Consider the following 70,457-nt stretch of genomic DNA (forward strand, 5'->3'; position numbering starts at 1 on the left):
GATTGTTGGCCGTTTCTGTACAATCAAGTTTATGTTCCTTAATGCAACATACTGAATCTCAGGTTCTGCGGAAAGCAAAGTAACAAGGGGAGGAGCCATTTTCTTGCAGAGATTTCGAACTACGTCAGTGCTGGTTATCAGTTCCATTTGCTGAAGGATCATCTGTAACATCATTATCAAAAAGTCAAATAACTAATCCAGATGAGAAAGATAAGAGCACTCAATAACAGTTCATCCGAGGCCACAAAATTAATGCAAAAATGTAGAGCAATCTGCATATTAACGGAAAAAGGGAAAAACTGTAGTGTTGTAGTACTCCTGAAATACTCTATTCAAGGTGATGGAAAGGGAAAGCACGTCTACCTTGACTGCTGAAAGAACAACCGCACAATTCGCATGCTGCAATCTTGGAGTAACTCGCTCAACTATATTTTCAGCTTCACGAGCATCAGCCGCTCTATACTTGGAAAGAGCATCCAATATAAAAACTTGACCCCACCTGCACTCATATGTCATTACCACATTTATTGAGGAAGAACTGTCTTCCAACATTGTAGCAAAAGAAAATGCAATAGACATCAGTAGTTACAGAATATATGACAGGACAACTGTTGGAGCTAGATGCAACTTTGCACAAGGTGCACCCATTAGACCAACTAGTGCTCCAGTGTACCAAAAATCTTTAAAACTTTCAGTATGCCCAAATACATGGTTCAGTCCAATCGGAAATAGTGATTGGCACTGTACAGGAATGGAATTATCAAACTAATCTCCAAAGTGAAAGATCATGAACCGAATTATCCTGACTGGCTTTAGTAGATCCATAAACTACATCCACAGAAGCATGTTAAAATTCTTATCTCCAGTTTTTTTTTTTGAAACATAAAGGACACCTCTTGGACATGCAAGAAGTTTGGGAATTCAATAACCTGAGAAAAATTCAGCTAAAACAAGTTTAGGAGGTGAAAAGCAGAATTCTGGTATGGCTTTTGGGGAGTTTGATGATCAGATAACCATAGGGAAGTGATTCCAACTCCTTTTCCGATATCAGGATATAAGTTAAAGTAATTTTGACTATATTTTAAGCCAAGTGAAAGCCATCGGGAAGTGATTCCAACTCCTTTTCTGATATCAGGATAGAAGTTTAAGTAATTTTGAATATATTTTAAGCTAAGTGAAAGTTTAGGAGGCTGGAAGGAGTGATCTATTTAGACTGCTCTCACGCTTGCATGGAAGACAAGATTCCACCAATGCCATCCATGTAGCATGGGATTTGCACATCTATAATAAACATCTTTTGTGTGACAGTGTGTTTAAGTGCATGTGCCAAAAGTGCAAATAATGTCACATTCAGTTTCCTTTTGGGTTGATTAGATGTTCCAAAGAAGCACCATATAAGCCGAACAACATGTGACTACAGTCTTACAAAATGGCAGGTAAATTAAAAGTACAAAGGACTTTTACTACATGAAAATCATTAGCTTTACAAACTCACTCAGTGCATTCATTAAGAGCAGTCAGAAGCTTTGACAATGTGTGACTGGTGATCTCAAAAATTGGTTTACTGCTATGTTCTTGAATCTCTGCAAGAGCTGCAACAGCATTTGCTACAACCATTGGATTGTTGTCAGATATCAAATCCTTAAGAGCTTCCAGAAAACCCCTATCCTCGACCAGCTCAGCATTGATGTCATAAAGTTTAGCAACACAAATAGCAGCTGTCTTGCGAACATATGGATCATCATCCTGAGAAAAGAATATAGCAAAAAGTAGTGGTTTTAGTTAGGATAATGCTATGGTCCCACTGTTGTGTTACACTAAAAGTAAATCCAATATAACAAGAACAAATAAAACACACAGGAAGATGCAGAAAAAGTTGGTGAAATAACCTTGAGACAGCGTTGGAGTGGGTCACAAAGATATTCTGTGATTTTATCAACACGAATGCAACCCATAGTACGCACAGCCAGTGCACGAATCAAAGGATTTGGGTCTTGTGAGTCCTTTACAAATGTATTTACAGCAAGAATAGCAAGATCTGGCTGGCTTTTAGCATAATTTATGAGATATAAGTAAACAAGCTTCTTGAGCTCCAAATTCTCAGTTTGCATGCAGTTCACAACATCAGTGAAGAGCGATGATACATCTTTCCCAACAGTCATAGCAGCGATGACTTTTTTAACTGCATCTTTTCTCTTATCCTGAGTGTGAGAGTTGACACAATAAATGATCAGATTTCTAAAAAATAAAGGGCAAAAATGCTCAGACAAATAAACACAGTACAATGTGGATTATCTATTACTAATAACCCATTAGTTACACTAGAATCCAAAATCCCCAGTCTGAAAGAATATAACAAGCCAAAATGTCGATTAATGTCTACAGAAAATTATTGTAGTGACGCAATGTAGTCCTATATTTCCATCAAACAGGCAACTGCTTCTTCAGTATAATGCACTAGAGGCTTGAGTATTACCAATAGCACATTTAAATGTTTAAATGTAATTGAACTAGCTTGTCAAACTACTTCATATAAAGCTTACTTGATCCAGTAAACAAACAATCATTTCACAATTGACATGCCAATTCTGGGGTAAACATTAACACTGAGGATCCAGCCACTCAAATTATGCAAATCCACATACCCAAAGTTGAAGTGCAAACGTTCATCAATTAGGATCGAGCTGCTTAAATTATCAAATCAACTACTATAATGAATTCTTAAATCTCAAAATCTGACAATTCTTCACCAGTAAAAAATTGCTACATAACTGGAATATTCTGTCGAATCTAATTTCTTTCATTTGCATTAGCAGAAGAAACACGATTCACTGAACTGAAATTGAAGCTTGGTTGCTGCAAATCAAGACGGAATTAGAGTTGCAACGCAGATCGACTGATAAAATGACACCGTAGAACAGCTTTACAAATAAACTAAACGAAAAATGCATTAGATCTGATGACGAGTCTAATCAATAGGTGGAGAAACCGCTACACAAACTGCCTAATTCAAGCAGATCAAAATCACAGCTTGTAAATGCTCACAATTAGCTCAATATAAATAAATAAAACGAAGGAAACGAAGTTAAAATATATACACGATAAATATAGGGAAAAAAACACCTTGTACTGGGAATTGAGTTCTTCTTTGAGTTCAGGGATTTCACCCTTCTTTGTGGTGGAAAAATACTTCGAGTCGTGTCCGCTCATTTTCGATTAATTTGCTTAAACCTGGATTCCGGCGATCGGAATGGCAACGGATTACGGCGACGGCTTCCTCAGAGTGATCTGGGGAGGAGGAAAATTGCGAGAAGCCACCGTTGAGAGGAGGGGACGAGGAGGAGAAACCTTGAAATGCTTTTTCAGTTTTGACGACTACAGGGAAAAACGATGTAGTCTTGGGGCAGAACCGGTTACGAGCTAATGCACCAAGCCGGGTGTCAACTGTCAAGCAACGGTTCACCCGGATTGGATCGGGCAGAGGGTGAATAAAGCCACGTTTCGAGCACGGCTTGGTGCTTTTCCACCTATGTTTTGAGGCTGAGCACCGGCTTGTTCTGTAAAAGCTGATTTTGTATAAATTAGATTCTTGAAAATCAGATTTTTAAAATTAACTTACATGTTTTCATTTGTTGTTACAAAAAGCTATTCTACTGAAATGTATAGGTGTTCTCCCAAAAAGTTGAAAAAGCTGATTTGACAAATTAATGACTAAATGGTCTAATTGATTCTTGAAATGCTATGCTGGAAATCAAAATTTTGTGCTAATTAAATAATTTTTCAAATAATTAATTTCTTCACTTATAGAAATAAAACATGACTATTGACTAAATTACAAGTAATCCAATTAAACGAAATAGGCAGGTGAGAGACGTAGAGCAGAATAGGTTATCTGACTTATAGGTACTTTTTTTTTTTTTTACTGGAATTATAAGACTGTTTTTGTTTGTACCAAAAAAAAAAAAGTCTAAAATCAGAATCCAAAAGCAACTTCAAACCTGTTTCTGATTTTCAGCATTTTTTTATCTAAGAAAAATATAATATCAGATGTTTAAAATTAATTGAGGCTACAACAAAATAACTTTTTGGAAATAAAAAACTAAGCCCTGCACTTATTTCACAATTCGTAGGTTAATATAGAAAATAGTAAAGAAATGTTAATAAAACTTCAATGCACTAAATGGTGAAACATGAGAAGGCATTTTCAACACAGCATTTCTATTTGTGCAATCAAAGGTTGATGGAGAATTTTCATATCTAGTCAAATGTTATTTACCTTTTGGTTTTGTCACATGCTTTCTCCTGCTAATTCTCGATAAGATAATTTATTTTTAATAATATTGAACTTGACTGAAGAATAATGAAACCAAGGACAAACAAAAAAACGAATATATACTATAAAAAAAAGAAAAAACATATTTGACATATCGAGCATGACAAGATCAATAAAAACATATTAGCAATTCTAGTGAAAAACATTGACTAATTAGTAAGCAACAAAAATCTTGTCAAAAAATGAAAAACAAACATATACCAAATTTAGTAGCCTAATTTTAGGAAAAGAATTTTTTGCTTTTAACACAATATGTAGTCTTTTTATTTTTATTTTTTTAGATATAAAATAATTAAAACGTGATAATTGAACAGTCCAATTAAATCTTGACAAAGGTCATGCACGACAAAAGGTTAATAGCACATCATAAATAAAGAATTAGTTCATTGTTAGCCTAAAATATGTATCTGCAAACTAAGAACTTGATCTTTTGCATCCAAAATGCATCATATTTTAGCAATTCTAGTGAAAAATATTGATTAATTAAAGTACTAGAAATACTATAAAATAAATTAAAGGAAAAAACCATGTCGTCACTGAGTCGGTCACGTCACGAGGCCTTCATATAATCACCTTATATATATCCTGCCTTCCCCCACCGAATAGCTGCGAGCTAGAAACAACTCTACTTGAAGTTTTACAGGATCCATAAATCTAAAACAATGGGAAACGGTACTCTTTACTGCCCAAAAAATGCTGAATTTTGTCGCAGATAAAAAAAATTAAAGCTGCTTATTGAATTGAATTGAATTGAAATTATTGTTCTATATCAACGGTACGAGTAATTCGATCAACAAATTAATGAAAAAAATCTTTGCAATTTCAGGTGATAAAGTTCGACCCAGCAAAAAGATCAAGTTCTCCAACAAGGTCCTTTATTTCCACCACTTGTTTGTTCTTCATTTTTTATGACTCGTAAATTCCTTGCTTTTTTTTTTTCGATTAAGTTAGCTGTTTTCTGTATGTAGGAGCATAGAAGCACAGCTGTTGAAGATTATGATCCTTCTTATGCAGAAGATATCGATGATGATTATCGAGATGGTACTAGCTTACACTTTGAATCCTGCCGCGTTTTGAGATTGGCTCATTCGTTTTATGCAAGAATGATTTTTTATTTTGAACAATTTGTTAATTGTCTTGTGGTTTTGATGTTATTAAGGTGAAGGAAAAAAGTGGGATTTTACAGAATTGGAACTTAAACCTGATCATGCCAATCGGCCATTATGGGCTTGTGCTGATGGTCGGATTTTCCTTGAAACTTTCTCCCCACTTTACAAACAAGCCTATGATTTCCTCATTGCCATCGCCGAACCGGTCTGCAGGTACCCTGCTCCATTTTGTACAGGATAATCGCTATTATAATAGATATACCTATATACTTGACTGGTTTAATTTGTTGCTGTATATGAAAGGGAAAGCATTCGCGTAATCATCGTAGTCATTTCGTAAATATGTGGATTTATGGGTGTTTCAATTTTAGATGATTTTACTTGTGTTGTGATAGAGTTTTGATATGTTTGTGTACACGTGTATTTTGGGTTATAGGCCAGAATCGATGCATGAGTATAACTTGACGCCGCATTCATTGTATGCGGCTGTGTCAGTGGGACTTGAAACTGAAACTATCGTATCCGTCTTGAGTAAATTGTCGAAGACCAAGCTGCCAAAGGAGATGATAAAATTCATTCATGATTCAACTGCTAACTATGGCAAAGTAAAACTTGTCCTCAAGAAGAACCGGTATTTTGTTGAGTCCCCATTTCCAGAGGCAAGTTGGTTTAATCTCCAAAAAGTCCATTTGGTGTTTTTGTTGAATGCAGAAATTCGGATTGCGAGGTCTTATGATGTTGTGATGTGCAGGTGTTGAAAAGATTGCTTAAGGATGAAGTTATAGTTCAAGCTAGAATCTCAACCGAGGTCTGTGGTTAGCGTGAATATTCTTTTCAGTAGTAATTCAATTGGACACCATCAAGTACAATAGGTTGCCTATGTAAAACTATGTTTATTTGTTCATTTTCAATGTCAGGATTTAATTCTTATTACATAATTACTTGCTACTATAGGGATTGCATGGAAGTGATGGATTTACTGTGAGCAAATCCATGGGTGAAATTGAAGGGAGACATGATGAGTTGCTAAATGAAGCAGAGTTGGCAGCTGCAGCTGAGGAAAAAGAGACGCACTCATTTGAAATTGACCCTGCTCAGGTAACTTGATTTCAGAGCTTCATCCTGAGATTACAAACATGTTCACTTTCTTTTCTAGTTATCTTTGTTCTATTTTTTGGGATGGGGAGGGGACTTGGAGCTTCAGTACTTCAGATGAACTCTATGCCAATTTTCTTCACTATGTGTGGTTTCCATTTGTAACATGTAAAGCTTTGCCTTTGTTTGAATCCAGTACCTCTTACTTAACCTGTAGTTGGTAAGTAGAATATTCTTTGTTTCTAACTTTAGATGATGTTCCACTTGCATTGGCTTTTCGTCTCTTTTGGAATCCCCAGTGATAATTTTTGGTTCCATCACTGGGCCTGGCTCCTTTAAATGGTTTAGTTGAGTGTACGATGTTGGTGGAATATTGAAACATTATTAAGCGTCACTCTACATGTTTTTGACAGGAGTAGTTGGCTTGGTTCTGTATTTATTTTGCGCACGTGTCGTAGGGGTATTCTTTTTCTATTTTTTGTATGGTAGGTTTTCCCAGGCAGTACACTTAAATGTGCTTATGAGTGAATACTGAAGTTGAAATTCGTATGCCTATTAACTACAAAATCATGTGCACAAGTTTTAATGATCACAGGTTGAAAATGTAAAGCAGCGGTGCCTGCCAAATGCTTTAAATTATCCCATGTTGGAGGAGTACGATTTCAGGAATGATACTGTGAGTTTCATCACTTCTTGATACAGTTAAGTTACTCACATATTTGTTTTGTATGCTATTCTTCTTAATGGCCATTCTACACTACAGGTCAATCCTGATCTTGACATGGAGTTGAAGCCTCAAGCTCAGCCAAGACCTTACCAAGAAAAAAGTCTTAGTAAAATGTTTGGGAATGGTAAGGGTGCTGGTGCTTTATTACTTTGATTATATCTAGATTTTGAGTCCTTTTAGATGTGTTCGTTCATTAATTTACTGCTTAACAACATTGTGTATGAAACTTTAGCAATGATGGATGTTTTTTAAAACATCAATTTACACTGGAAATGAAAAATCTGACTTCCAGTATAACTTGAGAAGAGCTTAAACTCCAAATGAGTATATGAAGTATTATTTCAAAGTTTAAGCATTTGAAATATTAAGTTTTAACTCTCTTTGAGATGCTGTGCTTATATTGCTATTTTAGGGGCTACTATTGGTAATAGGGCTTTGGTTCTGTTGTGGTCTTGTGTACATTGGGAATTTAAATCTCCTATTGCTAGGTCTAAGCTGGTTAGTACCTTTAGTGAGATTGTAGCATTCTTCTCACTTCTGCCTTGTGGTTGAATCACTTAGCAGTTTTCTCACTTCTGAGTTTGTTTGCAGTCTGTTTTTCCTATGTGGCGAAAAAACACAACTCTAGGGATGATTATGGAGTTGGGACTACTCTATTCTGCAGTTTTCTATGAGCCATGATTACCCTTGTGAACTGAGTGTTTATTATCTGTAATGAAGCATGAGAAGGAATATAGTGAACCTAGTTTGAGTTGTCTGTAATTCAATTCATTCTTATGAGAAAAATGGGCAGGGACTGATGTTCAGATTTGTTTCCTGGAAAGAAATAGCCTATGATGCAACTTGAGTTGTATTCTTTTCATCTCAGGTAGGGCAAGATTTAATGAGACATAGAGAGGATATTTTGCATCTAGTTTGAGTTGTCTATATTGACTCATGCTTTTGAGGAAAATGGGCAGGGACTGGAAAGCATTAGCCGATGACGTAACTTGAGTTGTAATTTTTTATCTCAGGCAGGGCAAGATCTGGTATTATTGTGCTACCCTGTGGTGCTGGGAAATCATTGGTGGGTGTTTCTGCTGCCTCTAGAATTAAAAAAAGCTGTCTTTGCTTGGCAACAAATGCTGTTTCTGTGGATCAATGGGCTTTTCAATTCAAGTTGTGGTCTACAATTCGAGATGAGCAAATCTGTCGTTTCACATCTGATAGCAAAGAAAGATTCCGTGGTAATGCTGGGGTGGTTGTGACTACATATAACATGGTTGCTTTTGGTGGGAAGCGTTCTGAAGAATCTGAAAAGATCATTGAAGAAATAAGAAATAGAGAATGGGGATTGCTTCTAATGGATGAGGTAAATATATAACTAAAGATGCTTGACATTTTCACACTTTCATTTGCAGATGGCTTGATTATGAATTTGTTATGCCTTTGTTATATGTTGTTTCCTTTCTCTAATTTGATGCTCTTTCAGGTGCACGTGGTACCTGCTCACATGTTTCGGAAGGTCATCAGCCTCACTAAGTCTCACTGCAAATTGGGACTGACTGGTAAGAATTTAGCTAATGAGTTATTCTGCCTTTGTCATGTCTGAATCAACACATGAAGTGGGAAGTGATGCTAGTCATCTATTGTTGAATTGTAGCTACACTTGTGAGAGAGGACGAAAGGATCACAGATTTGAACTTCCTTATTGGCCCCAAGTTATACGAGGCAAATTGGTTGGATTTAGTGAAAGGCGGATTCATTGCAAATGTACAATGTGCTGAGGTCTGGTGTCCGATGACAAAGGAGTTTTTTGCGGAATATTTGAAGAAAGAAAACTCCAAGAAGAAGCAGGTTTTTTGTGTGCAAGATATGCTTTTCTTTTTCTACTCAAGAAGTTGGCTAACATAACTTCAGATAAATGGTGTGAAACTATATTTATTTCAAGTGTGTCATTAAGGAGAAAAGGAGATATGGAACTTACTCAACCAACATTCTTGAAAAAAGATGAATCATATTGTCAACAATTTGCTGGTTGTCATGAGTGATAATCAGCCAGGGAATAATAAAATCTTTCTTGTGTGAAAAGGAAAGCATTTTACTGGCCAGATATATAAATTTTTGATGTATGGTGGTTCTTTTCTTCACTCTTCCATATAAATTTACTTTAAGAGGTTTGATCTCTGCTACATGTGGATAATCAATAAGGTTTTCTATTTAAGTTATTGAGCTTGAGTGACTATGGTACCTTAACATGATGCAAACTTTTGGAAGGTGTTGAATTCTGTCAGTTCAGTTTCTATTATTTCTTTCTTTTGAAACTTTAGATCCATATTGTTTTTGTACCTTATTAAAGAGGAACAAAGTCACAAACTCATACTACATACTTCAGTATTTAGTAGTTTCTGATTTATTCTGGAAGTAGATTTTGTTCTGTATTAGTGAACTTGTATGTGTTGTTTTCTAGATGTGGATGTTTTGTTTTTGGCTATTGACTTGGTAATATTATATGTTGCTTTATTTGTTTGCCTGAAATATTCATTTCCAATTTTTTCTAGGCACTTTATGTCATGAACCCAAATAAGTTTCGGGCTTGTGAGTTTCTGATCCGGTTCCACGAGCAGCAGCGTGGCGATAAGATAATTGTTTTTGCCGACAATCTTTTTGCTCTTACGGAGTATGCAATGAAGCTTAGGAAACCTATGATCTATGGTGCTACCAGGTTTGCGTTGTTTTGCTGATTACATGCTTTTATTTTGCTTCAACTTTTAGTGACAGTGAATATATGTTGAATGCAGCCACGTTGAAAGGACGAAGATTCTTGAGGCATTCAAAACTAGTCGCGATGTGAACACTATCTTCCTTTCTAAGGTATGCTACCAAATAATGAAATTCATCATTGCAGTTTGTGTAGTCATGGAGATTATTTTCTGTATTTGTCTGTGATTATCCTTGAGCAGATGTAAACTTTACTATAGGGAAAATTTACATGTTGGATACCACATTTTGAAGTGAACATAGGTTCAAAAGTTAGTTGAATTGTCAAAAATAAAAAATATTAAAGAGTTAATTGAATCAATTGTATGTGACTCTGAATTTTGATACTAATCAATGGAGATCATACCTCTATTGACAGGTAGGTGATAACTCAATTGATATACCAGAGGCGAATGTGATAATTCAAATCTCATCACATGCTGGTTCGAGACGTCAAGAAGCTCAACGACTTGGACGTATTCTCAGGGCCAAGGTGCTGTCTGTAGTTGAAAGATATGGATTCTATTCTAGTTCTATTATGCTTGTGGCTTTTGTCACTTTACCATTTGCATCCCTTCCGTATGTTTAATTTTATTAACAGTTATATGTAAACTTGTGGCATCCCTTAAGATACGCCAATTTTCTTCCTGCTCCTTAGATGTTAGTCAGGATTTCAGATTTTATTTACAGTTAAATATAAGCTGATGGCATCCCTTAAGATACCTTAACCTTCTTCCCGCTTTATGTATTGTGAAGGAATTTCTTCTATGACAAAATAAAAAAGAATTATTTTTGAAGCACCGTACATAATTAAAGTCATTTTATCACTATTGTGAGTTTGTTGAGCATGAGCTTTGGAAATTGGAATCTGCTATGTGAGTGCACAGACCTGATTAACTACTTGGTGACATATGTCCATTTACACATCTTCTGCTCCATTGTTAGCCAGTTTGAACCTATTAACTAATGGGTAATGATTTTGCTAAGTTTGCTTTTGGTTTGACAGGGGCGGCTTCAAGATAGGATGGCAGGGGGTAAAGAGGAGTATAATGCATTTTTCTACTCTCTTGTTTCTACAGATACACAAGTGAGTTAAATCTTCTGCTAATCAACACGTCCTAACACTCTGCTGAACCTTACTGGTTGTAAGCATATATGGGGGTTACTGGTTGTTCACTTGCCGTTGCATTCCTCAGTCTATGGGATTTTTTTGTGATTTTTGTTTGCCTTATCTTAATTCAGGAGATGTATTACTCAACAAAGAGGCAACAGTTCTTGATTGATCAAGGTTACAGTTTTAAGGTAAAGCTTTCTGGCTTACCGATGTAACTTTTATGTTTCTGGCATCTCTATATTTGTGGATTTGAATATCTTCATTACATGACTCTGTGATTTTGTAAGTTTTTTTTTTTTATTCTAATCTGCTTGAAGTACAATTACTTTTGAATTGCGACTTCTGCTTTGTTCATGAGTAATTAGTTTCTTTGCAGGTCATCACCAGCTTGCCCCCTCCTGATTCAGGGCCTGAGTTGAGCTATCATCGTCTTGATGAGCAACTTGCACTTCTTGGAAAGGTTTTTCTCCTTACTCTCTCTATGAGACATTGTTTCCTCGCAAACAACATTGTAGGCATTGATGTTCTTTCTGTCTCAAAAAGGTTTTGAGTGCGGGTGATGATGCTGTTGGTTTGGAACAACTAGAAGAAGATGCAGATGGCATGGCCCTCCAAAAAGCCCGTCGATCTGCTGGATCTATGAGTGCCATGTCAGGAGCAAGTGGGATGGTTTATATGGAGTACAAGTATGGTCACTTTCAATGCATAACTTTTGCTTGTTGTACGGCATAAGTTTCATGAATATTATCTAATACATGATGCACTTACTTGGCAAAGTCCTGGGGAGAAGAATAAAGAGATTCTAGTTTGACAAGATAATATTCTTCTAAAATGCAATTTAGGTTTTGAGACGGAGTGAACAAGTATTCATTGCAACACAAATAAATGTGAAATCTGGGACTCGATGATATTATAGAACCATATTAGCTTAGTTTCATGACATTAAGTTGCTCTATGAGCTAACAACAATGCAATTGACCCGAGATATAATGTGGTCAAACATATTTCCAGTTGCTAGTAAGTATAGGTACTCATATTTGTCCGCTTTTGATACATTTGGAACGAGTCATATGATCAAGCAACGGGTGTCAGTTTCTCAATTTGTTGAATTCCTCAGTTTCTCAATTTGTTGAATTCCTCTCTCGCGTCTTGAACTTTCTGATCTTATTCGTCTCCATGGTAGCCTGCTATGTGTTGCAAATGAAAACCCTTGACGATCTCTTCACTCTTTCTGCTACAGTACTGGACAGAGAAGACCTGGGCATGGTATGAAGAGCAAGCCAAAGGATCCATCCAAGAGACATCATTTGTTCAAGAAGCGCTTTGGCTAAGCAGACGACTAAACCTTCTGAATGTCTTCTGCAACCATCATGTACCCTTGGTGGTGGTTATTTGCTTTGATATCCCTATTTGAGAAGGTGACAGAAGCAGACATGCAGAGAGAGGCATATATGCCCCTCTTGTGTATTCATGACGACAATTTTGTGACTACCTAGTGAAAAGAACTAATAACAAGAACGTCTTATACGTAGATATATCAAGCTTTGTAACAGGGAAGAGATCACATATGATTTTAAGATTTCGTAAAATGTGGCATGAAGTTCTGTCCATTGTGCTGGGTAAATTGATTTGTCAACAAGAAGCATTCAGTCACTAATGTACCATGCGAGAAAGTTTTACTGTTTAAAAGGCATTTCTTTCGCTCTCGTTGACTGATTTTGCAGCACATCAGTTTGATGTAGACACACGGTGGGTGATGGGTGATTTTTCTGAACTTTGGTCAATTTGTCCCCTGTAGGGCCACTGGAACAGCAGTTTGGTGTTGGTGTGATTGTGTTTCCTCAGGTGCAGAGTACTAAAAAATTCCCCTTCCCCTTCAATGGACAAGGAGAAAAAAAAAGCATCCCGCAACCTTGGAGTGCCACAACATCAGAGGTAGTGGGTTGGTTTTGTACTTTCGTGTCTTGAGTGGGACTGAAAAATCTGCATCTGGTTGAAAAAAGTCGTACCATTTGAACTGCGAGCAAAGCACGTAAGTTGGGAAGTCAATTAGTATTACTCTTGGTCATTGCGCATGGATGAAGTTTTTGGGTAATCAAATTCTACTTGCTTTTTTCTTCATGGGCAATAATTCATTGCACGAAATCTGATTATTGTTTCCTTCCGATTTACTCCAAGGCTAACTAGTTTGAAAACGTCCGAGAATGCAAAGTCAAACCCCGCTGCTAGGTTTTCATGTGAAAATGTTGTTTCTGATATTTCAACTTTACATTCATTGTAAAATTAATGGCGCCATAGTTTTACCCTTATCAGCGGACAAGGATCTTGACAAATTGCCAGACCAAGAGAGGAAAAATGCATTTGCTAAAGATTTACAGCGAAGCGAATATGGTTATTGCAGCTTTGCGCTATGTTTGGATTGCTGAGTTTTCATGGAGAAAATGTTGAAATATTTACCTAACATATTTCTCAATAATCTTGTATGAGAAATAATGAGTTGACCTTGACCTTGTATGATTTTCAATCATGTCACAGATCCCATTTCTTCTTCTGCGTCATTCAATTTTCACAGTTAACCTGCTCTTAATCTTCCCGAAGTGTGAAGCTTTACCAAGGCGGTAAGTTAACGATAATGAGTTGACTTCACAACACAAGACAATTTGTCGAAGGCCTTGTTTCTGGCTGCCACAAATAAAATCAAGAGCGAAACATACCTTCTAACTGATGTCCGTCATCACTAGAAATCTAGAATGGTTAATGTCTTGCTGACCTAAATATCCATTACACCTCTAAGATAACGGCTGCAAATTTTCCTTCCACCAGCACGCCTTTAAAGCAATTCAGCAAGTAATGCAAAATATTCAAGTAAACATGAATATACTGCGCAACATTACGACTAACTATTGGTTTGCTGCTTCCAAACAAGTCGCTGTAAGTTGAGTTCAATCTCCATTTTTTCCAAAAAAAAAAAAAAAACAAAGCCGCCAGCAACAGATTAGGTAGCTGTGTCACTGTCTCTGAAGTTGGTGGAAACCCCATAAAAAGACGACAAAACTGACACAGAAATTTCCTAGCAAGCAAAATAGGCATTGGGGTCTTCCCCGTGTCGTGTTAGAAAGAGTTGTCTCTCTCTCTCTCTTTATCCTTTCCTTCCGAAAGATGATGACCTTTCTTGTACTATCTATCAGATTAATGATGGTTCGAAGTTTTACAAGATCGTTGCGTTCACTCTTGTGCTTTTCATCCTTCCCTTTTTCCCTTGAGAAACATGAACTTACTTTTTTTTTTTATCAAATATCAACCAGAACCTAAACTTAACCACGGTAAACCACCAAAAGCCGGTAATTTGAGATGGTCTACCACAGAGCTTAAGTACTGACTCACACTCACTAAACTAACCGATGTGGGAGACGGGGAGGGGAACCGGGACACTCAAAGAGGCAATCAAGAGAAACATGAACTTACTTGCTCGCATTGGTTTCGCATTTTACTGCACCCTTCATTCTTACCCTCTTTGATGTTTTCCCTTTTAAGAAACAACTTTCCTTATTACCAAAAAAGAAACAACTTTCCTTTGAAAAACCGAAAGCGAACTGAAATGATGTTTGTCTTTTACGGATTCTCGAGACGATGGGAGTTGCATTGCAGAGACCTAGGGACTTTTTAGCGTTTGACTGCTTTTGGGACATTCCTTGTGCTTCAGGCTCAAGCATATTGCATGCCCTACAGATGAATACTAGTGTAGTGTACTACCCTCTCCAGTCCCCCTCACAGAGAGGTACTAATTATTCTGCCTATCTGTTATTGGAAAAGAAAAAGGTGGATGTTTTACCAAGCGAGGCAAAGATTCACTTGCATAATAGTATAATGAAATAGACCAAATTCAGGACTCCTTGTGTAATCTTCTGGTTTTTTAAACGTAAAACACCAGAAAGAAGAGAGAGTTTGAGACACCATAAAGCATAATAATTACTTGTTTTATTTTTTTTCAACATAGATTCAATTCCAGTCCCCTTCATAGTGGAGACAAGAAGAATAGAGAATTATTTGCAGTAAAGTAGGACTAAGTGTGTGTGGGGCAAATTATAGAAAGTTTTCGACAGAATAACTGTACGTTTTGCTCTGATGTACCCATCTTTAGGTTTAGTCAACCGGAAGCCATCTCTATTCACCATTCTGCAAATTTTACAGGCTTATGCTGAGTAGGACACAGAAATGGCAAATAACACAAAGAGAAAGCCAAATTAGGAGCTGTTGGATGAATCCGGATTAGTTTTCTCACCAGTATCCGACAGCAGTTCCTTCTTATCTTGAATTCCGTCATAATTCATTTCAGAATCTTGGGGAACTTGTTGAAATGCCATTGTCAATCTGATGTAACCAACTGCGGTGAGCTCCTACAAGTCAAGGGAAGCAGGACTACCGTGTCATTGACTGAGAAATCCGCAGCCTCATCCTTACTTGGAATTGGATGCTTCTTTTTTGATTATGTATGAAAGGAGCAATCTTGATGATCACATTATTATGTCTCTACTGTTTAAAATATTTTGAAGTGAAGGCCTGAAATGGTTGTGCTAAAATTTTTTGAACGTATTACCTCGAAACAAAACCCTTTCCTGCAAACTTAAGTTTACGCTACATTATTGCTTCTTTCCCAAAGATTCTCTGTTTTGCTTAATTTTTCATCATCATGATTCATGAGTTGAGGATTACTTTAGACACTCGAAAATAAAGGTCCAAGCAAAAATAATGTACTACCACTCGTGCGCGTGTACAAACAAGGTATGATTGTCCCTCTAATAATTGTTAGGAAAAACACTAAAAAAAAAAGTGTTGAAGAAACTGAATTCTTCCATGGAATCCGAATAACACTACTTTTATTGGACTGAATAAAAGGACAAGCCAGATGAGAACTTTATCAATCCCTCATTTCGTTGCAGCATCTCCCCCTGCCCCAGAGAGCAAAAACTGGCACATATAGTTCTCGCCTATCTTTTTCTATTAATTTTATCAGCCAATCATCAACTAATATGTAGGAGAGCAACGATAGGATATTGAAGTACTTGTATAATATACAATATGAATATGAATTTCTGTCTATACTGTCCTGGTCAAATGAGTAGCTGTGGAATCATTGTAATTTGTTAGTTGGGAGGCTGATGATCAAATAAAAAAGAATTCTTTTCCATTTTGCTCTCCCCATTAACTGAGACGGATCTGTCCCTCACTCTTTCTGATCAGATACGCTTGGAATTTTATGATGATATCAAGAGAAGGAAGTCATAACACAAAAACTGTTCTACATGATTAATTCAAGACCAAATTAAAGCATATCAATAGCTGTGAATGGATGGGATTCGTCTATTTCTATTCCCTTTTCAGACTTTTGGGGATTCCTCTTTCGGTTTCACCGCCAGTGTTCTATCATAGGTGTCAGTTGGAGCAAGAAATATTTGCTTAAATGGTCATAGCTTTTGGCACTCATTTTACTGATTGACGCTAAAATACTTTTTATAAAGGGAAGGGTCATCTTATTAGTAATGGGTAAAACTGTGTCTCAAAGTTGATATCCATTATTCTTAGCTTGTTAAGGGTGATTCCAATATATTTTTGTGGCAAGGTTTCAGCTTTCAAGACAAAGAATCTCTTTCTTGCTAAAGGCATCGCATTTTAAACTATGCAAAAAAAGCCTTCCAAAAAGGCAAATAAAAGTAGTGTTGAATTCGACAGAACCCTGTATAATGCTGGGTTAAATGCCAAACGTTCAGGATTCCAGCAGCAGTGATTTGATCATCTTAGGGAATGAGCAAAACTCGACCATCAAAGTAAAGTTGGAAGCCCGACTTAGATTGCAAACTCACGGAGTTGGCATTCAATTGCCCGACTATGATGCCAGCCGGTGACATCGTTTTTTATAGGTTCGTTAGAAACGAATGAATGAAAAATTCTCCTGCTTTTTTTTCTTCTTCCAAAATTGCTAGAACATCACAGAAAGCTACGCAGCACACGCTCTACCAGGACCTCAGGCTAATTGCAAACAATCATGATTATGACCATAATGATTTGACAGCAACAAAAAGGGCTGAAACAAGTATAGTCGTTATATTATATAGGATGTACTCAAGAAACTGTCTCCTAGCTAGATCATAGGCTTTGAAATTCCTTGACTAAGTTCTGATTGGGCTGATGAAGGTCCCATGTCCTGCGTATGCCTTCCATAAAGTGTTTGAAAGCATATTATTGTTTATCTTGCATTAAGAGTCCTAGTTTTTATTTGTTTGGCCAGATTTGGTTATGAGGCTGTATAATCATGTGGAAAAACTATAAACATCAAAGACTGCATTACTGTTCGTTAAATGAAAAGAAAACCAATGATGAAGTTAAAGAAACTGATTAGTGCAGCACAACATCACAAATTGGTTGCAGTAGTCAACATGAGGAACCAAATTGGTGGCTGCACTGACTATGAGATGAACAAGTGGACATTTTTCTTTTTTGCTCCTTTCATAATCAGTGTACGTATACACTTAACCGCAGTCACTCACTTACTTCTAATATCCAGTAGAACTGTAGAAGAAGGAGAAAACGATAGATGGAATATTGTCGGAGTTCATTATTTTCTTTGTGGTTTACCAATCTTAGTTTTGTTTTTATGGGCTCCATTAGTCTCAGCCAAGTAGTACAACCCATTGGGCATCAAGAACTCTGCACTTCACCAGAAAATTTTGTTGACTAATTTATGTGTAGAATAAATTCAATTTTATTCTTAATTTACGCAATGCATGCCGTGATGAAGTTGGGAAAGCGAAAGATGATTGGGTGTCAATTGTCAAAGAAAGAGAAGTGTTGTAGGAGTGATGTGGAATTCGGTAGTTGATCAAGAAATATCTTGGGTAACATCTGCATCAAATTAATATCACACATAAACGGTGACCAAAGAAGACAGCTTTTTGATCTTGAGCCAAATTGCCCAACAAATTGAGTTTGAAGGAATATTGATACCCCCCCCCCCCCCCCCTCTCTCCCAAAACACAAAAAAAAAAAACAACCAGTGTTGTGATATCTTCATGCAAGTGGCAGTATAGTTGGTATTGTTTCAGGAATCGCCTCTGCAACTTCTGTGCTATTGGACGCAGCAAACTTCTTAATCATTCAAGATTGCGGATTCCTCTAGTACTTGCCAGTCCTGCAACTTGATATGGTGATACAGGTCGCTACTCTTCATCCAAGGCAGCATTAATTTATACAATCTGCCGGACAGCTTTATCACTTGAGTCGATAGCCTAATAATTAACAACTTTCGTAGCAAGAAATAAGCTTTCCAAGGCAGAATAATGGCATGGAGTACAAATTATCTTGTCTACTTTGAATCCAACTGAGTTTAAAATAGGGAGGAGGACAAAGAAAAAAAAAAAGACCAAAGGCAATAGAGCTACTTTGTACTGAAGAACTGTTCGAAGTAGTTTCACATGTTTTTCTTTCCTGTAATTTTGATTTGCCTAAGATTTGAACTTTGGCCTAAATTACGTAATCCCAGAAAATATCAAGACGAAGTGAAAAAGAAAAGCGGGGGAAAAAAAAAACAGAGCAGCTACCTACAGTGGCTATATTAAATTAAAAAGCAAGATCTTTTGTTAGTGAAATGAATTCAAAGATTGTTATGCCTTGGCTGATGGTTGATAGGTATATTTTAAACGATTTAGTAAGCAAAGTAAATGGTATGCGTAGAGGAGGATCTAGGCATTCTATACAGCAAGATTCCGCTACAATCTGTGTTCCCAAGAAAACAAAGATCTTAAGCACCTTATGATTAGTTTAATGACTCGCTGAAGTAGAGGGCGAACCCCTTTCGAGTGTTCATCATCATCATATGTAGCAATAAGAAAATGTAGTCAATCGAAACTATATATTCCCCTTTTTTAGTCTGTAGAACATCGATTCTGATTCTGCAATCGCCATTGCAGGGCAAATGAATTCGATGATGATATTAATCATTAATTATCAACGAACGAAAATCCTAAAAGCAAGATTGAAACTGGGGAGTTCCGGTCGTACTGCTGCATGTGTCTTTTAATTTTTGCTTTGGGAGATTGTTGTATCAAAGTGAAGTATAATCGAAAATTTGCTCCAATTAGAGATCTCTTTAAGATAATCTGGTAGTAGCTCAATAATCCCAACTTTCATACATGTAAAAATGGTAGTAGAATCAACCATCAAGGTAACTTTTCAAACCACTAATTGGCTGTGAAATACTTCTAGGCTAGGGTGGTTCTGATTGAAACTAAGGGCTGGGGCGTCTGCCTTACTACTTGCGCCCGCCCAAGCTCAAATGTGATTTCTTGCATGCATGGCCTCGATCTCGATATAAAGTAATTTTGCGTGGAATATTCACATAATATTGAAGTGAAACTATGAAAGCATATTACAGAACCAACGGAAAAGAGACAGTTGACGAACTGTTCTACAACATTATTCGGGGAAATGGAGCAATCATTCGTCGCCCTATTTACAGATTGAGATATGATGATTGAAGAGCCAAAAAAAAAAAGACAACAACAACGAGATGCACATGGCACTATTTATAACTACATTAAAATTCCTGCAGAAAATTACAAAACTAATATATAACTTAAATGTCATAGCCTTGCTGAGTGGTGAAGACTCCTCAGTGCTGCCTAATTAATCTTTGAAACCCCATATTAACTTCAGCAGTCAGCATTACACTTACACCTAACCTTTTCTTGTTTATTGAATAAACGCCTTCTGACTTTCTTTTTTTGCTCCTACAAGCTTTTCCTGGTCGTGTGAAATCAACTTAACCCTCCTACTAATTGATAAAAGCTTTAGCAGCAACATATAAGACCAAAGCCGTCATCATCATTCCATCAGTAGCTGTAATATTGGTACTGTTCGGCTGCTGCTGATCCCAAGTTGTTGTAAAATATTTTTGTTGATCTCCCTACTGCTGACCCTTCATCATCTTCTTCCTGAAATCCCTCAATCTGTATTAAATCAATCAATCGTCGATGAAACTATTGTTAAATTAGAAAAAATATATATATATATACACAATGGAATTTTGAGATAAAATTGTCACTCATTCGCACAAAGTTACTATCAGTAAATAAACTATGGATTGAAAGTGGGCGAGTCCAACTTGGGATAATACTTTAGTTGTATTATTAACTATGCATTAAAGATCATGCGGAAGAGAATAATATTACCCAAAGATCATCTTCGTCTTCATATCTAGTACTTGTAAACATGGATGCTTTGGGAATCTCTACAGCTTCATCATTACGTGCAAACCTGCCACGTATCCTCGGTCGATTGTCGGCCAGTGTCTTCCGGCATGCATACTGCAATATCCGAGAGCATCACAAGAAGAGCAAGACACCAAATTAAGTTTACCATCCACATTTTCACCGTACCTAATTATTATTAATTAGCATGATGATCAGCGTAACTTTTTAAATGATGCTAACTGTTATGATCTCACTGTTCGAAGCTTTGCGAACTGATAAACCAAGAAAAAGGCACTCTTACCTTAATTGTCTTGTTGAAATTTCTCTGGTTTCTTTTCGCTCTGTACCTGTGAATCCTTTCTTTCCTCTCTTCTGCACTGTAGCGTCCCACTTTGAAGTTTGCTTCCTCCAGGAATGACCCGTCTGTAGAAAGTGGGCTCGAAGACAGAGTATTCTTAGATGGGGTATTGTGCACCTTCACAACAAAAGAGGAATTAGTCGTTTATTCTCAAATATAGTATACTAAGTATGATTTTTTTTACACCAGGAAAAAAGAAATTGAAAAAACAGAGCAAATTTTGTTTGCTGCATTCAGTACAAAAAGGTGCAAATAGCACGTTCGAATAATTGTAAGATTACCTGTAAATCTCCGGTGCTGCAAACCCTTCTCATTTGACCAGTAGATAAGTTGTTTTCAGGAGGATTCATGACTTGGGACTGCATATTTGGAGACTCCATTAGGCTATCAAACCTCTGGTGGAAAAAAAAGTTGGGCTTGCCATCAAAGGAGTTACTACTGTAACTCCTCTGCATCAGCTTAACCACATTATCAGCAGTATTGTTCTGAGGCACGAACGGATTGTTAAAGGCAGCAATGGTTTCTAAGGGGACTTGATATTCCTCTGTTTTAATCACCTCCAGGAGAAAGTAATCTGAATCATTTGCATTTGGGAAATTTTGGGCCGTTTGACAAATTGAGAGATTTTCAAGCTGATGACTAGGTGGTGAGGATGAGGAAAGAGCAGATGCAATTTGGTCAAGAGAATAGGTTGTTTCATCGGCAGAGTTGTTTTCTTGAATTCTATTACTATTAGTATCGTTATTATTACGGTTATTAAGGCTGTCTTCAAAGGTTTGGAAGAAATCATGCTGAGGATCGACAGATGAGTCGGAGAAAGGAGAAAAGGGGTCAGAGAAAAAGCTGTTATCAAAGACGAAGAGATCAGAAGCCATTGTTGAGTCGTTGACGCTATGAAAAATCACTCTGGGGAAAGCTCTCTATTTAAAGAGGTTTGCAGCCTAAAGGAGGATGGCCCCTTGTGGAAAAGGGAGTCAATACAAGTTGTTCGAAGCGAAGACAAAAGATAGCCAATTAAGGACACTGCGGAGGCTCTGCCTTATTTTTTCTTTAATCAGAGCTGTTGTCCACAACTGAGGAAGATGACAAGAATCCCATTTCTCTCTCTCTCTCCTTTCTCTTATAGCTTTCTCTATCACACGCTAACGAAAGAGAGTTGTGAGTGAGTTTCTGAAGTACCACTAGAAAAGCAACTCAATCCCTTCTCTCTTTCTGTGAGGAAGAGGCCAAATGAAAATAGGACTCCCCACCCAGGCCTGGCCTCAAAATGTTCAGAAACAGAACAGCTGAAGAAGACCAGAGCACCAGAGTTTATACAAGGCATTATTAAGAGGAAATCTCCAATTAAATCCCTCAACTTCGTCTTATTTTTGGAATTGAAAAACCAGTTACTTTAATGTCATGCACCCTTTAGGTTCTGTTTGGTTTCTTCATATGCAAAAACTAGTGTTGGTATGACCGTATGGCAGGTTTTCTCTATTACTGTACAATTGTAACGTCAAACAAACTTGTTTTAGCTGTGATATGCGAAATCAGCTTCAACAACTCATTCCATTGTCCATCTTTCTCGAGTAATAGCAGTATTCTCAGCACTTTCCGTGCTAAAAATATGTACTGTTGGAGCTTGAGGAGTTAAATTTGCTGTGTCTTGAGAGAAATTTGAAGCTTTATTCTTGTTCTGTCCAAATTTGAATTGGAAATATGTAGTAATACAGATAAATGTTTAGGTATTGTAGTGATCAGATACACTATGCAGGAGGGGAAAATTTTATGCAAATTTCATTGAACGGAGGAAGAAGTTTATATTCCTCACTCAGAAGTCAGAATGCCAATGCTTCCACAGTCATTCAGTTTGTAATGCAATCGAAGTGTTGCTTTAAGCCTTTTAACTACACAATCCTTGTTCTACTTGTGGATTGATCATTTGATCACGAATTTTGAAAATCATAATAACTACAAAAATGCTCAATTTTATAGCAAAATTGGAAAGGAAAAAGAAAAATATTACTCAAAGAGAAAATAATAAGTATTCTACAATGTAATGAACAATAATGGCCGTAGATGCAACGCGACAAATTTTGCTCATAGTAATTAACCAATCGTTTTGGAAGTATTTTAAAAAAAGGACACTTGATAAAAATACTACAACAGCAACTAAAGTGGCGGAGAGCTGATAATAGTAGGTGATGACGAGTTTATTCAAAGTAATTTAACACGTTGAAAAAATAACAAAGATGACAATGGTTAAAGTTATGAAATACTTACATGTGACGGAAGTTTTACAACACATTAAAACACGTGATTTTGAAATACGAAAACCAGGAGTATTAAAGTTGTGACAGAAGTGCTATAATATAACGTATTGATAATCATGAAAATTCAAAAATGCCTAGGCAAAGTATAGATAGAATTATTTCATCTGTTAAATTAATACAAGTGTCAAAACATGACAAAGATTTAGCCTTGTTATCTCACTATCATTTCAAATTCATCATGTTTCCTTTAAATGGAAAACTAAAAGAAATTAGTTTTGATACTTCACAAGACACTGAATTTATTTAAAGATTAGAAAAAAAATATTAGAGAGGCTAAACATGTTTTTCAACTATCTTTTGATGTTTATGATTAAATACTACTGCAATTTTTTTTTAAATGCTCTAAAACAACCATCAAAAAGGAGTTATGTCTTGATACTAGGTGTTATTGGATTCTCTCATCTCAAAGCTCAATTTAAGTGGTGAGACTTTCTCTGGTACTTCCTAACACCTTTCCCCTTCGCATTGAATTGTACTGAATTCGTTTGGATTGATTTTTTTTGGAAATTTTTGTTAAAAAATATATATATACTATAACGATTTGATATACGTGAAGTAAAAAACGATTAGAAAATATATTCATGAAATGCGAAAAAATTTGTTTGGAAAAAAATTACTTTCCAAACAAGGCCGTATGAGTGTTAAAGGGTTTTCCTAAACTGGATCACATCATCGACCTTTCATTGGATAGAGTTGTTGTAATTGAAATTAAATATTAGTATTGAGCGTTATTGGACTCTCCCATCCTATGGCCCAGCTGATGGAATGAGGTTTTCCTAAGTTGTAGAAAAACTTTTGTAAGATAAAATTTTTTTTTTCCTTTTCATTTTCTTTTTTTCTTTTTTTTCTCTCTTTCTTTTTTCTTTTCCTTCCTCCCTTCCCGCTTCTTCTCCCTCCCCCTTCCCTCCCATGTTCCCTCTCCCGAGACTTCCATGGCAGCAACTTTCTGATCTGTCTTTTTTTTTTTTTTGCTTTTTTTTCTTTTCCATGGCAGCCACCCCTCCCTCTCCCTTCCCCGCCATCCCTCTTCTCCCTCTCCCTTCCCCTCTCCCCCCTTCCCCGCCACCCTCCCTTTCCCTCTTCGCAACGCGATCTGGTCGGGCTCCTCCCCTTCCCCTCCCTTCCCCCACCGCCCCTCCCCTTCCCCTCTCCACCTTTGCGATCTGGTCACGCAACTAGATCGGTCAAAGAGAGAGGGGGAGGGGGAGGATGGCGGGGAAGGCAAAGGCGAAGAGGGGAGGGGGGAGGGAGAAAAAAAAGGAAAAAATTTTCAGAAGGGCGCCAACAGATTGGTCAAAGGGGGAGGGGAGAGGAGGAGAGGGGGTGAGGGAGAGAGAAAAAAAAAGAGGAAGGCCGGAATTGGCGGCCAAAATAGTGACTGGCGCCGGAAGCGGTGGTGGAGGTGGTGGCCGGCGGCGGAGGATATGGTGGGTTGGGTGGGGGAGGAAAAAGAAGAAAGTTGAAGGAAAAGTTTTTTGTGTATTTTTGAAGTGTGTTGGTTAAAAATTTTGATAAATTTTTTGGGGTTCCCGTAACAAAAGTTATTAAAAAACTAGTATTATACAAACTTGGTAAAAAACCAAGCTTCCAAATAACACTTTGCTGCTTCCATGATCTGATTGTATTTAGCCTTCATTAGTGAAATTACCTCTAAAGTATTTAGGCTTAATGTATGGAAAACCAAACGTGGCCTTAGTTAAATTACCTCTAAAGTGTTTAGCCTTAATGTATGCCATGGAAAACCAAAGGTGGCCTTAGTTGGTAGTTTTCCCAGAAATTGCTAAATTCCAAGACGGTGAAATTATTTCTTTATACATCTCAATGTAAAGTATTTAGCCTTAATGTATGGAAAACCAAACGTGGCCTTAGTTGGTAGTTTCCCGAGAAATTGCCGAGTTATGCGTTACGACTTCAAAAAAATCTCGGTACCGTTGCCACTAAGAAACTCCACGGAAGCTTGACTTGCTTCGATTTGGCAACTATTAGGAGTAACTCCATTTTGTATCCCTAAATTTGTATCACTCTCTCATTTTATACTTTAAATTTTAATTTTAAATACTTTACATTTTAAACTCTTAATTTTGAATATTTTACATCCTAAACTCTCAAGTTTGTCCCATTTGAATCCAATTAATGATTATATTGGCAAAAATTAATTAAATAAAAGGCAATAAAAATTAATGATAATGTACTATTTTGTTTCAACTATGATCTTTTAGCTTTTTTGACCATTTTGAGCACATTATTATTTATTTACTTAGTCTCAATTACTAATATTGTTAGTAAAATTAATTTGATAAATGATTTTGTAAATTAATGATAATGTATTGTTTTATTTTTGTTATAACAGTTTGATACCTTATGATTACTTTCGGTATATTTTCATTAATTTGTTGGGTCTTTCATGTAATTTTACAAAAGCTGTCATTGACAGGACCTAAATAGAATAAATTTAAGAGTTTAAGGTATAAAGTATTCAAAATTAAAAGTTTAGGAGGCTAAGTGTTTAAATTTAAAGTTTAGGATAATGCGAGAGAATACTGCAAGTTTGGGAGTGTAAAGGGATAGTTGTCCAACTATAAACGAGGTGAGGAAGCGTCCTCCTTTTTGACTTCCACTTAGCAGAAACGCGTCTCGGTCAATGAAAAATCCTCTTCATCTACATCTAAGCCAGTAGAAGGGAAGTAAAATCCTAGGGTTTCATTGATCGCTGAGCGTGAGAAGAGAACAGTTCGAAAATGGCATCGCAGCTGTATATGGATAAGATGCAGCTCCGCCAGAACTATCGCAACCTCTGGCACACTGATCTGATGAGGGCAATTCAAGCCGATCCTCCTTGTTCGTAATTTTTTTTCGGTTTCCTCTGTTTTATCTCAATTGATTTATTTATGCATGCGAAATGTATAAATTTAAGCATTAATATTTGATTTTTTTCACGTTTACCTTGCAGATTGCTGCTTCGCTCTTTGGTGGTACGTATACTGATTGGTCTAATTTAACTGTGCTGTTCAATGTTGAGAAGGATCGCGTCAAAATTGTGCCTCGCATTAAATTTTATGTTCTTTTATTATTAATATTTTTTCCTGTGGATGAGCTTATGGTTTTGTTGTTTTGTTGTGATTTTGGGGACTCGATGCTGTTGCGTTGACTTTGCTTTGACTAAGTTAGTCCATGAAAAATCTAACTGTGCTTTAGTTTGTGGTGAGAAGCTGGTGTGATTTGTTATAATGACATCTGAAAACTGCATTTGCTTAATTATTTAAATGAGAGCATGCGACATTTATTCTGTTATTGTCTGAGATCTTTTCAATAGATTTGCTAAGTTGTAAGTGATCTTGCGGACTTGTACACAATATCAATTGTTGAAAACAAAAGGTTTTCAATTAAGACATTGTAGTTCAGAGAGGGGTTAGGGGCAGCCAGGGAAGGAAGGATGGGGAAGGATGAGATGATTGGAAGCTAATGATTCAAACTCTGTTTAATCATATGCCACACAAAAGTTAAGGCTCTGGTCTAAACTAGTATCCACGGAGTTAATGCCCTCTGTTTGGTTCAAACTCAGATAAGTCAGAGTTTGTTCCAAGTTTATCTGGAACTAGTAATGTGTGTGTTTCATTGCGGGTGCACTTCAGGTCTATTTGATTCATAACATTGGCAAAGGCGATAATTCATATTATAACCTGGAACTTACTTATTGTATTGTATCGTGAACTTAACTTCTCAGGCTTGTTTTAGGTTCATCTTGAGTTTTTCCTTTTTGTCTAGATTGAAATACTTTTTCCCATTGTCCATTATGTTCCCATTTTCTTATATATACTATGTTTAATTAATTTTTTAATTATATGCCTCAAGTTTGACTTTTGCCGTGAACATGACATGTGAATTTAAGATAACTAATTGTGCTACCATTCTGAGGCCTCATACTTAATTGGCTTGCATTTATACTGCCTATTTTTTGAATTCTCATGTGAGTGCTTCCCCTTGTTGTAGTTTTAAATCAAAGACTTGTTTAGTATCTTCTGGTCAAAGCTTCATTTGGAATGACCTGGCTAAGTAGATCTAAGTATTGTGGAATATGGTATTGCAAATGCTCAAAGGTCTGGTAAAGAGTTTAATTTTGGTGGAAGCTGTTGGAATCTATAATTTAGGATGACTTAGTCAATGTTGCAATAGGTTATGCATCTTTGTGAGAGGTCAATAGTTTGCCTCATGATGCCTGTCCCCAGCTGCATCAAAGCTTAATAAAACATTTAATGTATCACCTGATTGATGTACAACTGTCATGTCAAGGCCTGAAATCTATTGCTATAGCCTGAGTCCTACTTGCTAAGGCTGGCTAGGTGAGGTAAAATTTCCTACAAGGGAATTCTGTAACAATCTCTCTCTGTAGGACTTTTTAAGAATAACCCAATGTTTCAAGGGTGTATGATGTACTGTTCTTCAGTCAAGTATCTTTGCATGCTTGGAAGAAATCTTGAATATGATAAATTTGCTACTGAAATAAAAATGATTTTGATTGTGCATTTCATGTGTAGTATAGATGGAAGCTAGACTTGGTTAAAAGTATAGATGCATTTCATTTTTTATTACCATTTGGTTTTGGTTCTTCGCATCAAATAGAATTTGTTTTGGTTATCTACTCATTTTATTGTCTACAATCCAGCGAATTAGTATTTCTTTTTGTTGCTGTAAAATTAATCATTTTTTAAAAATTTTGAAATTGCAGTGGGCCGTGTGTATCATATTTGCTGCGTAAACGAGCTCTCTACAATGATATGTCAAGGTAATTGAAGATCTGTTTGCTGTAGAATTCCCAAAATGACTTTAGTTTTAATTTTAGTGTTGGCTCTCTCTCTCCCTCTCTCACACACATAATTTTTTATTTAATATACAGGTATGTGTGCTGTGCGGGTTATATGCCTTGCAGTGGTCGGTGTGGAGAAAGCAAATGCCCTGAATTGTGCCTTGCCACCGAGGTACTTGAACGACTCGTTTTAGTTTAGTATTAGTCTTTTAATGTGACATTTGATGGGAATCTTATATTCCTTTCATTTTCAAAAGAATTATTTGTCAAATGTAGGTGGATAAAAGTCTCTTCTTTCTTATATACTGGCTATCTTTTGAATTAAAGAACTTATTTGTGAACCTTAGAACTTGGTAAATATGGATTTTAGATGTGCCCCAGGGGGATTTCAACAGGAATTTCTGATGGCTTCTTATGGAATTAGCCAGAGATGGGAGGTTATTGTCATCTTTTATGAAGCAATTTTAGGGGACAAACCCTTACGATGTAGACAATGCTAGTAGCCATTTTGCAATATATTTGATAATGTTTCCAAACTTCTATACATTCCTTTGCTTTTCAAACTGAAAAGGCATAGTGGGTTTTTTGCCTGCAGGTCTTTGACTATTGGTTTTGCCCTCTTTTACACTAAAAAGGCTCCGCCTGTAAAATTATTTGTTTCATGGATCTGATCAAACGTCGGCTGCATTTGGATTGGTCACTTTTTGAAAAACAAGATTTTCATATACAATGGTACAGTAATACACAAACAAAAACAACCACAAAAATACCAAAAACAACTTCAAAAACACCCAAAAAAAAAAACCAAAAACAGCCTCATCTACAGTTAAAGTTTTTCACTTACATTGCTACAGTAAAATATTTCAAAAACACCCTTAAAAACAGCTAATCCAAATGGAGCCGTCATTTTTTGTCTGAACTTTTTTTTGTTGGGGGGGGGGGGGAGGGGAGGTGGTTATTGGAGGTAAATGAGAATGCTTGATTCCATCAGATATCTTTCTCTTTTGTTCATAACAAATAATGCCTAATTCGTCAATTTGCTCCTTAAGTTATTATCCTAAGTGCAACATACTCTGGATTCTGAGTTTGCTGCAGAAATTTTATTTAATTGGTGATTGGTCAAAGCATGTTTTTAGAGTCATTTAAACAATAACCTATTGAAGGCATCGTTCATTCAAGAAAGGAGAATCAGCTCTTGTTTAGTCTATCAATATCTATACTAAGTGTACATTCTTGAGCTGCATCTAGATGGCACTTTCACCAGTATTTACCTACTGTCATTTTATTTTTCTGCTTGGATTTGTTGGTTTTAATGTGCTTTTAAATACGTTATAATTCTTCTCTGTCAACTTTCCAGGTTTTCCTGTGCTTTGCAAATTCAGTTGCTTCTACTCGGTTTTTGTTGCAAGATGAGTTCAATATACAAACTACACGATGTGATAATTGCATTATCGTAATCTCTCTCTCTCTCTCTCTCTCTCTCTCTCTCTTACACACACCCTCTCTGTATGTGTGCGCATGCATGCTCACGCGTTTATCTCTGTGTCTGCATGTGAGTGAGTGATGCCTTTCATTTCTGTGTTTCTTATTGTGATTTTGAGTTGATGACATAGCTATCTGGTTTTTATCATTTATGTTTCTGTGGCCTAGGGGTTCATGTTCTGCCTTTCACAACTTGCTTGCATATTTTCGATTGTGGCAATGATTGTTGGAAGTGATGAAATCTCGGAGGCCTCGCAGTTGCTTTCCTGCTTATCAGATTTGGTCTACTGCACGTAAGATTTTTCAAGTCCTCTTCTAATCAAAGCTTTCGAAGTCAATTCTCAGGAATTGGTGTTGATCATCTTTGTTACTTTGGTTTTGCAGGGTCTGTGCGTGTATGCAGGTATGCAGAAGATGGACAAATTGAATGTTTGATTAATTTAAAATGCTTTTCAATTTCCATGATTTGATTCCTTTGTTGATGGAGTTGAAAAGAACTTCTATTCTTTTGCTTCAAAAGATTTTGGAACTTCCAACGGTCGAACAGAATTATTTATTTGCTTGCTATTTCTTCCCTTTCTTATTTCTATCGCACACGATCCATGGCAGACACAACACAAGGTTGAAATGGACAAACGGGATGGTAAGTTTGGTCCTCAAGTTATGGCAGTGCCACCCGTTCAGCAAATGTCACGCCTTGATCAGGCATATCCACCCACCGTTGGATATCCACCTCCTGCATACGGGCAACCTGCTGGTTATCCACCTCCTCAAGCTCAAGGCTATCCTCCTGCTGGTTATCCACCTCCTCAAGCTCAAGGCTATCCTCCTGCAGGTTATCCGCCTGCTGGCTATCCGAAGTGACCTCCTTCCCAGTCTTGTCTGGCATATCCAAGATTTAAACTCCTGCACTTCAAATTTGGTCATTGGGGGCGTGCATTTTTTCAGTCATAGGCTTAACTCTTATTCTGCCGTGTGCTGGTCTTTGCCATGTACATTGTGTTTAATTTTCTACTTTGCCATTGTTCTCCTTCCCGGAGAACTAACTAGCATATTTTTAGCTGCATGATGCCTGCCAACTTGATCTGCTTTAAGATAAAAAGCAGTTATATTTGTCTTTTGTCACTTACAAAAGTTTGTTTCAATGTATTCATGAATGTGTCTATATTAATTAAAGCCTTTTGCTGCACTTGTCACTTAAAATGTCATTGGTGTATTGTCTCATTGTTAACCATCAGCCTTTGGGCGGGTAGTATTGTCACCACCCAAGCATTAAAGCTTGGTGGCATTAAAAAAATCCAGGCGTATTGTCTCATTTTTGCCAGCTAGGATTTCAAAGGAGAGTATTTTCTTGGAATTTGGTCTTCGAGGTTAGACAAGATTTGAGAAACTGCAATCCATTTTTACTCGTTCCAAGACCCGAAGCAAAGTATAGCCCAGTGGCAAGTGCGAGGCTGGCCCGTATGAATGGAGAGCGCGGCCTAGGTCTCATTTTCTACTAGATCATATTCAATGACTCATCTGACCAGGTGGTTTTGCTTTAGGTGTCTTCCAGATTAAAACAAATTTCTGAATAATGAGAAACCCATGGTCACTGGAGTCTGCATCATGCTTTTCAAATACAACGCATGGGGGGGATTCCGATTACAAGTTACGGGAGGAGACCTTCAAAAACTGCTAGGCAGGCTAAAACTAAATTAAGTCCCGACGAGTAGAGTAAACACCATAAATTCTACCAACCCTAGATGGTATGATACAACATGGACGCCCTTTGGTACATCATATCGAGCCAACAGCAAGATATACACAAAAGAAAAACAATTTTCCGCCTGAGCCTTGATCATGGGTTGACTCAAAAAAAGAAAGAAAGAAATGCTTTGACTAGTTTGCGTCATCCTTCCATGTTTTCTCAACGGGATCTCGCTCTCATGCTCTGGCATTTGTGGTATGCGATTGGATCGTTCATTAGACATATTATTTGTAATCAAGAGGCTATAAACACATAATTGATATCAAGCCAAAAGTTTGAGAACCCAAAATTACTCGTAAGAACGTGGACCGCTACCTGTTCCACGTAGGAGAAGACGGGAGAACAACTCTAGATTACCTTCCTAGCAAAGAACCCACCATCCATCAGACAATAACCGACTTTTTTTGAAGTATATCAATTGCAAAAGCTTAGTGCACAACTAGATCATGCCATGGTTCAGCAACCTTAGAATTTAGTTATGCTGTTACAAAAATGTTAATTTACAATCATCAATTGATTGCCGACCAAATACTATAAAAATGTTCAGCGGGAAATATGGAAAAATTGATTGCCCAGCTTCTCCCTTGATGATTGTAGCTAGCGTGTTTATTTATTAATAATATGCAAACGTGTGCACGGGAGTGTAGTTTTTAAACTGCAACGTACTAATCATTCATCATCATGCAAATTCAGCTTACCATATTTTTATATGTATGCATAGGCAATAAATTTTAACCTGAAAAAGTCGCTGATAACAAGTTTTCTTAGGGATCTCTAATACCAAAATAGTAGTATGCTTTTGAAGCCCAAAATGAGTGTACACGGCTTCAATGATAGCAGAGTTTGGAAGGTACCTTAACGCATCATTAGTCGCTTAATCAATAATCGCTAATCACTAGCATTTTCTTTTGCAAAGTATGAGCAGCTGGATTCTTTTAAGGAAGAATCCAAACCATAAATTAAAACAAAGGAAGGACTTGTAGGTACCTAGAATTCTGTCTAAGTAGCTCTGCTTTAGGCTCCTATATTCAATAGCTACCAAGCATAAAATATTGAGTGAATGGCCCAAAAGATCACTAAACTATTAAAAATGGCACCTTCTGGTCACCAAACTTTTTTTGTGGCCGAAAAGGTCACTAAACTCGCAAAAACTCTCCAGTGGAGTCATTTTACCGAATTTCAACGGTTTCTCACCCGGTGACAAAAGCACTTGGGTTGAACGAATATTCTAATATGGGCAAAAATGTCCAAAAGGCTATTGGAACAATAGATTGTTTAATTCCCAAAGTTGACCAACCTCCAACCTAATGAGATTTACTTCATCTTCTTCGGTGGTAAAAAGGGTGATTGTGACTGCCTGTAAACCAAATGAAAATAGAAAATAACCCACCCAAAAACAGTAGTAAACTCCTCCGCTAACACCTTCACAGACACAGACACGCAAAAACAGCTGATTCGGAGTTGGGATTCATCCAGTTTTCAAATGGGTAGTCAATTTAGCAAAACCAAGGGACCGAGCACGCTCACCCCACCGCAACGAGAAGGCAGCAACTCCAGTCACAGCAACCATAGTAGTAGTAATGGGGAAAAAGCTAACGATGTTGCCTCCGGATCTGAGCTCCTACGAAGCCGCCTGCCAAGCCGATCCACAGCTCCGATCTTTGGATGCCACTCTCAAGGAATGCACCAGCCGAGCCATCAATTCTATAGTGGTAGGCCTCGACTTCAGGGCCCTTTCCCTGCTTCTTAAGGGCCATCAATTCTATTTTGGGGCTGGATTCCTCCTTTGTGGAGTCTCTTAAGCAGACGAGTGTTCCAATGGTTCTTTATTTCATTGTCAGTTCAACCAGGCAATCTTGTAGCTATGAGTGACCAACGATTGCCTAGCAGGGATTGGAGTCGAATAATGAGGTCCTCCTCAGCTGCTGTGATGTTTCCTCTCTTGATGCCCGGCCAAAGATAATTCATCCATCTTAATCTACAACTCTTGCCACAGCTGAGCAGTCACCGAATTTCTAGATCTAAGGCACGTCTTTTAAGGGAAAAACAGGTTTACCATATTTTGTTGGATATTTTTGCCCCTTTACTATATTCCTCCACTCCACATTGCCCATGCCACCGGATGAGGAACCGTTGAAATTCGGTAAAATGACTCCGCTGGAGAGTTTTTGCGAGTTTAGTGACCTTTTCGGCCACAAAAAAAGTTTGGTGACCAGAAGGTGCCATTTTTAATAGTTTAGTGACCTTTTGGGCCATTCACTCTAAAATATTCTAGTGGGACACTTTGACCTTCCATCAATTTTACAATAGCACTGCGACGTAGTAGTTTCTCGTTGCTCTCTCTAAGCTCTTCAGACTGGTTAATGAAGTTTTTAAAACACTTTTAACTCATTGCTCATCGTTTTGTGTTGGGTGCCTACGTTCTTTTCATATGGTCGTCCTGTATCCTATTTTCAAACTAGTTAACAATCTTCACCACTCAACTTATAACCAATTGAGTTTAACTTTTAACTGAGTCGGATGCTTGAGTAATTTCTCTTAGCCAGGTGCATTATGTATCATCATGGTAGAATTCAATTGTTATTACTACTATTTTACACCCTTCCCTTCTCCTCTTATTCACCACTTATCTCCTGAAAACAAATAGTAAATGAATACTACTTAATAGCAAATAATCAAGAGAAGCTGTTAATTAGACCGTATTAGTTCCTAATTTGACTTGATCACCAGCTGGTTTGGCTGACGAAAAATATGCTGAGACCGGGTGCTTCTGCCATTTGGCACTGTCCGGAATAAATCTCAGTAGCATGAACGGCAGCATCGTCAAGCAGTATTAGGTGAATGCTTAACAACCGTTGAACCAAAGCTCAGTGGCCATTGAAAAGGGGCAAGTCCCTCGTTTGGGGGTTTGAATCCCACCTGCAGTGAAAAAATCCAATCTGTATATCTATTAGTTCTTTACACAACCTTTTTAAGCTCCTCTTTCTTATAATAGGATACATTAAATTATAACAATGTTATTGTTGTCGGGAAAAAAAAAAATGCTTAACTTAACATGTTTGGGGTTGAAAATATGTGTGCATTAACAAAAGAACTTTGTGTTTTTTTTTTTGTTTAGTAATTTGCAACCTTAAAAATTGTTTCAATCGATTCACACTGGCTGGCAGGCATTGAGTTTTCCACTACAGAACTAGTACAAATTAATTGGGGCGTGGGATGATTAGTTAGTAAATGTCGTTTAAAAAAATTGTAGCAATTCGGTTCCTGCAAGTATTTTAACGCTCAAACTTCTAAGCTTATATGCAGATTTCGTAGGTATGTCAATGAAAGGGGTGTAAAATAGTTGCAGTAGGTTCAAGAAATGAAGAATTGTATTATTGTGATTTTAACAACTCATTAGAATATGTGCAGCTGGACCGGGTTTTCATTTATATTTTGAGGCAAGATGCCTGAATTCTGAATTGCATGGGAACCGCGTGGAGACAGCAAAGGTAGAATAAAGGAAAGCAAACGAGTGATCAATACTCGTTATTTATGGGAATCCTCCAAAAACAAGGAAATGTAGGAAAAACATAAAATTAGGCTGGAAAATAATGGATCCTGAGGTCAAATACCATCTCTTTCACTTTGCTTTCATTTGCCAAAAAAGTCAGCCGCCATAAAATTAGACTGGTAAGGAATGCGTCAAAGAAAAGGAAATGTAAGAAAAACATCCCTCCAATCTTTCAAGCACGGAAAAGAATGCGTCAAAGAAAAGGAAATGTAAGAAAAACATTTCGCATTTTTTATCGTCAACAAATTATTACCTAAATTGACAAGTTTGAGAGTAAGGTTAATGGTCGTATTAATTCTAGTGCTACATATTGTCCACATCAGGATTAATTAGTCTGGGTCAATTTTCTTGAACTAAGAATTCTTAATTACGAATACTTAACCCCAACCTACCCCCCCACCTTCCCCCGAAGAGAATAAAAAAAGAGCACTTGTGTGAATTGATGTGATATTTTCTTCGTTTTTAAATAATTTTTTTTTTTTTTTAAAAAAGAACACTTTCTTGATGTTCTTTAATTGTCACAGACTTTGGAGATCAAACTCAAATTAAGGAATTTAAATTTGCTTAATAGAATTCAGAAGTGTAGACGTTAACGCTAACTCAAGGACCACTGCGTTGTATGTTGAAAATATAAGGGACGATTGTCTTGGTGTGCAGGCATATTTGTATATTCCTCTCCACATTGATTAGTACTAATAATTGGGCCTAGGGGATTGATGGAGACTAAACCATCACTGGATCAGTCGACGTACTCATCTAGATTTTTTAAAGAAATCACATATTATAACACTTGACGGTGGCCACCAGACTTTGAGCTGATCGTTTACTTCTTCTCCTCAATGAGTAGTAAGAAGATTACGGTCCTACGGGGAAGAAATTTAGTAAGAGTTAGCAAAGAAAAGGAACGGAAATTAGCACAGGTGAAAGGAGAGAATCCAATCCATTTTATTTTATAATAATGTCCTTATCAATCAATTTTGTTTTGTAATGTCCTTATCAATCAATTTTATTTTGTTCACTTCTAAATTCAAGTTTATTTGTAATAATTTTATTAAATGATGATGCCGGGGGGTTTCATCGGTTTGTAAAAGACAGTTTAGCTTACGTTAATGCAATTATCTTTCCTCCAAAAAAAAAAAAAAAAAGAGGGAGCTATCCTAATTCCTATCTATCTATCTATGGTCCTAACTCCAGCGGTAGCCTCCTCCCACAGGGACCGAGAGGTCCCGAGTTCGAGTTTCAACCCTGCTGGATTCCTCCGCGCACTTAATGTGCTAGGGTCGGGTTGGGGCGCCGGGCCCGGGCCGCAAGGGATTAGTCGGGCCCCGTAAGAATTGACCCGGACACTCCTGTGTTGACAAAAAAAAAAAAAATCTATGGTCCTACCAAAAAATGAAAGATAAATGAATAACCGGGGCCGTGAGGTGAGACCATTTCCACGCTGCAGATTGGAAACTGGGTTTGTGACAGATGTATGTATCATTTGCCATTGTGAAGTTGGGAGGTCCTGCCCTATATTATGTAGTATAGCTTCTTTAATAGTAATCAATAGACAGGAGGATTGGGGGGAAGGAAAGACTCTGCCCTGCAAGTCTGCAACTTCCCAAACTCCCACGGAAATCTTTGCTCTAAATCATCATATGGTGTATCAACTCTGGCCCAAACTCTCATGTTTTGTTTTGATTGATTCCTCATAATTGCAAAAGTTTATTGAAATTTCTTCCCCGTATAACATAACACGAAATTTCTGTCATCCAATATTTGATTTGATGCGATGAGATTGCCTACCCAACAAAATAAAGAGACGTTGAAAGGCAAAAAAAAAGAAAAAAGACCAGATCCGAGTTAGCCGCTAATGTGCCAACATACAAACAAAACATCACCAGCAATTGTAAGTAATTCCAATACCTGTTCTCATTTATGAAATTATTACAACCTTAATACTAATTATTAAACCTAACCCTCCCATTCGCTATAACTTAATTTTTTATTCCCGCAAAGTAGAGATCATAACCATTTATTTACCTACCTACAAATTAGTTACTTAGTATTAATTAAAGAGAACAACGAGAATGCCTCTCGGAAAACATATTATATTTATTGTCTCATTATCAAACTCTTTCGAGAGAAGACTAAAAAGACTATACAAAACATATTTATCAACGTATATCTTTTTTCCCCCCCCCCCCTCGTAAATATATAATAAGTTTTTTTTTTTGTTTTGTTTTTCACTCCTGTACATTTGAGAACCTCTCCTACCAAACCCACCGCCACCAGAAAGGCAGAAAAAGGAAATTTTTTTTTTTTAAAAAAAAAGGTTCGCTAAAGCACTATAAAGTAGTAAAACAACAATTACTACTGCTAAAAACCTGAGTCCTATAAAGTAATCGGCGAGTACTCGCCGTAGAAATCGGAAATCCCGGAAGCCAACCAAAGCCTTTCGTTAAAAGTGTCCTGCATATCTTCCGGGATAAAAGCCGTCCGACAAAGCGGACACGTCTTCTGATCATGGTCCATCCAACGGTCCAGACAGCTCCTATGAAATATGTGCCGACAGTTCGTCAGCCGTCGGATCTCATCGTCATCTTCGAACTCGTACAAACAAACAGCGCAGCTCTCCGGAGCAGCCAAGTCGCTTATCTCTGAGAACTTCACCACGGGTAATAACTCCCGGATTAAGGATGCGGATATGGACCTCAGCTCGCCTCCGGATTCGGGCCAGGTCTGCAGCGGCATTTCGGGTTCCAGAAAATCTCCGAGACCCAGAATTGAAAGAAGGACGTAGATGAATTTTCGCATTAAACCCAGAATCGTGAGAATGTGGATCAGAAGTTTGGGGAAGAATACGTCTGTGCAACCTACTGGGAAACCCATTGGTGTCGTGTGGTATGGTGTGTTCAAGAGTTGCTGGTGTGCGTGAGTGTTTAGTGTGTGTTTTTTCTGAAGAGGAAGAGAGGATGGGTATTTCTTTTCGTATTCCTACTTCTTCATGGATAAAAGGAAAGATGAAGGCGGGGGGCAGGAGAAGGAAGTTGTTGGGTCGTCGTTTTATAGGGGGGTGAAGAAAGGGGGGAGCGGTTTTTTGTGGGGTGGGTGGTATGTGTGTGTGACAGTGCGGGGGAGATGGGTTTTGGTAGTGAAATGGCGGAATAGGACATGGGTTTTGGTGGGAATAGCGGAAGAGGTATACAGGGTGAGAGACAGAGCGTGTCTGTATTCGGTGCATTAGCAGCAGTGGAATGTGTCGTACGGTCTGGGATGTATTAGGACATTTATTTTATTGGAAAATAATTTTTATTCCTCTCAATTACTAATACAGTTCCAATTTTGTTCTTTTAATTATGGACTTTCTCTTCTTTTTCTTTTTTTTTTTTTAAGGATTACTCTTGACTACACTATCAAAATGTATACACTGTACACTGACACTGACGGGTTGAATGAATGTCATATCATCTAATTTGAATTTAAACATCAAATTTAGTATATATGACATGCATTTAAACCTGATAGTGTATACACTGTTAGTATATAAAAAGATTTACTCTTTTTTTTTAAATAGTGTTTAGGTTTCTGATTAGATTTGTTAAACTGAAAATTGAGTGTACTAACGCGTGTCCATGAAGCACCTAGTGTATTATTTAAGAAACGTATACAGGAATAAGAAAACAATTCAGAAGGAGATTTCTGAGTTAATTGGATGTAAACCTTTTTTCTCCGCGTAAAGCTAAGTTGTCTAATACAAATCCACAAAGTTAGAGAATGAGAAAGAATTATTGATTTTTGTTCCATAAATAAGAGGTAGTAATATGTTATTCTATAATATTCTTTTCCACGATTAAGCTATTAATCCATATGTTGGAGCACAACATGATTATAGATTATTACATAAATGCATGTGCAATACGTTAAATTTTCGCTTTCACTAGTTTCCATGCATTTAATCATGCGGTATACAAACTGTTCATCATCTAGCTTCTGTTATATATATATATATATATATATATATATTTCCTAGCTTCTGTTTTCAGGTAAATTAGTTTTAAAAAAAATAGTTTTAACTAATTAAAAGGTTCAGCGAAAAATCAAGCATAATTGTGTAGTTTAATCTCATGTACAAGAACTTGCTGGCTATCAATGTTTGGATAGCAAATTTTTTCTAAAAAACTTTTCGCTTGTTTCATAAACACATTTCCTAATTCACTTTTTTATATTCCCAACCATCTTTTTATCTCACATCACATCACAAAAAATGCTACAGTAATTATTCCATTTGGAATAATGCTCTATCCAAACAAAAATGATCTTCTCTGGCTGGCTGTACTGTACATGGGAAAAAAAGTGAGAAATACACAAGCTACAATCATAATTTGCAAATTTCTTGAAGTTTTACTTCACACGTTGAATACACGCGATCAAGTTACTTCATTCAATATCCCTCTCCCGCACGTCCTCCCATTAATTCTCAAGAAAAAAAAAAAAGAGAACTTGCGAATGAAGGCAATTGGTGCTCGTTGGAATATTAATTATCTTCCAGCCCATGCATTTGCACTCTATCTAGCAAATATGGGCCACTTTACATCTTGTGTAATACTACTTTTGGCCGCCCTTCCATCTTAGATTGGCCAATAAAATTGCGCATTGTGCATCCTGAGGTGAGACTGGTAAATTTATATACGTATCATTTGAATTTCAAAATATTCCCTCATTAAATGTGTATTGAAATTTTTAAAAATTATTTCTTCAAATAACAAGATTGAAAAGTATGTATTAAATTTGAAATGAAAATTTTTGTTTCAGAACGTTGATAAAGTGAAAACATGATATTAACAACGATATGATACGGAAGGGATATGTAAAATCACACGACTGATATTTTGTCAACACTGTCTCAATTTTGTAGGCAAAGGCAAGGGTTTTGGTAAACCATACATCTCTTTCAATTCTCATTTATGTGCCACTTGTTTTGTTTCTGCATGGTTAGCCTCGCCCCGATTGAACGCAGCTAAATTCTCAAATGGCTTGGGTAATTAAATCAAGACGTTGACATCAAAAGCCATTAATTAGCGAAACAGAATACAGAGTTGCAACTTGCAAGTTGCTTAACCGCCGTTTAGCTTTTACAGGCAGTAATTAGGGAGCGGAGGAGCTCGCACGTCAACGGTGAACCCGTTTGGCTTCTATCATCAGTCACCATCAAAGTTGCCGATAAGGCCCTGCAAGTGTGATTCGTCCTTATTGGAATTGATACTTAACCAACCATTTTGTCTCGGCAAGAGGGAAAAAGAAAATATGACATGTCTATTGTCCATCGTCTATCGTCTAGTCACATGCTATCATTTATAGTTTCATGAGTTTTACATGACTCTGCATAATTTGGGTCAATTCTAATCATATGCTTTGTGGGTTGTGGATGGCTACCGCCAAAATTTAATCATTAGCCCTTTTTTCTCATATATATATATATAAGTAAATTATTGTCAAAATTTGGGGAAAGGAATTGTGAAAAGTAAAATTTTTACCCTTTTGATGAAATTACTTACTTTTTTCTAAGGTTGAATTTTCATGAATTAGAAGTTCGATATTCAAATCATTTTTTTTCCTCCCCGCTTCTTAAATATCATCTTTTCTCTGTTTAAAAAGAAAAGTAGTAAAAAAAAAATTTACTAACTTTTAATCAAATGCAAACTTGGCCATAATCGCGGAAGATTTTGACACCATACGAGGAAAACAAACTGAAAGGCCCCAATTTCTAAGAAAAGGCGACCTCCTGCAAAATGGAGAAAGAAAGAGAAGGAAAGTGTATAAAAGGGATCACCAGTCTGGGCGTCAATCATGAAGTACTGAGGGCCAAAAGTAAAAAGTCACCGAAAATTGCAATGTCTCACACACAGTGGTGGAGCTAGAAAAAATTTTTAGTGGGAGCAAAAGTAATACTAAAATTTTTTATCTACTTTTTTTTTTTTAGATTTTAAGGAAAAAAATATTCACAAATAAGTTAAAATGAAAAGGCTTTTTTTTGAACTTACATTAAATGGAACTTTGTGACCCATATATCCTTTTAAAATATTAGTTCATGAACCAACTTAAAAGACCACGTAATTCTTTCACTCCCTTCATAAGAAAATTCCGGAAGCACATTTAAAATTATATCAAAATTTTATGAATACTGTAAGAATTTAAGGGGCAGCCGTGGGGGCCCGTGCCCCCACCTTAAATCGGCCACTGGTCCCACTGCATCAAAATTCAAATGGGAACAAAGCCCCCATCAGTTGAAGCTTTTGAGAGGAAAAGAAAAGAAAATAAGCATACAAGGAAGAAATGAAATGTATGGAAGTTAAATTTGGGAAAAAGAGAAAGAAAAGAGCACCAATCAGGCAATGATCATCCTCTAGAAATTCAAGAAAAACAAACCCAAGAGGCGCTAAGACACTAACAATTCACAAGAAAAAAACAGGCTAGGTACCAACACTGTACAATATGCAGGACATGTCTGATATTTGATGCAGTGGCCCATCGGGGACTGATTGTTTCACCTTCATCTTAATGGGGGTGTCACTTCCGTATCCATCCTTTGCCCATACGGTCTTTATTAAGGTTGAAAATTCAGGGCACCAAGTGTTTTTTTCCTTTTTTTTTCTTGGTGGGTGGGGGGGTTAATATAATGAGCACCGTTCTAGTCATTGACTCTATGAAAGTTTGGGGTATTTTCAAAATGATGACTTGAGATGACATGAGAATCAATAAAGATGCTACAGAATTCGTTGTGGCATTAAATAACTAGTAAGTGATTGTAGCTCGTGCACCCTCCCAAACAAAAGGGCAGAAGAATTTTAGTCCAAGGTGCCTCAAATATGTACCAGCAAATCCACAAACGAATTCTACATTCGTCATGGTTTTCGTTTCATGCTAAATGGAGTGGGCAAGCCATGATAGAGGTAGCCGCCATATACCTAAGTGCGTAATGCGACTGAATTGGGAGGAAAAGTAGACTACTCGCTGTCTTCTCACGTACGTTTAAGATTAGTCTACAGGGGAGGGCGATGGTCCGGTATTACTTGGTCGAAGTAAATTTCTTTATTGTGTATGAATTTTAGATGTGTGCGTAAAACTTAAGTAACGAAGAAAATGGCTTTAGGTAGACCTTCAATTTTTGGGTTCTAGCTAGTTGTATTATTAATGTATTTTACTAATGACCATATGGCAAGGTTTCTTAGATACGAATTAAGGCTGGAAACGAAACAAGGAGAAAGAAGAAGAGGGAAAGGGTGCATATGTCGGCCCGGCCAACCAGCCAAAGAGGACGGCAAGGATGAGGCGTGGAAGTTTATGAGCCTAATTAAGTCGCATGGTAGGGTTGGGGGAGCTGGGTAGGGGGCTTGGGTTCTGCCCTGCTCCACCCTCTTCCCTAGCTTGACTCCAAGGTGATATATGTCTTGAAACGCCAAGACACCAATGTCCCACCTTCTCCGCTGGAATAATAAGCCATATCACACTCCTCATGAATTGGCCCCCCTCCGCTCCACCCCTCCCACGGATCAGTATGGAGCTAAGGAGGTTCCAGTCTCTTTTTTTTTTTTCTTTTTTAATTCATAAGAACAATTTTGCAGGGTCATTTTGATATATATATATATATATATATATATATATATATTTAATTTCTTGCTACACGCACATCAAAAAGGAAAATTGTCGTTTACACGTTAGTAACCATTACCCGTTAATATATACTACTATAAGGGAAATACGTTTAGAAGACAATTAGGAATTAGCTAGCTAATCGTGCCTCCTTCTATGACCTTTTGGATTTGATTCATTGGGGATTTATGGTATCCAAATGTCAGTACGTTACTCCTCCGATTGTACCTTACTTAGAAGATTCAGCGTATGAAGTTGACACAGTCAATAGATCAGGATTTGGATAGAATCAGACGCAAATAAACATGATTTTTATTTAAAAATATTAAATGAAAGAAACAAGATACGGGTTGTTGACAATTTATTCTACAGAGGACTCGTAAACAACATAAAACACAGCCGGATCAAAGGCACGAAAAATTGTCAATAACAGCCGCTCTGGACGATATAATATTTTTTAAATAAGACGTAAGTTTACATGAATTACTTGCAAAATTTAATAATAAACACACAATTATCATATATGGAATCCATCTAAATAGTAACAAAATGTTATATATCTGTTGTAAGGATGTATAAGAAGTTTATATAAAATTATAAAACGTTTAAAAAATATTATATTTTTCGACCGTCTCTGCCCTGTTTCCAAAAAAGAGTGGGCTAATTAAGAAGCTAGGGGATATATGCCAAGAGTCTTCCCCGCTTTCACGTTCAATTCAGAATTTGAATTTTGTATCTAACAATTAGGAGTTGGAAGGATGTGATGAGGGATAGAGAGTTAAAAACAAAATAAAATAAAATAAAACTGTTGTTTGATGCCTAGGAATCTCAATTAGACTGTCATTCGTCGGGTAAACAATTGAGCACCATTCTCAAAGATATCTCTAGAAATTAGAGAATATATTGGATTCCAGTCAAATTAGTCATTCACTTCTTCCACAGACAGATTCACTAAAGAGAAAAAATACATTTATATTGTGAGAAGCACCAGTAAGCAAAGCAAAATCAAGCAAGCAAGATTGCATTGTCTCCTGATCTGAGTCATAGCTAGGTCAACTTTAACCAAAAGCAAAATTTAAGATGGTAACCTTGACTGAAATCAATTCTGGAGTCTTGCGAGATTTTGTTGGCAAGCACTGTATGCCGGGCCACACAGGCAATGATCACCATATCAGTTTAGTTAGCAGCGTGGCCAGGGCCAGCTAATCAAACCAGAAGTTTTTCGTCAGTTTCTATTTGACCCCAAAACATCCCCACTTGCTCTTTGTTTTAATATATATATATATATATATATTTATATACTGTATATGATATGATATGACTAGTTTCTGATGATGTGCAGCCATTGATGTTCTTTTGTATGTATATTAATTAGCAGTATTCTGTGTCACAAGCAAACAAGGATTATGTGCCCCTACAGTGTTCAACTTTCACTCATTTCCACTTTATAGCTACGTTTATCAGAATCTGTCTAAGTAAGTAAACAAAACCTGGTTAATGAATGGATAAGTATCGAACTAAGTCCAGCTTAGCCTGTCAGATGCTGTCTTAATTTGCTTAATGACTCTGGCAGCGAATCAATACTGGATTTTTTATTTTTTTGTTAGAGGGTACTACGACCGACAAACTCGAATCAAATAGGTTACCTCCCAGCTTCTCTCTTTTTGAAATAGTTATTCCAACTGCATAAAAACCCTTTTTTTTCTTTTAAGATTCAATCCAGTCGCTCTAAGGACTCCTCGAATTTTTTTTTTTCAACTAATTTTCTATTAGCTCCTTAAGCACAACTAGAGATGGGAGAGAGACTTCCGTCTCAAACCCGTCCTGTTGCCATCATCGAGCACAACTTTTTAAGTTGCTAGCTTATATAATATATAAAATAGTACTTAGATTAGATGAATTTCTCTGATACTATAGTGCTGTTCTTGATGTATACCAAATGAAGCGATAGAAAGTTCAAACTAGCTTGGCTGATCAAGATGTTCAAATTAACTTGAACCATCGATTCTAAATATTTGTTTAAAAATCTGTCATATATCTAATGGTGGTAATAATATATGTATATGAGATTAATTCTTAATGTTTTGCTGCGTAAAATAATAAAAGGAAAATCAAGAAACGATGAATGACACTGCAGCATCCGTACAAGTCATTTTTTGCCCGATATGTTGTGATGGAATTACAACTGTAAGATCTGCAGCAGTGCTGAGGCAAGTATGTTCCCCCCTTAATCAGCATCTTCTGCAAAGAAATTTTGGCCCATTCGTATACATCCCCAACTACTCATTCCTTCTGAAATTACACTACTGCTTAGCCACGTTTTTCTTTGCTAAAAAAGTGAAGCAGAGCTAGGACAAATGACTTTTACAGTGGAATTTTTGGGGCTGGGAGACTAATGATTAAAAAATTATTATTGTGTCATCTTTCATGTCTTTTGCTTTTCTCTTTCTTCTCTATCTCTCTATGGTCCTCGCTGTAAGGAAAAAGCATCATGGTATCTATCTATCTGCTTTGATGTGGATTTGTAGCGCTCTCTTTGACTGTTGGTTTTTTTTTTTTTTTTTTTCGTTTTACTACTCTGGGCTGTCTACATCTGATCTTTGCTCCTGTTTGTTGTAATCAACTTCTTGAGATTTCTTGATGTAACATGTTCTTGATGATGCTTTGCTTTCTTAATTTTCATGACGGCAGAATATACTATGCATATATTTGTAATATATGTAACTTTTGAGCTCTGATCGTGTTTAAAACCAAAAAAAAATAAAAAAATAAATAAAAAGAAGAAGAAGAAGAAGTATATTCTTATTATTGTGTTTAATAAACAAATAGTAAATTTTATTTTTCACCAGCCGACTTCTCCCTAGACGGAAGAGGGCTATGCGGATGCCCCCTAATGAGAGGCCGTGGATGCGGGGGTGGCTACTAGCTAGGCTTTTGGAGCATCCTCCAGTTCGTGAACATTAACAAATAACAAGAAGGGCACCGGCTCAATTTAGTACTTTCTGAGATTAATTTTAGATTTTAATGTAGAGTACTAGGCCATAGGCTAGCAGTAAATAAGTGAAGTGAAGGGGTTCTTTCCCACATCGGTATTGGGGGTTTAGGGATGGGTAGATAAGTCCCTTGGACGCCTTCAAAAGTTGCCGGCTTTTGAAGGTTGTTCGGAGAATTAGGTTTATTTGCCGTTCTTGGGTTTCGTCAAGAAAATGTCAGAAAAAAACATTCTACTGGAGTGCCTTCCGGGGTTGGTGGGGGTTAGTTAGCTCTTAGTAGAAGCCGCCCTGCTGGGCTTGCCCCTGTGGGGGTTCTTTCCCACATCGGTATTGAGGGGGTTTAGGGATGGGTAGATAAGTCCCTTGGACGCCTTCAAAAGTTGCCGGCTTTTGAAGGTTGTTCGGGGAATTAGGTTTATTTGCCGTTCTTGGGTTTCGTCAAGAAAATATCAGAAAAAAAAGTGAAGTTCTTTTTTTTTTAAAATAAAAAATATCTTCGGTGAGGATTTCTAGTAGCATATATATACATATATATATATATATTATATGGTGGTCTCAAAGGTGAAAGAGGGAGGACCCATGGACATGGAGATTTGCCAACTCCTCACTGTCGCAGTTAATAATCGAAATTGGAAAGATAACAATTTCAACAGAGACACCAACCGCTCAAGAAACCCGTGGCCGCGGGCCATACATATTCTCACCATCTCACGTTATGCTACTTGTATTTTGTACGAGTAACCAATTCTATCAAGAAATAATCATCGTCTGATCCTCAAACATATTATTAACTACAAATCAGTAAAAAGTAGCCTCCAACAATCCCCCTGCCTTCCTCTCCGTTCAAAGGTGAACATGTATATATGAGGTTTAAATTCAACAATTCTTTTGATCGGTGAACTAGCATATTATGATCGACGATGTTAATTTAAGAATTAAAAGAGTAGTGTGGCTTTGGTTTTGAGAGTTGAACCTGTGTCTCTTAACTTTCAAGATTGACATACATGATGTTTTACTTAACTTGTATTATCATTGGCCAACCGTCATCTCACATGTGTGAAATGAAAATCGCATTTTCCTCCAGAACTAACTCAATCGATAAAGGCATTAATTAGGTAATTGTGAAATTCATGCCATAAAATCCCCCCTGAAGCAAAATAGAAAATTGTGTAACATGCCATGAGTTTTTTTATTTTTTTTTTTGACATTGGGGGTATCCGGATCTTTGGCCTGACTAATCTTCCTGCGGCTCCGGAGAGAGCGCCCCAACCTACTCCGAGCACGGCAACTACAGAATTTGAACACTGGTCAATGCCTTAAAGAAGGACTACATGACCGGCCGAGTTATGCCGCAGGAGCATGCCATGAGTTGAATATGGGACTTTAGGGATTGCTTTATCAATTCATTTAAATATTGAGCTATTGAACTTTTATCTTGTCTGGCGCTCCTTTTCTAAGGGGAAAAAAAAACAGAAAAGTGGAGAATTAATGAATTCTCTTTCCATTTCACTCTATCAATCAAGCAATCTTACATTTTTTGTGTTAGCTCAAGAAATTAACAGAATTAGAAGTAATAGCTATCCTTACTATTTATAAAGACACACTGCTTTGCTTTTTTTTTTTTTAAAAAAAAAAAAAAAGGTTCAAAGGCATAGTATATTTTGGCATGATGTCTACCAACCGGTCCAACCCTCAATGGACACAAAACCAACACAAGCTGTAAAGCAAAAATACGAACCGATTCGTGGATCAAATCAACACAAGGCGCTTCATCTCTGGCATTTCTCGGCAAGAAGGCCCAATACTTTTCAGTAGTGTCCTCGGACTTGTTTGAAGTGTTTTGGCCCAACATCTACGCAACTTCAACAACCGTGTCCTTGTCGGCAGGAATGCTGGACCATTTAGATGGACCTCTTGCAGTATTGTAAGCATACATTTTTGGTTTCAGAACCAATGATCATTTATGAAAGTTGGCTAAGGCCCATAGTTTTCTCTAAACAAAACTAAACTGACAATAATTGAGCATCACCTGCCTGCAAATAAATTAGCTTTGGATGACATGAAATACTTTAATACTATCCTTGAATTGAGTTGGTTTCTTCTCTCTTTTATTTTAAATTAAAGGCCCTCACACTTTTCCTTTTCTAAATATGGTGCAAGTGCAATAGCTAATGTACAAATCTTGTGCAAGAAAAGTACACTTGGGAAAATTTGAAAAAGTAAATAATAAAAATAAGAATTAATCTTTTTTACATCGCACTGTCAGATTAAAGTATATTTTTGGCAGTGCTGAAGTAAATCTATATGTAGGAGCTTAATTAACTAATGATGTCTAGTAAATGGTATAATAATAGCATTGCCATTGTTGCACCGTCAACAAGCATATATAGTCATATACCTTCCCACATCTAAAGTTGATTCCTTGCCCAGAATGGATGGAATATTTTGTTGGCCAAGTATAGAACAATTCTTGTTTAGTCACAAATGCAGAATGGATGGAATATTTTGGTAGGAACAAGAAAGTGCACAACCCCTTCTTCTTTTCTTCTTCTTCCTTTTCATGGATTCATATTTTTCTCTGTTTTGTTCACATCATCACACGGTGCTCAAAAAGTTTTATATGGAGTGGTAAATAAAGCGAGAGAATGGAATGAATCTTTGGAAGTAACCAATGTTTACATTCAGCGGTCTCTTCTGTCCTGCACCATGTCCTAGTTAGTATGTACACGTTACCCTACCGGGATACGTAACCTTTTTCCTGTCCGGCTATTTCATACAAGTCAAACAATCGCCACCATGATGGGCCAAAATTGTGGGACTCAATGACCAAAACAAGTACTAAACAATAACAACGCACCTTGTCTAAGTTAACAGCTCAAATCTTGACAAAGAGTTAGGTAAAAGTTGATTTGTTACCGATGTTTATCAAGAAAACAGAAGAAATGGAGGCCGACAATTTTGTTGGATGTTTCCGAGAGGGGACGAGACCGACAAATCGTCTTGCTGGCTTACTTTACTGTGTTAGTACTAGTGTTCCTCAGTTTTTCTAGGTTGGTAAAATTACAAGATATGTGTGCTTGAAAACTCGGAGCTTTTAGTTGATGTCCCCAGGCGGCACTCAAAGCAGCCCAGCCCAGCACAGCACAGCACTGCACCACTCCTAGTAATCAATCAATACAAATACAAATGATGGTGGATAATGGCCACTCCATTCATCTATACTGCTGTGCAGAAACATCATCATCATACAACATGTATATGGATTTCATCGCTAACATTGCCCGTTTCTTAATTCAAGATGTCTGTGTTTTTTCTCTTTTTTTTTTTGGGATTTCTTTTTGTCCAATCAATTTGTCCCCCTTGGACTATCAAGCATATAACAGCACAATCCTCCTCATCATAATGATACAAATGGAGGACACTCGATCATATTATGGAGCAATATTCTCACCGTGCCTCTGTCTGTCTAGTTTAAAACCAAGGCTCTACGGGAAGACACCACGCAACTGAACTGGCTCAGGTTTGATAATATTTGTTATTGTAAGTTTGTAACGAGTAGGACAACATAGGAAATCAATTCACCAAGCATGGTCAAAAAAGAAACCAAAAAAACTTTGTGGGGATTAGTCCTTGGGCGGGGGGGGGGGGGGGGGGGGACCTTTGTCCTTGCCCCCCCAACCCCACCATTCCATCCGTCTATTAGTAGGGTATTACTTCATCCACAATAGAAACGAAAACAAAAACCTCTCCAAACCAACTTCCCAGTTCCGACCACCGCCACCACCAACGACAAATTCCCGCATCTCTTTTCCGTTTTCCCACTCGATGATGGTCCATCCCATTGGATCCAAGTAGCTTTCCTCTCCTCTCTTCTCCTCTCTTTATTTTGGTTCTTTCTCTGCCAAAATTATAAAGCGTGGCCAGTAAAACCAAGTGCCTAAATATCTTTTCCCTTTCTCCATTAAATGCTCGCTTCAGCCCTCTCTCTTCTGTCTTTCATGTCCTTTACCTGAACTCACCTCAATTTTTCTGTCTCGTCTGCACCGCCACTCTTAACGCATTCTCTCCCTCTCTCTCTCTCTCTCTCTCTCACACAGACACTGACAAAACACACACACACTAACATCTCTCTGCCTTTGTAGTCTGTCGTATTACTACAACCCACGGGTGTACGCTTCTATATGGCAGCTACCACTACCCAACTCAAATTCCAGACCCAACCCATAAAACCAAAACGACGCCGTTGCCGCGAGACAACTATTACCACCTCCACTTCCACTCCCCCCGCCGCCTCCGCCGCCACGTCAGACCACTCTTCCACTTCATATTTAGCCGACAATAACCACCAAAGCCGCAAACTTGACACCCCAACAGTCGTCTCGCCTGATAATTCCTGGTGCTGCCCTGCCGTCTCTAAACCCCCTGCGCCACCTTCACCTCCTCCAGTACTCCCCTCCGCCGCTAGCTCTTCACCATCCCATTCCCCATTACCATCCTCCTCACCTTCAAATCTAAAAATTCGTTACTCACCCACTACAATCCCCCACCTGATGGACTCCTTCACCACCACTACCACCGTCCTCCACGGCGGTGGCGGCGCCGTCTCCCACGACACATTTCCGTCATCTTTCAGTAAATTTAACTCCGCTCTCACCGCCGGGCTTCTCAACCCAATGTCACCTCCCCCACCCGTCGATAAAACCCGTTCAAGCCCGACCCTTTTCGAAATGATGGCCAGCGAACCCGATTGCCACCCCAGAACTGCCGCCGCCGGAACGACAACCCACCAGGTTTCAAACGGCGTAATTTCAACCCTAAATCAGAAGCCTTTGGACAGACAAGCGTTAATGCTGCAGCGCCTGAACGATCTCTTATCTTGCCGGAGTCCCGGAAACCAGTTCAATGACTCGGCTTCCGCCGACGTCAAGCTGACTTTGAGCTCCAAAGATGGGTTACATGTTTCAATGAGTGTTCATAGGCAGATCCTTGTGTCGAACAGCAGATTTTTCGCGGAGAAATTGTCAGAGAAATGGGTTAGGCAGCAGAGGAATGCGGGCCCCTGCATTGTGGAGATTGCTGACTGTGATGATATTGAGGTTTATATTGAGACTCTCAAGTTAATGTATTGCAAAGATTTGAGGAAAAAGCTTATGAAGGAGGATGTTTGCAGAGTTCTTGGAATCTTAAAGGTAATGTTATCACGGCTTATGAATTTGTGTATATCTGATTAATCGGTTGTTAATTAATTATATTTTGCTGGTCTCGGATTCTCGGAATGAAAGGTTTAAAGGTGACGTTTTAGCTGATGATTTGACAGATTATATCGCTCTACGTACTGCTTTCTAAATTAGATTTATGCTTGAGAGTTGAATAGTGGAATAGGAGTTCTGTAGGCCAAGCTAGAGCATTGACGCACTATGCTAAGTTTGAAACTCGGAATGCAGAAATTGTAATAAAATCGCAGCAAGTGTCTAAAATTTAAGGGAGATGCATATTCAAATTTAAGTCATTTCCTGTTATTTAGGGATTAATTTCAATGCCAAGTCAGATTCTGAGTTTGGACTCAAAAAATCATTTTTGTTAGCATATACTAGTAACTTATAAACTGTGGTTGGCTAATCATTTTCCTGAAGCTACAGTCTATGTGTAGTTTGGATGAATGGACTGAATCAATAAGGAATTTATTGCTAAATCAAAGGGATTTATTGGAGATTGGGTGTTGAAATTTGGTTGATAGTTTGGTAATGTAGGTTTCAGCTGCCATTGGATTTGATGCGGGGGTTTTATCATCTTTGGAGTTCTTAGAGGCTGCTCCATGGGCTGAGGATGAGGAAGAGAAGGTGGCTACACTGTTATCAGAGCTGCGTCTTGAGGGGGTTGGAGCAGGGGAAGTTTTGAAGAGGGTGTCTCTTGATGTTACAGCGGGCATGGAAGATGGGACTGATAATGAAGAAGTTCTTCTGAAGCTACTACATGTAGTTCTAGAAGGGAAGGATGAGAAAGCCAGGAGAGAGATGAAAGGCTTAGTGTCCAAAATGCTACATGAGAATACTGCTCAGAATGATCTGAGGAAGGAATCTCTGTACTCAGCTTGTGATGGATGTTTGCAATCGCTTCGCCACTATTTTCTAAAGGTATCAGAGGGAAACCTGGAGGACGTGTCTCAGATTGCACGGCAGGCTGATAACTTACACTGGGTTTTGGACATATTGATCGATAGACAGATTGCTGAAGATTTTTTGAAGACCTGGGCATGTCAATCTGAATTATCTGAAGCACATTCAAAAGTTCCAGCTATTCATCGCTACGAGGTTAGTAGAGTTACGGCTAGGCTGTTTGTTGGGATTGGGAAGGGGCAACTACTTGCCTCCAAGGATGCCAGGTGCCTGCTTTTGCAAACATGGTTAGTTCCATTTTATGAGGATTTTGGTTGGATGAGGAGGGCGTCAAAAGGCTTAGACCGGCACCTAATTGAAGATGGCCTTTGTAACACCATTTTAACTCTGCCTATGGCTTGGCAGCAGGAAATACTGATGTCTTGGTTTGATCGATTTTTGAATTCTGGAGATGATTGTCCAAATATCCAGAGAGGATTTGAAGTTTGGTGGAGGAGAGCATTTTGGAGGCGAAGTGGTGAACCAGAGCGGCCTCACCAGATGCGAATTACAAATGGAATAGTTGAAAACTCTTGAAAATTGGCATATTCTTTGAAGCTAGGGGTCTACGTCCCTCACTTCTTGTCTTCTGTTATCTTCTTATCACTATTTTGCTGCTATAACGATCCTTCTTCTTTCATTTTTGTTGCGAGTGCGGTGTTCAAATGGGCAATATATATTATATTTTTCTGTACAAAAGGTGATGCGTCTAATGTGATGGGGCTATTCTGGATGAGTCTGAGTTCGAGTTATAGTTCTGGTAACAACATCCACGTTGTATTTGATTGACAAGAATGATACACAATGGTGTTTAACAATCTACTCAATTTGGAGTCAGATTTTCCTTTTGCATCCAGATTGTTTCCTCTCCCGAGTTGTTCTAGATTACAAAACATTCCCGTCCTGAATTCTCTTAATGTAAATTGATGAGAGCTGTTGACTGATCATCACTATAAACTAGCACTCTTAAGGTCAATATTGGAAATATGCTGGCCTTTTGATACATTTGAGCTTCAAATATCTTTGCACCGTTTTCAGTGGTGGCAAGAACCAAGACAAGGCCAATGTGCCTTGGAACCGTGGGAATGTGGAGCCATGAAAGGACGTAGTCAGCGGCTGTACAACCTAGAACTAGAAGTAGATGCGGGATGTTTGCCAGGGCACTGAAATATTAACGATTCAGCATTTTCTCAATTGTCTAGGCCTCTAGGGATCATCCGGTATTCCTTAACTAGGAAATCTGACAGGGAGGCACCAAATATAGTTTAACCCAAATAGGGAAATAAATTAAGATTAATCTTCTATACACTGACAGTGTATACACTTTCACCATTAGATACATGACACATAATCTGAATTTGGATTTGAAACTCAAATATTGTATATGTATCGTATATCCAACCGTGATAGTGTATCCAACCGTGATAATGTATACACCGTCAGTATATATAAGATTTACTCAATAAATATAGATGAAAAAAACAAACTTCAAGCGTAATAGCATGAGTCACTGGATAGGATCATTAGGGTTGCGGAAAGACAGCACAGTTGAATTAGTATGTTATTATGATATTTTTCTTCTTCTATGATACAATGGAGGGGCAATAACTAGGCCGATACATGCGTTGCAGAGGAGGGAATAGTCTAACGAAAGCCATGGTTATCCTGAGAAAGAGTTAAATTGCAGTTGATTCAACCCTTGCCCTGATCCATGACTGTTTTTCTCTGTCTTGGCTGAGTTACTTTCTACTGTCATCATCAAAGTGAGTGAAGTAAGATGGTCCGGTAATCAAACAATCATAATTCAGCTCACCAGGCTTGGCTATTGTTTGCCTTCATTGGAAAAAGCAATAATCAATTATCAGCCAACGGCAGGGATAACAAAATTTGTAAACTTCTGACAGAAAAGCATCGTATTGGCAATAGTACTGCTGCGTATTATTTACCATTCTTGGTCAATCAGCATTTCATCTGTCAATCCAAACTTCTTTAGCTCTTCTTGGCTGTGATGCATTAACAAGCTGTACCTGCAGAGTCGGCGTGTTAAAAGTTTTGAGTTGCTAGGAGGTTCATCCTCTTGTGATTTGAAGAATTTTACCCTATTGGAAATTTAGAATTGTTCTGTGGTCAAGACTAACTAGCATTAAACAGGGCCGTGGATTATAGTTTGTGGCAGGTGTAGACATTTGCACCTCTATCAGTAAATAGTTTCATCAACCTGGGATTTTGAGATCAGGCTGTCTGATCAATGTACAACAGAAACTTTTCAAGGATTACCTTCCGCCATAACCTCTTTCCATGACAACCATTTTTCCATTGCCAAAGTTATGCAGTCCTTCAAATTGCTCCACAGTCCATTTGTACCACCTCATTAAGAACACCCGCAGCGTAAGGCCATGAGAAACCAATACCAAGTTCATGTTTGGGCTTTGTTTACCAGGTGGTTGAAAACGTCCGATGTCAATATCAGTTCTAAGTGTTTCCCTGAACCCTGCAGCGTAACAATTTCCATGTCTATTTACTTTTCTTGAAAAGCTAACATAGATTAGCTATTCGATTGGACTGGGAGAATCAAAGTGTCAAGTCCAAGTCTTTAGGGCCTAGATCACTTGAGGGCAGTGATCCTCTTCAATTTTCATTAGTACGTACGAGTTACTAGTTCTATTTCGTTTGTGTTCTTGTTACTTCTGCTATCCTGAAAAGGGAAAAAATTCATACATGTAAAGGATCCAGTACCTGTTATTCTATCATAAACATCTGCTGCTGATTCCCCATTGGGAAATCTATAGAAGAAACGACCATAGCGAGCTCTAACAGCTTTCTCAATCTTCATCTGTTCTTCGTTTTGAAAGTTTCCTAGCAAAAGAACGTAGAAAAAGAATTAAATTTAGATAAATCATCATACGCTGGTAACTTGTTGCCCTAGGCGTCAAACAATGGCAATATGCTAGAGGGGAAAAACAGGGATGGAGTGCTAATCGAAGTGTTAAACAGACGAGCATCATAATGTACAATTTGACGAGTACCAAAATCTTGCTCTCTTAAACGGGGCTCTTCTCTGACACCAGCAATTCTGGAACGTTCAAATGCCTTGGCCAAATTACGCAGCGTTTCGAGTCCTCTCCTGTATGGTGATACATAGAAATAAACTTTCCAATCCTCTGCTCCATCTTCCTCAATCATTTTCCTTATTTTCCTCCCACATTCTTCAGCCTCAGCAACTCCTTGTTCTGTTAGGCCAACTTTGGGGTCAGCAACTCTAGAATAAACGGCTTCATCCACATTTCCTTCACTTTGACCGTGTCTGACGAGAATGATTCTGCGTGGCCTTGGAGGCTTCTTGAATGCTGCGGGATTTAGGAGGAGGTTCTTTTCAGGAAAACTTGCTGAACCATTGTCTTCATGAGGTTTAATGTTCAATCTTGCAGTGTCATCACAACATCTGATGATGGAATTTGAAGTGGTGTAAACATTTTGGTGGAAAAGTTGGGATCGGAAAGAGAAACTGGGCGGGGCTATTGTTGAAGAAAGGCCGCTCATTGCTTTACTTTTGGATTTTGCAGAGACAAATGAATGTTAATGAAATGAATCATCTCCTGCCATATCCAGAATCCTGAAAGGTTCCTACTCATTTGCTGCGAAAATAGTAGTAAAAGAAACAGGCATCTGGAAATTGACCACGCGAAGCTGTCTACCATTCAAATCTTGAAACAGTAATGAATTAGAATACGACCACGACTTCCACGGATGTAAATTTTACCAGGCCCCTTTCTTATCCTTTTGGGAATATTCCGCGCAGCCCTTCTGCAGCTTCCCGTGGTTGCGCGGATGTAAATTATCGGGGGTATCCCAACAGCAGATTATTGGGGATAATTTATTGGAAAAAAAAATATTATAAAATATTTTTAATTTTTTTATGTGACGTGTATCGGATAAAAATGTACTTTAAAAAATATATTGACGCTGTAAGTAAATAAATTTTTAAAAATAAACAATATCCAAATACAGTTCTCTTTTTTGTTGTTGTATAATAGTCATATTTAAGATATACGGCCCTCATTTTGTTGGTCCTGTAGAGATTAGGGGTGCAAGTGAGTCGCAGTACTCCTAAGTAGCTTTAACTGTTAGAGTAGCAAATTGATATTCCAACTCAAGAAAAAAAAAACTTGGCTTTAATTATTAGAGTAGCAAATTGACTCGACCTCGAATTTCAAATGGTATGCTACAAGTTCTCAAGAGCCTAGTTAACTATCTTTTATTATTTAATTTTTGGTTTTTAAGTGTTTTGGCTTTAGTAATGACTATTGGTTTACTAAAAAATTGTGGCTATATTTTTTTAATTAAATTTAATGAAGAAAGCTTGATTGAGGTCAAAATCGAGAGCGAGTACGCGAGTCAAACTCAATCTCTAAAACGATGTATTTGATAAATTCGAACTCAAGTTTAAATATATTTTTCAATTAAGTTGAGTTCAAATAAAATTGTGTTCGAACTCGACTCGATTCGACTATACTGTAAGTGTGAAGACACAAGTAAAAAATCACTAGGGGAACAAATTTAAAACTTAATGTCAGTAAAATTCCAAATATTACAAACCACAAAGTCCTCTTAGCTAGTTAGTTTAAGAAGGGTAAACTAATCACCATAATTCCAGTTCATTAGCATAACATTTCCTCCATAGTACCCTGCAGCAAGGCCTTCTAGCATGTTTGAAACGCTTCCAGCCACTTTGAAACGTCACAAGACGGGCAAGTCCATTAGGAAGTCTCCTACCAAGGACCTTTTGATTTTGGTTTTATGCAAGTTCCTGTGCCAGGCCCTACTGAATGACAGCCAAGATGAATAGCAAACTATACCTACTGAATTGCCAGATTACTTTAACAGTAAAGGTTGGGCCGACAATGATCATTACTCTGTAGATTGAAGGAGCCCACATAAAAATTCGACTTAGTAAATGGACCATGGACAAGTGAATGAGTACACTTTACCAGATGGACCAATACGGGCCATCCAAGTTTGCTTCCATCGCTGATGTGAAGATGACGAATACTGTTGTTTTCTTTATTTCCTGGCTGGACCACCCTTTCCCATTGCAAATTTTTGTCGTTTCTCAATTTATTTTACATATTACACTTTGTACCTGTTATCTATTTCCATTTCTTTTTGAAGGATTAGAATTTGTATGCGTTCCTTTATTCTAAATTCTAATTTACCTTGAAAACGGTTAGGTGTACACTGGTCCTTCAAACACAAGCTTAGCTAAAACATTGTTTGATAATCCGATTCAATATTTAAACTTAATAAATTAATTGATTTAGATTTTAACATATTCAAACTCGTTTGTTAACAAAAAAATAGAACATCTCAATTAATTAAGTGTTACTAAATTTTCTAACCAAAACTTACTTCAAAAAAGTAAGTGATAAACTATTCCCTTATCACCTGATGCAAAATATACTCAAATATTAAAATTTTAATACTTAACAATTCAATAATTTAATAGATTCAAATTTTATAATTCAATTTTATCAAACACAACCTAAGATTAGTTTTAAAGTCTTTACAAGACTACAACTACTCTTTTTTTTTTTTTTTTTTTTTTTCCCGGGGTGCGTTTAGCTCATTTATAGTTCTCCAACAATCATGATCCACTTGATAAGACCTAGCATATAAGTAGGAACTCCAGTTCATTTCTCCAAATTTGAGCTTCCCATAAGATATATAATGATTATCTCTTAGCTCTGTTAACTATTACAGTATTTTGGACAGTTCACAAATTTAAATGTTAAAAATATCTCGAAAGACACCCCAACTACCATTCTCATTGTGAACGGAAATATATACAAACAAATGAACAATTAGGGCTGACGCCAAATTTCAATCATTAAGATGGAATGAATGCACAGAGCCTTATTGCTCACGTACATTAATTGATAGTGTGGAGGAAGATGATAATTTGATTTAAATTAGTAGGATGTGAAGTATCTAAAATGACAAAATGCATAAAAATTTTGATCGTACTTGGTTACTTTTGGATCTTGAAGATTTCAACTTGCATAAAAATTGTCATACAATAATTTTAAACTACAACTTCTTCACCATTCCTGGGATTAACTTCAAACATGGTCACCCCCCTAACCCTCCTTTAAACATCACATTTCAGCTCCTAGTTATAGTAATTCAAAGACTGGTGTTCCTCGTACTTATTGATCTGCTGGAACCAATACAAACACATGAAGAGGTGAAAAGAAAGCACCGCAGAATTTTTCCGTCACCACCACAAAAACCAAGATTGCCGCAGCGGCCGCCGAACGCTGCGATATTTCATACTTGATACGGCTGGCTTGCCAAAAACTATACGAGACAAGCTAGCAAATGGTTCATGCAGTAGATCAATCTAAATTTGTCCTTAATTGTTGTATCTACATCTGTCTATGTTTGCACTTCCAAGTGAACTCTTTTCTTTATCTTGATTCTTGAAGAAAACTGCGGAAAGTTCGATCGGCATGGCTAATCATCATCGAGAATAGGGTCGACTGTTTTTACTAGTCAATGCTTGATTATTAAGAAGTGTCACATTCGACTTCAATCACACTAAAAAGAACTGAAATAGAGTGGAAAAATTAAGGAGGGGGGGGGGGGGGAAACAGAGAAAAAAGAGGACTATGGAGTACGTACTATGGACTGCATTATTCTTAGTATGTGGTAAGATATTGACTGCTAATCATTTGGCTCGGTCCCTGGCCTGGTAACTTTTTTTTTTTGGCTGCCAAGATATCCACAACGTATAAAAGAACAAGAAAGTCTATACATTGGACTTGAAATCCAAGGAAAACTAAATTCCTTTGTCCTTTCTTTGTCTGCCTTTTTGGGTAGGCCGAGGATGCATTACAAATATATATTCTTTGCCAGTTGTTTCAGTATAAGCTGTAAGAAAATGCTTTTAAAAATGTTTTGAGCAAAAGCAGATTGATCTCGCTGTTTACAAAAAAAACAGCATGAAATTGTAGTTGCTATGTTTCTTTGCTGTTCCTATATCTCAATTCCGGAAAGCTTAAATGTATGGAGAATTTTACAACACAAGAAAAGGAGGAATTCTTTTAGTTATATATAATGTTTGACTTGTTGATTGAGCTGCTAATTCTCAATTAGTTGCAGATTATTAAGGTATATGGTCTTGAAATTCTGAAGGCGGGATGAACACTGAGAGCACGATTATAGACAATTTTAGGACAAAACAATCGTCAAAAAAGAAACAGCTGCAATTTAAACGACAAAATCATCTGACTCAGTCTGCTAACACTTGTCAATTTGTCATGATCTCAAACAAACAACTTGGATGATTATTACTAACAAAAAAAAATAAAAAAAGATTAAGCCGTTTTATCTCTATTTGATAGGACACCAATCTGTTTGACGAATTCTAGAAATTAGCATTTTGTTAATCTCAGTGGGGCAAGTTGAGCACCACCTTAAACCTTAAATTACTCTGCAAAAACTAAATTTGATGATGTGTATATTGGCCCAGAATTTGGCGCTAATCAAATGTATCAGGGTGACAGTTATTGATTAAACCTTTTCACGTAGTAGAGCTAAACCAATACAGCAAACTGATAGGCATTTCTTCAGAAACAGCTTCCTTAAATTCCAACCAAATGCACATGAAATTGGTATCACACATCTACGATTAAGACGCAAAAAACTATTCAATTTGTAGCATCTTTGGCTTTCCAAGTCCGGGTGTGCAATTTAATTTATTCACACAACTCCAAGTCTCAATCAGTTCTTTCTTTTTTTTTTTTTAATTTATTCTTGTGGAAGAGAGAAATTCAATGTTTTTTTTTTATTTCACTAATTTCAAAAATATTCAACGGTGAATCTTCATTTGTACATGCATATGAAAGGACTTGATCGCTCACAACAACTATAAGCATGATCATACTTGCACAATTTAATAAATTCTTCTATTCCTTAAATTCTACCTTAAATTTTCCTGTGAATATATGCAAAGAGATATATTTGTTCATCAAATCTTGAACCTTTTTGGAGTTTTGGGTGGATGCCGTTAAAAAATTTTCTGACTGCGTCCTTGCGTATTTTTTTTCCTGAAAAACTATATATTTCCATTTAAGTTCATTGTTTTATAGAAAACTTTGTTCTATCAAGCAAAAAGTGCAAAGCAACCTATCAACTCGAGACTGTTTCAGCGTCAACCATCTAGAAGAAGCAGTTGCTTTCCAAATATACAACCTTTTCTCGATAATTTTCAAATTAAACCAAGATATTATCAGTACTATACGTAACACAGATTACCACAATTGATTACTGGCAACTTTTTGGTAAACTTTTGCACAGCAAATCTATTTCTTAATGTATCTCGAAAGCAAACGACCTAAAGTCCCGATTAGCATGTTGATTAAAAAAAAATTAGTGTGTTCGCTCATCTTAGATATTAGAGTTTTCTCTTTTTATTTCTTTTTAAGTAATATTTGCTTTTACTTGTTGAGCTCATTTGTTTACATTTTAGAGGAGATCCCGATTCTCATAACTTACTTACCTTTTATCCCAAGTGATATGAACTTATTTACCTCTTTCCTTTGGTAGCTATGTGACGATGGCCCAGGAAAAATCTTGGCCAAGAGCCATTAACATGGGCGGCTCCTTTTTATTCGTAGGTTATTATTCGGCACTGCATCTGCTGGCTACTCGGAATCACTATTCTCTTGCACGATACTTGTTTAAGGAGAAGCATGACCGGAGCTACTGGAATCTAGTCGATCTACTTTCCTATGTTTTCCCTTTCAAATGCTGGGATCTGGACATTTAGTTTGCTACTCCAATTGTTTGCTTTGGCTTGTTTGGTCTCACGTGGACTTGTTTGGATTGTTAGTTTTCGTAGAAAAATTTTTATATTTTTTGTGAATATATTTTTTAATTACCGTATTATCTCACATATATTAAATTATTATAATATATTTTTTATAAAAATTTCTAAAAATATCAATCCAAATTCGGTCAAGTCATCCCTCAAAAAGACACGCAAAAGATCGAACACATGAACCACAAAAGAAAAGGATTTGACATCCCAAGTTGATTAAATGGAAACGGGAAGGCGAAGATGAAGACGGATCTTGTTTTTCTCGATACGTTAGATTTCAGAGCCTATCAATTCAAGAGGCCTAGCTAGTAGCATTAGAAAAAGAAAGATAATTGATGTCTGATTAATTTAATCAAACAAAGATGACTCATAATAAGTAGCAACTAAGTTGTCACGTAGCAAGAAAGTTCTCTCATCATCACCCAATGATGGCATCACAAAAATTTCCAAGACAACTTCTTTGTTATTTCCAACACATACAATACTCATTATCTTATGAGACATTCGTGCAGTGAATAATCAACTCGAACGCCTTAATTTAACTTGAAAAATCAGCTCAGTATATTTTGTATAATATAGATAGTGGTATGCACGCCTAGCTTAGAGGGACCTAAGCAAATTTTAGACAGCATCGTTTGGATTGGCCTATTTTTCAAGAAACAAGTTTTTTAAATATAATATTACAGTAATACACAAACAAAAATAACTCAAAAAACATCTCATATATATAATATATGAAATATTTCAAAAAAACAACTCATCAATGCAGTATATCAAATATTTCAAAAAATATTTATAGTAAAAATTTTTCATATGCACTACTATAATAAAATATATCAAAAATACCTCTAAAAACAGCTCTTCCAAACGGAGCGATTAATTTTAAGTTGATTAAAAGACAAAAAGTGCATGTTGACGGGCAAGTGTTTGTTGTATTAAGATTTGAAATGGGCCAGATGATTTGATTTGTTTACTGTATTATTGTCATTTGGATTGCCCTTACTCGTGTCGGTCACTTCTTCTTTTCGTCTCAAGGAAGGAGTAACTTCATGAAGAATATGCTGACGATGGAGAGAAAGAGAGACATTTTACCCGCAACGGATCTTCTGTCTCACATCCTGTGCCACTCTTTGTCCTATTTTTTCTTATATTGTTATTTCTCCTACATAAATATCATGTTTTAGTTCTTTTTTGTTTCCTTAACTTTCAATAACTATTAATTGAGTTATACACAAAATTTAATATACTCAAAAAATCAAAATGCATAAAAAATGAGATTTTTTATGAATTTTCTGCTGTATTTTTTAATTTTCTATTATATATTACTTTTTTGAAGCTGCTGTATTTCTCAATTAATAGTTATTGAATGTTAAGGAAACAAAAAAGAACTAAAACATGATATTTATGTAGGAGAAATAGCAATATAATAAAAAGTGGGATAGAGAGTGACACAGGATGTGGGACAGAAGATCCGTTGCGCATTTTACCTCAACATTTTCGATATATCACATACGAACGCTTTCTCTTATCTTTGCTTTAATTTTCTCTTTACTAGTACAACATCTGTATTTTTTAAATGTTGTTGCTATTACTCACAAGAAAGTCTATTCGAGTTTCAACAGACAAAAATTGAATTAATATTTGTTATATCGATAGTGCATACATTAGTAGGTTTTGATACGTGACATATGCATAAAATTTAAATTTGAACTATAAATTTTGCACAAATCGCATGCATCTAATTCTGTCATTGTATATATCACTTATATGAAAAAAATAATTCAAACTAATTATGCACCTCTAGTCCAAATATGGAAGTATATATGCATACACTTTCTTCTTCGTCAGGAGCAATACGTGCACGTTCTGTAAGATTGGTGGTCATGCTCTTTAAATATAGTCCTTCGTATGTGAATTGTAAACGAGTACCGGAATTAGGTGACAAAGAAGTCTAGAGCTACTCTTGTCTGAAGTACTATAATATGTTTCTCGTAAAAAGCGAACTAGAATTGCACAAAAACAAGTCTGCATGAGAGAGTGTGCTTTTATTGGTCTGGAAGAAAATCCTAGACTGAAGTATAAAGGATTGAGTTCAGATGAGTGCCATCATTTTTGAGATCAGTTGATAAATATGTAGACCCGTTATCTTAAACTGTCAGTCTATAAAACATGCATGTCCAATTAATGTTACCTGCAAAAACTACTTCCAAAATTGTCTTCATCTGTCTTGCAACACTTTTGGAGGAGGAAGGTATTAAAGCCATTTTTTTGGTTAAATACACCTCTCATATATACATATATATATATATTTCTTTCCTTTGATTTTCCTGTGAAGCATTCCTCATACATGTTATTATGTTTTTTACACGATTTAAGGCAGCCAAGAACGGAAAACTACAACCAGTAAAGATCAGGATATTCTGATGTGTGATATACGTATCTAAAAAAAGTAAATAAATAAAAGAATATTTAAAAGGAATCGATGTTTAGGCTGTATCAATCACACTCTCTTGAGGAAATACAGGTTGACCTGAATTGAAATTTTGGTATAAAGACACGAAAGATCAAAACATAAAATTTGATGAGTCTAGTATTCAGGTATCATCTTTCAGATTAGTATCCAATACAAAAAATTACAAATCTTGCCTTGAGTAAATGAAGGCTGGTTGTAAATGAAGAAACCTTATCCACAAGCATTCATGAATCATCATGATCTATGTTACTCTAATACCATTTGTGGGAACAAAAATAATCTTTTAATTCATGGCAAATTTAATAATTAGTAAATATGGAATAATTTACGGATGTATTATAATAATATTCGAAAATTGCCAATGTGGACTCCCGAGGGATTGAACATTCCACTAAAAAAGGCAACACATATAAGAACTTCTTATTCAGCAGCATCTTCTTATTGTTTCTTGTTTTCTGTGGTTTTAATCTTTTTTTTGGTGGGTCCGTGGACTTTGACATCCTTGGTCTAAATTTTCCATTTCTTAAATTTAGTACAGCTGTTTCCGCAAGTAATCCGGTTTCAATTTGGCTTTACCATTTAGTCCTCGCGGTTTAATGCTGTTTTGGAAGGTAATGACACAGCACAATTGGACAACAATGATAGGAGAAATTAAATACTACTATTTGGCCATTGATTACTAGTATCATTATTTTTTTTTTTTTGCAACTTTGCCCTCTACTGAGTACTATCAATTTTGCATCACTTAAGACAAACATGGCTTGATTGCAAATCTCCTTTCAAACTAGACTGCTACAACGCAGACAAGCTTTCGAGTCTACCTGCCAAACGGGGACTTTCCACGGATTAAGCTTTGCGCCAATTGAATGGAAAGTGGGGGAGATGTGTAATAGCTTAAGAAGTACCCTTTTTCTGGAAAGTGTTCTCTGGCTTCTCACGAAAAATAGTAGGAAAATGAAGAGGGGAAAAAACTAGAAAATCTTTTGAATTTTTTTTCTTCTTTTTTGGAGAGTCAGGTTTCTTGAAAATTTTTTCTTAAAAAAAAAAAAAAAAAAACCACAAATCAGCAGCAGCACAGGGAGTGCACAACACGCAACACCAGCCCCGCGGCCAAGTGTGTTAGCTCCGCCTTTATGCAGGCTTTCACTAGTGCGTGAAAAGCATCGGACATGGCGGTCCAGCCATATAACTTTTATATACAGTTTATACCCTTTGATGGCTGATGTGTTTGCCATGTTTTTTTTTTTTTTTTTTAACTTTTTTCAAAAAGTCTTGCTTAATTTTCAAAAAGGTTGGAAAGTTTTTTTGAGTTCTAGTCTACGAAGCCTTGTCAGATTGTTTCTTTTAGTTTGGTGTTTTTCCCCCTAATTTTGAGTACAAAATCTTTACTTAGCGTTTCAAATACTAACACTAGCTGACAGCTCCATCTATTTAATAATTGTAGATAAGATTTCCTCCCTTGCTACTTGCCTCGCTTGTGTTGATGGTACATCCTACTACAGATCATGCTCCACCCTGATTTGCTGAGCATCCAATCGACCAAAATGATTTAACACGCTGCTTTAAATGCTACTTATCGTAAAAACATAAAAACATAAACACTTTTCTATAAATATCATAAAAATGTTTGTGACTGCTTCTTTGTTTTTTTTTTTCCTTTTGGTGTGTGAAAGGTCATACATGCACGCGTACGCACATATACACACACACATCCTCTTTCTCTCTCTCGATCGATCGATCTTGAATGTTTAGCACGAGAAACCACTGAGCTTGGCTCAATGGCCACCAAGTGGGACTTAAGTTCTTCCTTGGGTTGTAGGTGAAGATTCAAATTTCACATACAGTGAAAAAAATTCAAGGATGATGCCAGAGCATTCCTTTGGTTTAGTAAGATATATCTTCACTCCTAGTCTCCAATATAAGTCTTTTTAGGCTCCCTCTCCCCTCTAGTGTAAGATAGAATAGGTTATACTAGAGTTGTAATCGAATCGAGTCGAACCCGAATATCGCCATACTCGACATAGAGATAGGGGTGCTCGAACTCGAGCGAGTAGTATTATCGGAGCTCGAGCTCGAGCTCGAAACTTGCTCTCAGTACTCGAGCTCGACTCGCATAGGCTCGAGTCCATTCGAGCATTCGAGCCTTATCGAGCTCTATCGAGTTCGAGTTATTAAATTTCATTTTCTTGATAATTTTTGAGTGAAAAGTCATTATTGCCCTTTTAAAAATTTTTATATAATTTGAAACATTTCTTAAATTCGACAATTTTTTTAGGTATAATTGTAATTTTATATATTAAATAATATATATAATTTTAATAATAATATATTAAATAATTAAATTTAATATGCTCGACAAGACTCGTCGAACCTCCGAGCATCTCTTCTGGATGCTCGAGCTCGACTCGATAACCTTATCGAGTTGCTCGAACTCAACTCGGTTTGATCGAGTTCGAGTCAAGCTTGCTCGTGAGCAGTTCGATTCGATTACAATCCTAGGTTATACAACGGTTATCGTCTCGATAAAAAAAAAAAAAAAGAATGTTTAGCACGAGAAGCTCAATTTTGTTATTTTACGTATTTCAAATTTAAATAATAAATTAGATAATTATTCGTCACGCCATTTTGAGTCGCTCTATCTATCTCTCTCTTTTTTTTTTTTGGCTTGCAGCTTTTGTTACTGGAAGGATCATAAAATATTTGACGCTAGTGTTAGATGGTACATCAAATCAAGGGGTACATGAGCTCTCTAAATGCACACGGAATTCAATCCCATGGGGCCAGATTACTAAAGTCAATACAACCAAAAACCAAAACTTTTCAGAATAATCTCAAGGTGGACCTTTTAGTTAACACTTGTTTCCAAGGTAATTAGTGCCCAATTGATAATACAGTGAAGATGGGGGACCGGGTGGATTCAAGTGAACAATCGTTTTACGCATGCTTGATTGACTACTTACAAACTAATGCCCCTTTTCCTCATTTTTCTTTTTGGTAGAAATCCATACTTCATGAACAGGATTGGACCGTCCAGAAATGCCAAATACAACCTAAAAAGCACAAAACCCCCAAAAAAAATAAATTTTTCTTGGGGTCTTATGTTTATACTGTGCATGAACAAATATTTCAAAGAGAAAAAAAAGGAGAGAGAGAGAGAGAAATGTTCATCCTAAAATGGAGGATTCTTCCATTCCTTTTCCAAGAAGTAGCTTTCATGTGTAGGTATGGGGCATTTGTGATTCCCCTTGTAAATGAATGTCATGAAAATGATTAATTAATCGATCCCACCACCCTATCATCTGAACTTGTGGATCATGTTCATAGCTTAGTTAAAATTAAATGATACCTATAAGATCATCGGCTCTGCCAAACTTTAGATTTATGGTGATCAAATACGTAAAGTTTCCTACTGGGTCTTTGGTCCAGTGGTCATCCAAAACTTTCTTAAACTTGGAAAAATTGTCACAATATGTGACGATTTTCGTTGACCAGTTTCGATGGAGTTTCTACTCACATCCAGAAAGTTTCTTCAATTTACTCGACATAATAATAGATATTGATATCAATGGGGGTAAAGAAAATGCCACTAATTAATATTGGAATAGAATAATAGTTATCATTGCCTAGTAGTAAATAGAAGCTAGATCTCTTTTTGATATAAAAACTTGGCGTCCAAATTATGAATGTAAATGAAATGTGGAATTCAAATTTCTGATTCATCATTTTTTTTCCTCTCGGTTCAAGATTAAACCTTATAAGATCGGGAGAGGGAAAGAGGGGATTTTAATAGTCAAACTAAGGACCTCATTGCTAATTTTTAGATTCGGGTCATTCATTTTATCATATGCACACAAATTAAGAGAAGAAAAAAACTTTTGTCGTCCTTTTTTTCAACTACTCGAGCATCGCATATATATATATACTGCATAAAACAGAGAAGATTCTTCTGGTTACTGTTGTGAATCACATAGAAATTCTTTTTTTTTTTTTTTCTTTTTTCCAAATAAACAGGTCGATTCACCTTAATAGTTTGTAAAGCAGACAGCAGCAAAAACGGAAATCATTGTTTACTGATCATTTCAATCCATTCTTTCATTATCAGTAACAATTTTAAAGACGATCTTCGTTTGTCACTTTACTGCTCTTCTGCATCCACTTTTGTAACCATGAAGTTGATCAACACCATTTATGGATTCCATTTGATTGGTGACTCGCAAGGTTGGAGTTATGCAAGCACCAAAGGATCTTGACAGTCGAACCATCAACAACAAAATTGGAGTGTTTAGTTTCGATCGATGTTGCGGAGAAAACTAGATTCTTAACAAATACGAAGACCATTAATATCTAAAATTCATCATTACACAACTCAGCATTTAACTTAATTTTTTCCATGTAGGCCCCTCTATACGTATATAAGTGGTCTAATATAACACAACACACACTTCTGCCAAATTGCAGATGTCGTTCTCTGAGGGTTATCAACGATTAAACAAATACAAGTGATTGCATTATTAGTCCTAATTCTAGGGTGAATTCGTTTTTTCTTTTTTTGATACGCAACCTAAGCATGAATCATTAACATATTATTGCCATGTCTTTTTTGTAATTTAGTTCTTAACTTCTTTGATTTTGTGCCTTATATGACCTAGGAATACATGGTTTCTATTTTCTTCTGTGTTGCATTAGGATCAAGTGGCAACTAATAAAACTAGTATAATATATCAGGACTAGAACTTAAGACCTTTTACTCTTAGGGTATTCACATGATAATTTTCCTACACGTTAATTATAAGTTATATACTATCTAGCTAAAAAAAAAAAACAGTTATCTTGCCCAAATTTAATTGGTTAATTCTTTCTCCATAGATTAGCATGCTTAAACAATCATCAGCCAAATCTTTCAATCTTTAATTACGAAGGGTTAACTTTTCTTTTGGGGAGGTTAATTTATTCCAGCCACAAATCATCAACCTGACCTTTCTTTGACTGTGATAACCAGATACAGCGACTGTCCTTGGTCTGATAACATAACACGGATTAAGAGTTCTAGAACTGGCAAGAGTAATGGTCTAGATCTAAGGTACACCCAAAGCAAATGATTAATATTACTAAATTTAAATTAACCCCAAAAATGGTTAGGAAGTATAGGGGGATGGACAAGAATAATGAAATAGTCAAGGACAAGAGGATGACCCCATAGGAACAGGATTGATTGAGAGATGAGAATGTGGTTTAGGATGCCGGTCATACTTTTGAAGGAATGTTAATGAAGAGGGAGGCAATTGGACATGCATGACGAAAACTCATGCTATGATGAATAGTGAATATATGGTACTATACTTTTGAGATGTAAATCTTCTTAAAGAATTCTATTTGCAAAATGACGGGAAGAGGATCCTGAACAAACTTGACGCGAACCTATTCCGAAGGATCTAGGTCAAATAATAAGACATTCACTAGGTAGACAATGGTCAATGGCAATTTAAATCATGAGATTAATCTATTAAAAACTAATCCAGTAATTAATTACATTCCCTCCCCCTCCAAAACATGTAATACTCAACAATGGCATATGCGAATATTCTGCATCCATCCTTCTACACGCCCTCGAACTTGAAAAAATAAATTTTGCATTCCCTAATCCTTTAAGTATTTTTCCTAAAATACCAAAAAACTACTTGTGATTTACTAAATGTTCAATTTAACTCCCTCTGATTTGAAAACCTACACTACAATTCCCTATGATTTCAACTAAATTAAAATTGGATGAAAAGCATCCAATCTAATGGTTATACATGAAATGCCAATATTGCCCCTATATACATGAACTCTCTATGATTTGTCGAATGTTCAATTTAACTCCCTCTAGTTTGAAAAATTACACTATAACTCCTTACGATTTCGACTAAATTGAAAATTGAATGGAAAGCATCTCATGTATAGTATGGGCAATATTGACATTTCACACACAACCATTAGATTTGATGTTTTTTGTCCAATTTTCAATTTAGTTAAAACCACAAGGAGTTATAGTAAAAGTTTTCAAACCAGAGAGAGTTAAATTGAACATTTATCAAACCATAGGAAATTTTTTGGTATTTTACCCTATTAATTTGAAACCTATGATTTTGCTGCATTGATTAGATTTTCTCAGCTCACCTTCAAAATGGTGAGGTAGCTTTTAATTTTTAAATTTTTTGACCAAGCAATTCTTTTGATTTCTTGTGCACCAACCAATTTGTATTTGGAAAAAGGTGTTTTAGAAAAATCAAACTTTTAGGCGGTGTTACAATTGAACATGATTTTAGAGATGTTCTTGAGATATATAGGTTACTGGCATAATCTTTTCCGTGCTTATCTGGTCAAAAGGTGTTTTACCATGCATGAAGGGACGTCCTAAGTTGTAGATGTACCTATTCCCAGTAAGCACGCTTTCTCATCTAAACCTAAGGACGGATGATTAAACAAATTAGATGTTTCTAAATAGAGCAAACAGAAGAAGTCGGCCAATTGCACTTCCTTTGGAACGAATCAGAAATCCAAATGCTCCTACCACTAGTTGAGGGAAAAGGGCTAGTTGTCACACTTTGGATTTTCTCAGACATGTGGCCTGGATTCAATCTGAATTGCGTAACTATTAAACAAATATACAAATACGCTGACTCGTATTTTAACGTCTAAATTACTTCATGCCCTTTAACTCTTCTTGAATGGAAGTTTCAATTTAATACACACACACACACACACACATATATATATATATATATAAAGGGATAATTTTACAAACCTCCCCTGAGTTTTTCGACAATTTCACTCAACTCCCTTCGGATTTAAGAAATTATATTGACTTCTCTTGGTGTGATAATATGACTATAATGTCCTTCACTTAATAAATAATTCACAATATAACGCAAGGGTTAAATAAAATCAAGAAAAAGAAATCTCATCTCTTTTATTCTCCACCAATAGTCATTCCTTCTTTCTCCCTTTCTCTTACTCTTGTAAGTAACGATTCTTTCTTCCTTTCTCTTATTGTTTCTCTGTCTTTCCTTTCCTCTTGCCTCTTCTCTATATTCACATCTCTGTTTATTTTAATGATGATCTACCATACCATAACCATCTTTATTTACGTGATGAATATGGCACTATTTTATTTGCAAGAGCAAATTTCATTGTCAACCAAAGAGAAATAAACATGCTTGTAGTGATGATAAAGAAATTAATAATGCAATTGATAACTAAGAAGCATGGAAGAGGATGGGTTAGTGAAAAATTATTGGGTTGATTATTATCTTGAAAACTTGTGTAGGATGTTAATAACTGCATTTGATTTTCTTTACTTGATCAATATTGTTGGTTCTGGTTTTGTCATGGGATGGCTTTACTCTGTTTTACGATGTTAATATATATTTCTGTCGAGACTACAGTATTGTTCTACTAGTGGTGGTAGGTTAGATTAGTTTTTATTTTGCGACAGTGCTGGGTATTGAATTGAAATTTAGAGTGTGAGTTTGATTATTGGTTGCCAAGGAAAAAATGATTTTTCAAAAACATTTAGATTGAGATGATATTTTATAAGACGAAGTTTAGGATTTTTGGAGTTGCTGAAACTGTTGAACTATTCAAACTGTTTGCTTTGTAGATTTGTCTCATATTTGGAAATTATTAGATTTGGCGTTGGAGTTTGAAGTGTTTGCTT

The 70,457-nt window shown here is 36.8% G+C and overlaps 7 protein-coding genes across 8 annotated transcripts in view; 3 read left to right on the forward strand and 4 right to left on the reverse strand.

The window, feature by feature from the left end:
• LOC113779306 (beta-adaptin-like protein C) overlaps positions 1-3,375 on the reverse strand; it is a 7,414-nt gene extending 4,039 nt beyond the window's left edge. Inside the window, exons 1-5 of the mRNA XM_027324857.1 lie at positions 3,124-3,375; positions 1,890-2,201; positions 1,496-1,746; positions 364-499; positions 1-162 (exon numbers count right to left, since the gene is read on the reverse strand). The exon at positions 1-162 is cut by the window's left edge and continues 18 nt beyond it. Of these exons, the coding sequence (XP_027180658.1) occupies positions 1-162; positions 364-499; positions 1,496-1,746; positions 1,890-2,201; positions 3,124-3,210 (948 nt within the window). The 5' untranslated portion in view covers positions 3,211-3,375. The remainder of the gene's footprint in view (positions 163-363; positions 500-1,495; positions 1,747-1,889; positions 2,202-3,123) is intronic.
• A 1,581-nt stretch (positions 3,376-4,956) lies between these two features.
• LOC113781484 (general transcription and DNA repair factor IIH helicase subunit XPB1) lies at positions 4,957-12,833 on the forward strand. Its single transcript, XM_027327430.1, has 20 exons — positions 4,957-5,005; positions 5,160-5,203; positions 5,302-5,374; positions 5,493-5,655; positions 5,879-6,101; positions 6,194-6,250; positions 6,397-6,540; positions 7,133-7,213; positions 7,301-7,388; positions 8,278-8,615; positions 8,736-8,811; positions 8,907-9,100; positions 9,805-9,968; positions 10,045-10,117; positions 10,383-10,496; positions 11,010-11,090; positions 11,246-11,305; positions 11,494-11,577; positions 11,661-11,803; positions 12,358-12,833. Exons 1-20 carry the CDS (start codon positions 4,996-4,998, stop codon positions 12,446-12,448), a joined length of 2,301 nt encoding a protein of 766 aa, XP_027183231.1. The 5' UTR covers positions 4,957-4,995; the 3' UTR covers positions 12,449-12,833.
• A 6,888-nt stretch (positions 12,834-19,721) lies between these two features.
• On the reverse strand, positions 19,722-21,595 carry LOC113781633 (zinc finger protein CONSTANS-LIKE 1). Its single transcript, XM_027327593.1, has 4 exons — positions 21,002-21,595; positions 20,664-20,837; positions 20,342-20,476; positions 19,722-20,119 (listed from the first exon to the last, which is right to left on the reverse strand). The coding sequence occupies exons 1-4, from the start codon at positions 21,593-21,595 to the stop codon at positions 20,003-20,005; spliced, it is 1,020 nt and encodes a 339-aa protein (XP_027183394.1). The 3' UTR covers positions 19,722-20,002.
• A 4,001-nt stretch (positions 21,596-25,596) lies between these two features.
• On the forward strand, positions 25,597-30,510 carry LOC113779615. 2 transcript variants are annotated; one of them, XM_027325264.1, is made up of 9 exons: positions 25,597-25,873; positions 25,986-26,007; positions 27,762-27,818; positions 27,930-28,011; positions 29,197-29,292; positions 29,490-29,614; positions 29,706-29,724; positions 29,931-30,117; positions 30,157-30,510. In XM_027325264.1, exons 1-9 carry the CDS (start codon positions 25,774-25,776, stop codon positions 30,183-30,185), a joined length of 717 nt encoding a protein of 238 aa, XP_027181065.1. In that variant the 5' UTR covers positions 25,597-25,773; the 3' UTR covers positions 30,186-30,510. The 2 variants fall into 2 exon arrangements, with proteins under 2 accessions (XP_027181065.1, XP_027181064.1); XM_027325263.1 differs by having other exon boundaries at positions 25,599-25,873; positions 29,931-30,510.
• Positions 30,511-36,697: 6,187 nt separating this feature from the next.
• Positions 36,698-37,662, reverse strand: LOC113779843 (E3 ubiquitin-protein ligase RHA1B-like). Its single transcript, XM_027325587.1, has one exon. The coding sequence runs from the start codon at positions 37,496-37,498 to the stop codon at positions 37,001-37,003; it is 498 nt and encodes a 165-aa protein (XP_027181388.1). The 5' UTR covers positions 37,499-37,662; the 3' UTR covers positions 36,698-37,000.
• Positions 37,663-49,005: 11,343 nt separating this feature from the next.
• LOC113780978 (BTB/POZ domain-containing protein At1g63850) lies at positions 49,006-52,259 on the forward strand. Its single transcript, XM_027326780.1, has 2 exons — positions 49,006-50,441; positions 51,003-52,259. Exons 1-2 carry the CDS (start codon positions 49,434-49,436, stop codon positions 51,942-51,944), a joined length of 1,950 nt encoding a protein of 649 aa, XP_027182581.1. The 5' UTR covers positions 49,006-49,433; the 3' UTR covers positions 51,945-52,259.
• A 643-nt stretch (positions 52,260-52,902) lies between these two features.
• On the reverse strand, positions 52,903-55,124 carry LOC113779780 (phosphoglycerate mutase-like protein AT74H). The gene is made up of 5 exons (XM_027325495.1): positions 54,434-55,124; positions 54,144-54,263; positions 53,685-53,898; positions 53,354-53,434; positions 52,903-53,240 (listed from the first exon to the last, which is right to left on the reverse strand). The coding sequence occupies exons 1-5, from the start codon at positions 54,945-54,947 to the stop codon at positions 53,147-53,149; spliced, it is 1,023 nt and encodes a 340-aa protein (XP_027181296.1). The 5' UTR covers positions 54,948-55,124; the 3' UTR covers positions 52,903-53,146.
• Between the last annotated feature and the right edge of the window lie 15,333 nt (positions 55,125-70,457).

Source organism: Coffea eugenioides, chromosome 8 (genome assembly GCF_003713205.1).
Source record: "Coffea eugenioides isolate CCC68of chromosome 8, Ceug_1.0, whole genome shotgun sequence".
In the NCBI taxonomy this organism is placed as follows: domain Eukaryota; kingdom Viridiplantae; phylum Streptophyta; class Magnoliopsida; order Gentianales; family Rubiaceae; genus Coffea; species Coffea eugenioides.

What these genes read in the sequence shown, in the direction of transcription:
- LOC113779843 (XM_027325587.1), bottom strand. Translation starts at nt 37,498, where the DNA reads ATGGGTTTCCCAGTAGGTTGCACAGACGTATTCTTCCCCAAACTTCTG.
- LOC113779780 (XM_027325495.1), bottom strand. Translation starts at nt 54,947, where the DNA reads ATGAGCGGCCTTTCTTCAACAATAGCCCCGCCCAGTTTCTCTTTCCGA. An exon ending in TGTTTATGATAGAATAACAG is followed by an intron (nt 53,899 to 54,143) that starts GTACTGGATCCT and finishes GTTACGCTGCAG; the next exon opens with GGTTCAGGGAAACACTTAGA. An exon ending in GAAAGAGGTTATGGCGGAAG is followed by an intron (nt 53,435 to 53,684) that starts GTAATCCTTGAA and finishes CCGACTCTGCAG; the next exon opens with GTACAGCTTGTTAATGCATC.
- LOC113780978 (XM_027326780.1), top strand. Translation starts at nt 49,434, where the DNA reads ATGGCAGCTACCACTACCCAACTCAAATTCCAGACCCAACCCATAAAA. An exon ending in GAGTTCTTGGAATCTTAAAG is followed by an intron (nt 50,442 to 51,002) that starts GTAATGTTATCA and finishes TTGGTAATGTAG; the next exon opens with GTTTCAGCTGCCATTGGATT.
- LOC113781633 (XM_027327593.1), bottom strand. Translation starts at nt 21,595, where the DNA reads ATGGCTTCTGATCTCTTCGTCTTTGATAACAGCTTTTTCTCTGACCCC. An exon ending in GCAGCACCGGAGATTTACAG is followed by an intron (nt 20,838 to 21,001) that starts GTAATCTTACAA and finishes TTTGTTGTGAAG; the next exon opens with GTGCACAATACCCCATCTAA. An exon ending in AAGACGAAGATGATCTTTGG is followed by an intron (nt 20,120 to 20,341) that starts GTAATATTATTC and finishes GATTTAATACAG; the next exon opens with ATTGAGGGATTTCAGGAAGA.
- LOC113779615 (XM_027325263.1), top strand. Translation starts at nt 25,774, where the DNA reads ATGGCATCGCAGCTGTATATGGATAAGATGCAGCTCCGCCAGAACTAT. An exon ending in AATTCAAGCCGATCCTCCTT is followed by an intron (nt 25,874 to 25,985) that starts GTTCGTAATTTT and finishes TTTACCTTGCAG; the next exon opens with ATTGCTGCTTCGCTCTTTGG. An exon ending in TGCTGCTTCGCTCTTTGGTG is followed by an intron (nt 26,008 to 27,761) that starts GTACGTATACTG and finishes TTGAAATTGCAG; the next exon opens with TGGGCCGTGTGTATCATATT.
- LOC113781484 (XM_027327430.1), top strand. An exon ending in AGATCAAGTTCTCCAACAAG is followed by an intron (nt 5,204 to 5,301) that starts GTCCTTTATTTC and finishes TTCTGTATGTAG; the next exon opens with GAGCATAGAAGCACAGCTGT. An exon ending in ACACTATCTTCCTTTCTAAG is followed by an intron (nt 10,118 to 10,382) that starts GTATGCTACCAA and finishes CTCTATTGACAG; the next exon opens with GTAGGTGATAACTCAATTGA.